Source organism: Aythya marila (assembly GCF_965140915.1).
Source record: "Aythya marila genome assembly, chromosome: 2".
NCBI classification, from domain to species: domain Eukaryota; kingdom Metazoa; phylum Chordata; class Aves; order Anseriformes; family Anatidae; genus Aythya; species Aythya marila.
In genome coordinates, this window is record NC_139043.1 from 19,002,168 (window position 1) to 19,067,185 (window position 65,018).

At 38.8% G+C, this 65,018-nt stretch overlaps 2 protein-coding genes across 2 annotated transcripts; one reads left to right on the forward strand and one right to left on the reverse strand.

Moving 5' to 3' along the window:
• Positions 1-213: 213 nt before the first annotated feature.
• On the reverse strand, positions 214-2,801 carry OTUD1 (OTU deubiquitinase 1). The gene has a single exon (XM_082752516.1). It carries the CDS (start codon positions 2,684-2,686, stop codon positions 1,409-1,411), a length of 1,278 nt encoding a protein of 425 aa, XP_082608642.1. The 5' UTR covers positions 2,687-2,801; the 3' UTR covers positions 214-1,408.
• A 658-nt stretch (positions 2,802-3,459) lies between these two features.
• LOC309875223 (uncharacterized protein C10orf67, mitochondrial) lies at positions 3,460-54,591 on the forward strand (the record flags this gene model as incomplete). The annotated part of the gene is made up of 13 exons (XM_082754371.1): positions 3,460-3,526; positions 6,752-6,791; positions 14,086-14,206; positions 15,559-15,702; positions 16,671-16,745; positions 19,679-19,828; positions 27,305-27,449; positions 28,615-28,673; positions 32,319-32,384; positions 44,111-44,208; positions 44,299-44,358; positions 49,213-49,300; positions 54,499-54,591. The coding sequence occupies 13 exons, from the start codon at positions 3,460-3,462 to the stop codon at positions 54,589-54,591; spliced, it is 1,206 nt and encodes a 401-aa protein (XP_082610497.1).
• Between the last annotated feature and the right edge of the window lie 10,427 nt (positions 54,592-65,018).

Here is a 65,018-nt window from a genome sequence, read left to right on the forward strand (position 1 = left end):
ACAACAGAATTCTATCATTGCATGTTTGCATTTCTTTCATGCATTCACAGGCACCAGAATTATCGGTTGTTCATATTTGTCAAGTATCATGTCCCTGCCTCCTGCCTATTAACTGGGGAAACTAGGACAGAGAAACTACATAAAAGTCCTTGGGAATCAACTTGCAGATTTTCACCACACCAGGAATTCAAAGGGTGCAAGAAAGAGCACACGTAAAATTATATTCTTTATTCATTCCATTTTAGCTGAGAATACTCCTATTATACAAATACAGTATAAATTCCAAAATCACAATATATTACAAAATAAAAAAGTACAAACTGCATTACTTAATAAATATATCTAACAAGTTAATCAGAAAGTAGAAGAAACAGAATTCAGATCAGAAACATTTAAATGTTTGACCCAGCAAACCATACAAATCTCAATTTAAATACTTTTTAAATGCAGAACACCGCTCCTGATTTCTTGATTAGAAAATAAAGTTAAATGAATAAAATGTTGTGATCAGATAATGATTTGTTGGTGCAACAGAAGTGCCAAAAAAGAAGCAGGGCTTGTACAAAAGACACCATAACCCCAGAAACCAGACACAAACACTGAGGTGCAGCCAAGGCAATTATTGCCGAAGCGGGAGGCTATTATCTAGTCACAACATTCTATTGCAAGTTAATGTTCTGTTATTACAGATAAATAACATAAATGGAGCAGAGGGTAAGCCAACCAGGCAACAAGAGGCCAGTTTACTCAAAACAGTAATTAAATACAGAAGAGTCAATTGCTCCCTGTACTGTTCATGTGAGCTGCATTCCAACCGGCTCAAAGGACCTGTTCTGTGCTGGAGGCAGAGAAAGCAACTGTTTTGAAAAGCAATCTTTTCAGACTTTGCCGCACTTCTAGAGAAACTATTGTTTTGCAAGAAACACCCACAAAGCTTTCACCAGTTAGGGAGAGTTGTTTGACACTAACTTCATTTGGTAGAAATATAAGGTTTATGGGTTAAAAAAAAAAAAAAAAAAAAACACAGCAAAAAATAGCTGTTACATCATAAGCCTTATCTACAAAAACTGTTTACAAATGTTTTTGGCTGTACAGCTCAAAGCCAGATACTAACACGAGATGTAGAAGATGGAGGTAACAGTTTAAAAATATTGTGCAAAAAATACATTCTTATAGAAAATAGAGAAACAGTGGGGAGGGAAAACACATACACGGAGAATCTGCTGGCAAATAATCCGAGGCTAAGGTTCTTTTTACAACAGAATATTACAAATACGTTTGGATTTATCCCCCACAACCTGTGGCTCTTCTCACAATCTGGGGTGCTGCTGCTTCATTAAGGATTAAGGCATCACCATCACAGCCAGCGCACCTTCCGCCAGTCCGTCAGCCCACGGGCCGGGCGGTCTCACGAGCAGGCATTCTGCTCGATGTACATCTTGGACAGGGACACTGCCATGGACTTGGCCAGCTCCTCGTCCCGCCTGCGCTGCACCTGAGTCTGTCTGCACCACGCCTCGTACTCCGGGTTGGGGCACAGGCGGTCCAGCACGGCATCGTAGTGCCCGTTGCTGAGCCAGCTCAGCCAGATGCTGGGCCGCGTCGGGTCCTCGGGCCCCAGGTAGTGAACCATGGTGGACACGGTGGGGCTCTCGGGCCGGCCGCCTGTCGTCAGGTGGATGTTCACGTTGAGCATCTGCCCCATGGCCAGCAGCTCCGGGTAGCCGGCCCAGGCTCCGTCCTGCGCGGCGGCGATGAGGAACTCTCCCACGTCGCCCTCGATGATGGGGCTGAAGTGGTCCAGGTGGTCGGCGATGTAGTGCACCGTCTGCTCGCGGAGCTCGCCGTGCAGCCGCTGGTCGCCGTACAGCGCCTTGCAGACGGCTCGGTACAGGCAGTTGCCGTCGGGGATGATGTGGAAGCGGAACCGGCCCTTCTGCCGCAGGTACCCGTCCTGCTTCTCCACCTCGGCCAGGTACAGCGCCAGCTTCTCGCTGCGCTCCGCTCGCCCGCACAGCCCCCGGGGAGGGCAGGGGGCCACGCGGCCGCCTTCCTCCTCCTCCTCCTCCTCCTTCTCCTCTCCCTCACGGCTCCGGGGCCTGCCGGCGGCGGCCTGCAGCGCCTGGCGGTGCTCGCTGAGGCGCAGGCTGCGGTTGCTGGGCTCCTCGGCGGGCCTGGGGACGGCGGCGGTGGCGACAGCGACCGAGGCTTCTGCTTCCCCCGGGGGCTGCCGCACGGCCTCCAGGACTCCCTCCAGCCAGGCCGGGCCGTGCGGCGGCTCCGTGCGGGCCTCGCCCCGCTGCACGCCCCGTACGGGCACGACCCGCTCCAGCGGGCGGCGGCGCCGGGCGGCCACGGCGATGTGGGCGCAGGAGCTGTAGTGCGGGCCGGCGGGGCTGGCCGCCGGCATCACCTGCAGGCAGGAGGAGAAGGCGGGCATGGCGCTGCCGCTCCCGGCGCTGCTGCTGCTGCTGCTGCTGGTGGTGGTGCTGGTTGCGGAGGCGATCCCGGAGCCGTCCTTCGCCGGGCTCCCCGCGGCCGGGCCGGGCCCCGCGGCTCCGCTCTTGGGCGCCTCAGCCGAGGGGGGGGGTCCCGGCGGCAGCGAGACCTTGAAGACGGCGGTGGCGGTGGCCGGGGGAGCGGCGCCCGGCGGGTAGTGGGTGATGACCGAGCTGTACAGCTGCATCCTCGCCGCCCCCCCGCCGCTTTATAGGCGGCGCCGCCGCAGCCGGGGCGGGGAGCGCGGAGCGGCGGGGGTAAAAATAAACGCGGGCATCACCCCCTGCCCGCCCGGCCCTCCCCTCACAGCCCGGCCCGGCCCGGCCCTGCCCCTCCCCGCCTCCGCCGCCCCCAATTCCGCCTGCGCCACAAGCGCCGCGCGCTCCCGCCCCCCCCCCTCCCCTCTCCGCGGGCACGCGCGCGGCGGGCCCGGGCCCTTCTGGAAGCTGCTGGAGGCCGGGCCCGGGGGGGGGCGGGGCCGCCGCTGTGTTTACCTCAGGGCCTGGGCACGTTGGAATGCGAGGGGCGGGGCTTCGTGAGGCCACGCCCCCCCCCCGAGCTGCCTTAAGGCGTCCATAACGCAGTTGGGGGCCGTGGGCGAATAGCACAGGGGGGAAGGTTGAAAACGTAGCTTAAAAGGATCACGGGGAATTTTCCTTGTTCCTATTTTCATTAAATAATAAAAAAAAAAGTCTTAACTAAGAGAATCACTCGTGACCACAGTGTCAAAAATAACTGCTTCCTTGGAGCCTTAGGTGTTGTTTGAACGCATGTCCAGTGATACCCCCAACACCACACATCATTCCATTTTTATTCAGAAAATATTTTATGATCTCCTCACCTTTCACACAGAGTGAAAAACGCTGAAATCCTCGATGCTAAAAACTGGGGGTGCTTAAAGGCACAGTGCTCAGATCTGCTTTCCCTTTTTGTTTTGGCTAAAACACAGCATCCGATCCCATGCACTACGGGGAGCCTTTTCCTAAAAATTTAGTCAACACGTACCCAAAATCCTTGCCTCTGAAGTGTAAGAGGTGTATCAGATCTGAATCAAATCCCTGATTTCCCTGCCCCAGCCAGCAAGCTGACACTTCTGGACAAATGGCAATGGGCATCAGCCAGGAGCACTTCTGGCAGCTGCTTACGGGGCGATAAGGTATTACAGCTGCTCTGAAATTACAGAGTGACTCCTGTATTTCTGAATGTTCAGCACTCTGCCTTAAATATAGCATGTGAGATCAGCCAGTGAATCTGTATTTCTGGATGACAAATGGCTCTGAGAGGAAACAAACGAGCCAAGTGGTAGTAAATTGAAGTGCTTTCCTCCTTAAAACGAAGGCCTGGAGCAAAAGAAAGATTCCTGCGTAGTTTTGCTTCTTAATCAAAATTTTACAAGGTATATTCCCAAGCTAAAATGAATTCTAATATATTCAGAGGTGATCTAATGTAAAATCACTGGAAGTTGTCCCTTCCCAGAGGGTTTTAAACGTGCCAATAGCTGTTCACTGTGGGGTTTTTGCGTTGTTACTGTAATAAAGATGTACATTACTTAATGCTCACCAGCTCTTCTGCCCACATTTTTTACTTTAAAAAACGTATGTCTACATTTTTGCTTAGTGAATCGTTCTGCCCACAGGTGAATGCCAGAGGTGACTTCAGGGTGGTGGGTTTAAGGTCTTAAATAGTATGGTAAATGAGTTGGGGGGAGGGGGGAGGCACAGAGAGAGGCAGCTCTTTCTGTTAGAGAGCACTAAATGGATGCAGGAGAATAACTTCTGTTAAAAATGAGTGCTGCAGTTTGAATACGCAGTACTGCCGTTTTCTGTCTCCTAGGATGTTACAGAAACTCCCAATAATGACTGTTCCACCTGTCCAAAACCATAGGTTATTTGGAACAGTGGTACAGTAACTGATGGGCAGCTGTTTTATTCTGATTGTTAGTTACAATGAGGTACAACATTTGTGGTGCTTCCTTTGAGTAAAGAACCAGATTCATTATGTATGCCCAAATCTCCATCGTGTTAGTATTCTGATCACAGAATCACCGAATTGTAGGGGCTGGAAGGGACCTCCAGAGATCATCGGGTCCAACCCCCCTGCCAAAGCAGGTTCCCTAGAGCAGGCTGCCCAGGTAGGCATCCAGATGGGCCTTGAATATCTCCAGAGAAGGAGACTCCACAACCTCCCTGGGCAGCCTGTCCCAGTGCTCCATCACCCTCACCATGAAGAAGTCCTTTTGCATGTTGGTGCAGAACTTCCTGTGATCCATTTTTTGACCATTGCCCCTTGTCCTGCCCCCACAAACCAGTGAAAGGAGGTTGGCCAAATCCCTCTGTCTCCCACACTTATCCCACTGGCCTTCTTGGCCACCAGGGCACACCGCTGGCTCATGGTCAACCTGTCATCCACCAGGCCCCCCAGGTCTTCCTCCGCAGAGCTCCTCTCCTGCAGGTCATCCTCCCGCCTGTACTGATACATGTGGTTGTTCCTTCCCAGGTGCAGGACTCTACGCTTACTCTTGTTAAACCTCATTTGGTTACTTCCTGCCAAAAATTCTGATGCTCTTCTACAGCATATTCTGGACAAAAAGGTTATTTATAGCTGAACAAAAATCCAAGAAGCACCCTGAAACAGATGCTAAATATGCCAGCAGTTTTTGTAATGTTATCAGATGCATCATTCTTTTATTCTCTTTTCATCTATAAACAGGTGTAAATAATGCCATTCCTGTTTTCAGTTAAAATGCATGTAGTCAGCTTCCTAATAATGTTAAAATACAATCAAAATCTGTTACTAGGTAACTAGTGACAAAACAAACATTTATACTGCTGTATTAGTGTTAATAGTATATTGCTTTCAACATACTAATTATCTCCCATGCAAAGTAAATAGAAAGAGAAGTTCACCTTGATGCTTTTTACCTGTTATTAAACACTGACAGTGCAATGTGGCCAACATTTTCCATGACTGAGCACCTAGAATTAGTCATATGCATTTGGCTCGGGTGGAATCCAATCTCTCGTGAAAACGACGACAAAAATCCCATTGAGCCTCTGCAGCACAAGCCTTTCATGGCTAGTTCTCAGCTTTCATAGAAGGAGGTACCAAGAAGTCAGCACATACCTGAAAGGTCATTTTCTAAATATCTGACTTCTGTTTTTAACAATTACCTCTTAATCCGTTTTTGCTCAAGGGTCCCATGCTGAAGAAAAGGGTGACAACAAAGAGGAATGATCAGGTGCTATGAATACAGTCCCTGTGAGAATTAAATTTCAAAGAATTTGAACTTCTTCAATGCAAGGGAAGGACAATAAAAGGACAGGGCATATGGTTATGCCTTTGGTACCTTTTACTACCAGAAGATGCATTTTTGCTGTTTCTCTGAGCTGGATGTACAACAGCTGTTGGGGAAAAATTAAACTCTGCTTTTCAGAGTGGCCTGGATAAAACATGATGCACAGATTGACTGCTTCCAGCATATTCTGACGTTTTCAGCTTCTGTCACTTTTGCCTGCATAATGTGGCCACACAGGCACTAGAAGGCTTTGTAAAGCAAGCAGAACACAACATGGAGATACCTTTGACTGTCTTCCATAAATTACTGTTCCCAGCTTTCTGATTCCCTTGCAAATACAGAATAGATCTTAAAGCAATCTCTGTAGTAATAAAGTGTAAATATCTCTTGAGGTTAAAGTTTCTCCTGACATAATCGTTATCCCTGGTTACGCTGTACATTCCAGGAATTGTTCAGATTGTTTAGAAGGCAGACCACAATATAAAAACAGCTGTGGAAAAACGGTGGCATTCAGTGACGTAAAACTGAAGTTCCTGAGAGTGGAACTACTTTAAATGATTGACACAGAAGAGACAAATTAATTACATCAGCAGGATCGTTTATTAGTGAAGAAGGGGAGAGAAGTTAGCTTAAATGATGTATTGAATGACACTGAATAAGCATTTCCAGAGCCTTTTTTTTTTTCTTCTTGGTAACATAACTGTCCTTCAGCCAAAGATATTTCTGGCTGAAGTATTTCATGAATTCATAGCTCTTTGTACATAAGTGGACAATGAGATGTTTATTTTTTATTAATAATTTAAAGTAGTATATCAAGGACAAAGTTAAAAAATAATATAAAAATATATACATACTATGGATATACACCAAGGATCCTCCAAGACAGGGAAGAAATACATATGAGCTGGAACTAGAAAGAACATCCCAAATCATTAGTTTTATCCTTTGTTGCTGCAGGTGATCACATCATTCCTTTCACAAAGTTACCAACTTACAGGTAAGTTATTCAGCATGTAGTTAAATGAACTTGTGAAGACGTCATGAACTAACAGCACTGCCACAAGAACCAATTCTGCTCTTTCCATTCCCAGTCTCTTTTTTCTTCTCTTGATGCCATCTTCTTTGTGATTGCCTTATGATGACCCTGTACTCTGTATAGTATCTACTTCCTTCAACCCTTAACATACCACTAACATAAAATGAAGAGTAAGCATATCAACACTTACTTTTGAAGTATAAATATGCTGCATAAAACAAGGGATGTATCTTAGGGAGTTGCCTCACAATTTGTTGTTTAGCTTCTATTATACTGTCATGTTAAAATCATACTCATTGTATGGGTGCACTAGTCATTAGAGATGTAACCGACAGTGTGACATCATGTGGCAAGACTGTGGAAAAAGGACTGTTGGTGATAAATTTAGACATTCACTCATATCTCAGGGTCTCATAGTCATATCCCACTTGATAAGCGAGCCTCTAAATGTGAGCTATGACGCAGGTCAAGTCTCTCATTTCTACTCAGAAGTGTAGATGGCATTTGTGGTGGTCATTGTGAATACAGCCTTAAGATGCTATCAGAAAAATAAAGGGATCAACAATGCTATTTTCTCTGAGAAAAAAAAAAAAAAAAGTAATAATGTGATGTAAACAAGCTTCAAAATGTGTATGGAATTTAGAAAGGCTTATATCTTAATAAACCTCAAATGATATAGAAGTGTTTGCTATGTCTATATTTTATTAACTATTTGATTTCCTATATCAGATAACTTTTTTTCCTTTCATGTTGGTCAATGGCAAATTTAGAGTTGAGGCAAGTGGATATTCTGGTTCATACCAAGAGCAGAACAGAGTTCTGACAAGAACAGACCGTGAAGCTAGTAGAGGAAGTTTGCAGTACAGAAATAACAGAAGCAGGAAATCATCATGTACAATTACAGGAAATATCATTAATAGATTAATCTTGATTTAAAAAAAAAAAAAAAAGTAAATGTAAAAAAATAACTGTGGAAGAAATTGCAGTACTGCCTACTCCTGAAGCTAAAACATGCTTCAATGAGGCAATAAGCACCCAACATTTCCATGGGTGGCCTTGCAACAGAAAGGCTTTGGAGACTGATTCAAATGGCAGTCTCATCTGCTCTGTCCTCCAAAACCCTGCAATGCAGAGCTTTCCTTACCTTTTTTTTCCACCAGGAAACAGCCAAAGGAGGTACCACCACTTCACACAGACAAGGATTGTAGCAGAAAACCACACTACATAGTTAATGTTTTCAGAGTCATGGAATAACATATAATTACATAAAATACCTTTGTTACTCCACTGCTTGGTCCATCCTGTGGGAAAGGACTGTGGTTACGCACAGTATAACCAGCTCAACAAGTAATGTTCTAGCCCTGATGAAATTTACGGAAAGAACGTACCTCATCACAATTACAAACCTGCTTTGTTTCCACCTACATCGCATAGAGCTAACTGTTACGGCAAGGTCAGATCACAGCTACTTAACTCCACTGTCTAATGAGAAAAAATAAGGCAGGTAGAGCCATTAGAGAGGAGGGATGACATCAATTAATCCTTATTAACATCCTACCTTGTAAACAGGCAAACCTTTCTTAACCTAGTTTTTCATGGCTAAATGAAGAATACACTTATTTTTCTGATTCAACATTTTAAAGTTCCAATATAGCGAGAGGTAATGGAAAAGAGTGTAACAGTGAGCCCAAGTCCAATGTCTTTTTCACTGGAAGAAGCTGGGAACAACTACACTCCAATTAGTCAATTTATACCAGTAACTACCAACAAGATAGAATCTTAACTCAATTTAGTCATCCTGAAAAACAAAGTAGTGTTTCTAGTTATGAGTGATCATCTATAGAAGTTTAAGAATTAGATTTCAGCAATGTCAATTTCTGTACTTATTCAAGTACATTTGAAACATTACAATTGTTATTAAAAAGTACTAATTACAAGTTAATTCTCATGTGTTATCCATACATGAAAATATAAACATTTTTCTAATTGTGATTTCTATGCAAGTACAATTTTATAAAACTTAAACCGTACTCATTTAGTAATTCAGTGTGAGAATCCCAACTAAAATTAACTTACTGTATCAGACCTGGGCCTTCCTGATGAACAGAGGGCTTTGTGCATGCCCCTCTGAATTTGGTATAAAATTACTAGAGGAAATTTAGTGTATCTAATCTTGCTGGATCTAAATAAAGTTTCTGATACTGCACAGTGTGAAATATTATTAAACCAATGAAAATGGGTATTAGAACAAGAACTACAAGGCGGCTGTGGGACTCATTAGAGGAGAGAGAGCTGCAGATAATTTAAAGGAATCATTATGCTGAAAGAAACTTGCCAGTGGAGTTCTTTAAAGATTAGTCCTGGGACTGACTTTGTTTAATATTTTCATTAATTACTCTGGCACATGGTGTGCTATTGACTTTCACTAATGGCTGTAGAGCTGAGCAACATTGTTACTGTAATGATTTTTGAAATATCATACTGGAAACATTTGGAGACTGGGAATGGAGTTGCCTATGTGGATAGATGAAATTCAGCACTGCAAATGGAAGATCATCCACCTGGTGACAGGTAAGTATTTCTGCTATTAGCAGAATATCAGCTGTGGGATATCATCAGGAGAGAAGAAAAATCAACACATGGTATGCAATAGTGAAATAGCTTCATCGTTATCCCCTCTCATTTGGAATATCATATCTATTTCTGGTCAACATTGCTTAAGGATGTTAAATTTTGACTGGAACATAAGCAAGGGGGAATTAAAATGACCACAGCACTGGTGACACCCTAACAAGAGGAGACCAAACATTCTTGGCTTACGTTATCTAAAGAAGATTGAAAAGGGCTGTCTATAAATACCTCACAGATGAAATAGTAGGGAGCAAGAAGAGCTGATTAAGTTAAAGGACAGTGCTGGCCAAACTGAAATGGATACAACCTGGCAATGAATAAATTTAGTCTTGACTCACAGCCTTGGCTTTCAGATATGACATAATTGCAAATAATTTCATGGAAGGATCCTGGTAACAAAATACTGGTAGCAGTATGTTGAAAACAGGATGGCCTGTGAATGCAAGGACCATTTTGGTTTAATGATATCAGCATGGCAATAGCTTGGTAACGACTTTAATCTGTATGTGCAGTAAAACCTCATCCCGCTACTTCGTTCCATTTATTTCTGTTTCCCAAGGGGTTTGTGATCTGTCATTCTCTCCTCCTGCAAATACATCCATCTTCTGAAAGTGCTACTTCACTTTTATTTTTTATTTTTTTTACAAATTGTTTGAGGGATTTATGTCATTAGTCTGAACAAAGAGCAACTGTCTTACATCTTGTTTGAAGTTTGCTGCTGCTTTAATGGCCTTCAAAACAAACTAAAGACCTGTTCACTTGTTCCAACACAGACAGTGAGAATAAAACAGACTTACTGTATTTCTCTTGGGTCAAAAATGCCTCCGATAATCAGGAAAAAAAATACGAAATACATGCATTGTTTGAGTTGTCATACTTGTGTTGCAACCTACTCTGTTTCTCTGAAATATAGGACTAAGACAATCTGACCCTTGACTCTTGATGACTGTCAGTCAAAGGAGGCAGGATGTGTAAAATGATCACAATTAGACTCTGAAGCAAAATCTGAGGTAGCTGAATGGGACAGGAGCTTTATTGTGTTTTGCCAATTCCCTTGTGTTGTTGAATCCGGACGTTTCCAAGCTAAAGAGACAAACGGGCTTATTACATATATACAAAAGCTTTCTTGTTCTATTCTGACATAACGGACACCAAATACTGTGTTTTAGTTAAGTAATAAAAGAGCATCTAGTTTTAAAAAAGATGTTATGTTCAACTGTAAACATCAGTTCCCTAGAAGTCGACTTCATCTAAGCTGAGCAAGAAGCCATGGTGAGGGGTGGTGCCGATGCAGAAGCCTCATCTCCCACTTGTGGAACCACAGGAAAGAGAAAACCCAACCCACTAGTGAAAGAGCAGCTGTCCTGGAGAGACAACCAACCTCATTTTGTAAAATTAAAGCCAATATTTTATTATGTCATAAGTGCTATTATTTAAGATTTGGCACCAGCACCGTTCCAAATCCATTTTCAACAGCTCCTAGCTAGGTTAAAATAACATAAAATCCTTTTCAGGGAATTTGATGAACAAAGACAATAAATAAATAACTTTTGATTATTATCTCAGAAGATTCAGTAGCTGACCTTGTATAGACTAGACAGCAACAATGTTTCTAAATAAACAAGGTAATGACTGCAGTAATTAAGGCGTGAAGCATCAAGCTACTTAACATAAACGTAGTAGTTACAATAGTAAGACCAGGCTGTAATCAAAAGTAAGAAAACAACTATGACAAGATAAAACACGTCATAAGCAAAGTGTCAATTTTTCTGTTTATAAATAAATGTGAATTATCAGGTCAGTACCGCACTGTTCCTCTCACATGCATCCAAGCAATATATGGGATTATGAAAAACAGTTTTCTTAACCTTTAATCTGATTCCTGTATATCAGTGGAACACAGATGTAATTTGGGGGCAGTTTTTCCATGTATCACACTACAGCCTATGTTAATAAAACATTTCTGTTTCCAATGGAAAATTACACTTCTTCCCCAAACAAAATGAACTCCTCTATACATTATTACTGCTGGAAGGCATCCTAAAAGTAAGGCAAGTTTTACAAATGGTATTTGTAAGCCAAGTAACAGTCTTTGCTTTTCACTCAATTGTCTTTATCATATTTGCTAAACTGAGAGAAAATGTCTGAGAACACCTGCGTTACAAGCACATATTACTCAGCACATGACTTCATAATGACATCACCCTATTTACATTAACTTTAGTAACATTTGTTTAAGTAGTGATGACATCTGCTCGTTTCTTACCAATTACATTTCTCTGATATAAAAAGATTGTTGCTTTACATCTTTTTCAGCTTGAACTCAAGAAAGAGAAAAAAACTAGCAATTTAAATTTCATGTTAGTTTCCATCTCTTTCCATATTTCTTCTGTGGACAAAGTGAAATGGTGCCCAGAGATTGCAAAAAAGAGGCACAATTAATAAAATTGTTTTAATTCTCAAAATTGAAGGCACACTTTTTCTATAAGCCATACAAATCCTTTACACCTTATGGATTCACAGCAATTGGCAAGATTTCATCCATGCTAACGACTCCAAATATCATAAATGATGATTTATTATGTAAACATAGTTTGTAATAACTTCTGTTCCATAAATATTATATATCACATTGAACAGACATAGGTGATAATCCTAGAAAGATTAGAATTCATCCCATTTAAAAATCCCTACAATTTGTTAGATAAGCCATTATTTTGCTTCTCTATTTATAGGATTGGGCTGTATTGATGTGGTTTGTTCTTAAACAGGTGCTTTCTCTCTATGTGCAACTTGAGTTCAGACAAAACTGAAGTGATTTTTAGTGCAAATGCTGATTACTGATTTCAGAGCACTGCAGATCACAGTGCATTGAAACACAGACTAATAACTAAGTATTTTTTTCCAGCTAGCCCATACTCTCTGATGGACTTCTATCCAGGGAGAATTACAAGAACATTCTGAGTAGCTTCTGGTCATCATACGGGTATCTCAAACATTAAAAAAAAAAAAAAAAATCAAAACCTACCTTTGTTATTACACTGAAAGCAAATAAGTTGTTATGAGTAGCTGATAAGTGTTTGACATCACCCTTTTCTAGCTTGCAGTCATAATCAGAAAGAAATTTGGCCTTCTTCCACTTCCAGCGCCTAACTCCACATCCAGGATGATCAAGGTGGTGCTTGGGTGCCCGATAATCACCTAAAACAATTAAAGAATTTCTCTGCAACATGCCATGATGGCTAGGGGGGGGATTTTCTTTACCTGCCAGGAATTTAGGCACAGTGCACCAGCTCTCCTCAGGTCCCGCTCAGTGCAAACCCAAGAGGGCCTAACCATTTACATTTCAATCCAGCAGCTCCCACGGGCAGCCAACTGCTCCTAACCACACACAGATTACCTGGAAGGCAGAGGTGGCCGCGAGCAGACGAAACGCACCCCACCCGCCCCGGGGGGGCCGCGGGCCCCCTGTGACAGCAGCCGCTTCCCCTTCCCGAACGGAAGCGTCCCCGCTCCGCTCCGCCTGCCGGGGCGGGCGCTGGTTGCCATGGGTGCGGCGCGGCGGCCCCGGCCCGGCCCAGCCCGGCCATGAGCGGCCGTGAGGCGGGGGCGGCCGCCGCCTGCCCGCAGCCATGGGCCCGCTACCTCGCCCCGGCGACGCTGGAGCTGCTGGCGCTGCCCTGCCGCCTGCCTCGGCCCCAGCACCACCCCCAGCCCCAGCCCCAGCACCGGTGAGGCCTCCTTGTGCTTAAATTGAAAGGAGCCTCCCTGCACGCAGAGTTAAAGTGAATGTAGTCCACAGTCATTCTTTCCTTTTGGTTGTGCTTCTCACAGTGTAATCTCCAATCGGTGAGAAGTTTCACGCATCCCATCCTAAAACGCTGAGATTTGGGGATTGATACAGCATCACAGCCGCTCAGATTCGACAGTAATAATACTGGGAATGTGCCTGAATGTTCACAGAATAAAGGGGTCCTTGGAACACCTCTGACTGAGCGCCATTAAAATTTTGAGTCAATTTGTCCAGTTTTGTTCACTTACAAATTAGGTAGACCTGGGCAAGAAATGTCTGACGCTATCCATTTATAACAGAATTCTGACAGCGCCAAAAATCCTAAATATTTAACAATCCAATGATCTAATGTTTTATTAAGAATGTAATGGCATTAAGTGTCATTTTGATAAAATTAGTAATACACAAATAATATTTTTTTTCAGTGAAATAGAAGATCAAGCTCCTAAATAAGTCTACAGTCCACTTTTTGGTCTGATGCATTTTTCTAAAGAACACTGAAAAATATCTATTTTCTCTTAGAATGCAAACACTTCTTTAGCATTTTCTTTTATAATGGTAGTATTGCTTGAATTTTAGTTGTTATTCAGTATTTCATTGAAAACATTTGTCTTCATGAAACAAAAATACAGAAAGAAGCTACTAATGTGTTTGTTACACTTTATCTTACAAAAGCCATACAAATGAAATGAAAAAATAAATTATAGGCACTTTATCTCTGAATATCCATTATTAATAGATCGATTAACTTTATTAAAGCAACTACTGTACTATTTAAAGTATGCTTTTGTTTTGGTTTGTTTTGTTTTCCAAATCTGTCTGTTTTTGCAGGTCTTGCATTTCAGATGATTTAAAAATAGGATATGCCAGCAGAGATCATGCAACGCAAACAGATATCAAAGACATACCAGAATTAAATGAGCTAGCAACTGCTACGCAAGCTTTAATCAAGGTAAATTAGGAAAGTATTAGTTTTTCTCGTGGTATACATACTTTTGTCAGTCATCTCTATTTTGTGTAATATTTAAGCGATCTGTTTTGACTTTTTTTCTGTCTTCATATACCTATTTCAGACGAATTACTTAAATTTTTGTTTTCAAAATAGAATAGCACACTGTTGCATCAGAGAAGATTATGTAGGGATTACCATTGTTTAATGCTGAAAATGATAAATTTTGAAGACTTAATCTTGTTTGATAGGGGCTATAAATCTGGAATTGAATGTGGGCCTATCCATTCCATTGATACCTACCTACAAGGTGACCCACCTATATATAATAATAAATACCCACCTATAAGGTGACCTAAAACATACATTTAAGGAGATTTAATAAAATACTCCAGTGCTTCCGCTTTGCACGAATCATATACAGAGTAAGTTAGAAGGAAGGTCCAAGTGGTATTATCTGCTGTTGTATATATGTATTGTATATCTGCTATTGTATATGTATATTGTATATGTGTAACCTAAACAGTGTCTCACTGAAATTTAATGCTTAGATTTTGGAGGAAGAACGCAGTCCATAATGAGAAACATTGCAGCCTGCTTAACATAAATGCTTTAACAATTTGTGAAGGAAGACTGGTGCCTCTGGAGACCTGTGGAGGGAGATCCATTCCATCAAAATGAGACATTTCTGTCTGTCCCTTAACTGTGTTAGAAATTGCAAAAGAAGGTGGTTCAGGATATAAAATAATTATGTGTGCAAAATGTTAATTTCCTAGGGAAAAAAAAAAAAAAAACACATTCCAATTTTCAAATGGTGTGTAAATATACACAAGAATTAAAATTCAGTGCTTTTGGTACTATTTGTAGAAGCAATATCGCTTTCTACTTCATTTCCCTGGAAGATTTCTGTTTTGCTCATCTAAGTCAGTGAAAAACAGAGTGCATTTCCTACAACACTTCCTCTGTCACTTTTTGCAAAAATGCAGATATTTTTGTGCTGTTCCTGTAAAATACTTTGCAGAGTACTAACTTAAATTTTATGAACAGGTTTTGAACACTTCTATGTTTTCATTTTGATGTCTGTATTGATACATGTGTATGGATCTGTTCTGCAAAATCTGAGTAGTTACCATTTGGCAGATTTTTGTATTCCTAAAATGCTTTATTTTGAGAAAGCTAAATATCTTTACATATAACAGGGCATAGAAATGCATTAGATACTTGTGTTTAGGTGAATGAATGATGCCACCTGTGAATGATGATAGTCTTGAACACAGTAATGGAATGGTTAAACTTTTATTTGTTTATCTTACTTTGTATATAAAAATAAATAATAGCAGAATTTTGATTTTTAGCTCGCTCAGTCCCTCCAGCAAGATTTGTTCATCTACAAAAGCACCATTCAAGCGCAATATGAAAAAAAAATTGAAGAGCAGGCTTCAAATCTCTGTAAATATATAAAGGATAGACTGACAGACATTGAGTCTTTTCATAAACGGGTAAAGAAAAAAATTCTTGGTCACTTCTATGTTAACTTTCAATATATGTCAGTTCTCATTCATATAGCCTCCTTGTGTGGCTTAATATCATATTTTACTTAATAAAAAGCAATTCACAGAAGTATTGAAAATAAGAAAATAAAGTAAAATTCTAACATAGATTTAAAAAAAAAAATGACTGTGTAAGGTGTCTTTTGCAAATTTGCAATTAACAAAACATGGATTATGTTGTACTCTCTGCATACTAACAATGATAGCTATGAAAATGTCTTAAATTCTAGTGTAGTTATTTCTAGTAAAATTCTTCATAATAATATTGTAACAGGCAAGAAATGTAGCACACTTTGTGTGCATCCATTATTTACTGTTCTGTTCCCATACATTTCTTTGAAAGTATATATTCAGTGATCTTTAGGACCTTCCATGAGATCTTCAGGGTCTCATGGATCAAAGTCCATGGCAGTATTAATGCTGGTAGTCAATCATGTTGCAACTAGGTTGCACTCACTACAAGGGAGAAGTATGAGCAAAGATTCAACCTCATTTTTAAGCTTCTGATATGAACATAAAAAAGCAAAAGTTAAAAAAAAAGTAAAGGTATGAATTCCCATTTTAAACATCTGAAACAACCCTTATTTCATAAGTGCTTGTATTTAAAGCAGTTGGGAACCTACCTTTTATAGAGGAAGAAATACAGTTTGATTAATTAGCCAAAAGCTGAAAAGGAATTGAAGAATGTGTCAGGGGAAAAAAATGATAGAAAAGGGACATAAGCTTAGTATTTTTTCTTTCAAATTCAAGAGTTTTAATAGTATTTAATTTTCTTAAAAGAAAAAGAAGGCACAGTTCAAGTTCTTGTTTTTTTTATTATTATTATTATTCTGTTTGTTTGTTTTTTGTTTGTTTGTTTGGGTTTGTTTGATTATTTAGTGATTGTCTGCCTCCTATTATTGCTCATCAAATTGCAGAAAGAAATGCAAATTCGTCAGAGCTACCAACAACAGTTATGTGATGCATTGGCTATTCTCAGAGGAAATATTGAGGTGGGTTTTAACCATTAACGTGGTAGTAGACTGCTGATTGGAGTAGTAATGTGTCATAAGTCAGTACACTCCTTAAATATGGAGAAGGATATGTTTAAATTTTCCATGAAGGCTTAAGCATGTAAACTATATTAAGTAGAAAGAATATAATGAGCACAAAATGTTGTTTTTACAAGTACTGTTTTTCCCCCCTCTAGTATTAAAATGGGCAGTTCAACATTCTTGAATATAGTTTTAGATAAGTAACAGTGTTACTACCTCATACATAGGGAGTATATTAGTAGGCATCAGTGGAAGAAAGCAAAAATTACACAACTTTGCTTTTCTTGACTAGTGAAAAATAAATGACCACAAAATATTAAAAAAAAAAAAAAAAAAAAAAAAAAAAAAAAAAAAAGGATTAGACCCATATAGGCAGTCAGTGCTTATTTTTGCATGAGGATACTAAAGCCAGAGCAAATGAAGGGATATCCTGGAACTACTGGCCAGTGGGAAGGTAAACTTGTTTGAATTCACAGTAAAGATGTGGCAGCTGTAAAAAGGGGATGAAGTTGGCTTAATATAGAATATAGTGCTCTGCTTTTGTAATTATGTTACTATAAATGTAGACAGTCTATAACTGGGTCTCTTCAGAAGCAGAACCATAGTGATCACATAAAATTCCATTCAACAAACATTGAAAATGTCTTGATAAATTTGATAATTGAACACTGAGGCTGCCAGATAGAGATGATGATGACTGATCATGTGCACTCAAAGTGACTTTCTACTGCCCTCTAGGGACTATGCCACAAACTTTTTTATTAACAGGTTTGAGTGTAATGGGAACAGTAATAATGATCCAACTTAAAAAGTATGGAACTTAAATTTTGTCTTTCTTCTTCTATTAAAAAAGCAAAGTGTGAAAGCTAAAATGTGCATGTCTACATGTGATCAAGTAACTGCTACACAGACCATCTGGAATAATGGAAGCTTTATTTTGTGTGTGAAAAGTTCTCTTTCCCAATTCCAGTTCATGTAATCACTCCATGGTTAAAACAAACAAACAAACAAGCAAACAAACAAACAAAGCTTTTGCATTCCATGGAGTGTGTAGTAGCAGCAGGGAATTGAATTTCAGGGTGACGTTCCCTTTGGTTTTCTTTCCTTTTGGAAAATCTTGCATTATTCTTGGATACTTTCAGACCAGGTTTAGCAACCAGGTAAAGATTTACCCCATGCTAGGCATGCAAGCTCAGAAAGTAGAGTGCTCTGAGAAAGAACTGACTTTGACTCCACTGTATCTGGGGAAAGAATCGAACCCCGATTCTTTCAATTCCTCAGTAAGTGCTACAGTTCTTAAGGTATTGCACTAGAGGTAGCTATTGCTGCTCATATTAATATTTTAAGAAAGTTAAAAAATATTTAATCACCTGACCTTGGAAAAAGACTTAAAGTAGGTGTCTAGGTAGTCATGAGGGAAGAGCTCACACACACTTCTAAGCTTAGTGTTTCGTAATGGCCAGTTGTTGGCCCTATACCACCATGGATACACATTTCTGTATAGTGGGAGGCTGCACATTTTTTCTTTGAAAATCTTATTTTTATTTTTTGACTACATAGGAAGTAAATCATCCATTGTAGATGCTCATTTTTTAATGCTTTAATGCAATTTAAGAACTGTACTAGTGCAATCAAGAAGAAGCAAAAATAAATGCCAGTAATTCAGAAGTTAACATTTTAATAGTTTATCTTCACTTAATTGCACCCTCAGCAAGTTTGTGGATGACACCAAGCTGTGTGGTGCAGTCGACATGCAGGAGGGAAGGGATGGCATCCACAGGGACCTGGGCGGCCCTGAGAGGTGGGCCTGTGTGAACCTTGTGGGGTTCAACAAGGCCAAGTGTAAGGTCCTGCACCTGGGCTGGGGTAATCCCAAACATAAATACAGGCTGGGCAGAGAACAGTTTGAGAGCAGCCCTGTGGAGAAGGACTTGGGGGTGTTGGTCGACAAGAAGCTTGACACAAGCTGGCAATGTGTGCTCGCAGCCCGGAAAGCCAGCCAGATCCTGGGCTGCATCGAAAGCAGCATGGCCAGCAGGGCGAGGGAGGGGATTCTGCCCCTCTGCTCTGCTCTTGTGAGACCCCACTTGGAGCCCTGCATTCAGCCCTGGGGCCTACAAGAAGGATGTGGAGCTATTAGAGTGGGTCCAGAGGAAGGCTATGAAGATGACCAAGGGGCTGGAGCACTTCTCCGATGAAGACAGGCTAAGGGAACTGGGGATGTTCAGCCTGGAGCTCCTGGGAGACCTTACAGCAGCCTTTCAGTACCTCCAAGGGGCCTACAGAAAAGCTGGGGAGGGACTCTGTGTCAGGGAGTATAGTGATGGGACGAGGGGTAATGGTAAATTTGTTACTGTGAGTGTGGTGAGGCCCTGGCCCAGGCTGCCCAGAGAAACTGTGGATGCCCTATCCCTGGAGGTGTTCAAGGCCAGGCTGGATGTGGCTTTGGGCAACCTGGTCTGGTGGGAGGTGTCCCTGCCCATGGCAAGGGACTGGAACTAGATGAGCTTTAAGGTCCCTTCCAAACCAAACCATTTATGATCTTGCCACACTGTACGTATGCTCTACTTTCTGCATATTTTATTATATAAGGTTTTGTTTGTTTGTTTTTAAATATATAAGATATGCTTTTTTTTTTTTTCCCAATTTTTCTTTGTATTTTTCTATGGTATTATAGATTGTGTATTAGATATAATGTATTTCTTGCTTATATATTTGAAATGTCAGATACAGTAAAATTTTATTTTCAATACCATAACAGAACTCTGGAATGTAAAATATGTCCCGTGATTTATTTAAATTACAAATAATAATAATAATCTATAGAGTTAAAAAAAAAAGTCTGTGTGGTTTATGCAAGACTGTCATTCAAGAATCTCTTCTTGTAATAGAAGTATTACAACATAAATATAGAAGACACAGAATGTTCACCAGGAAAGCTTTTGAGGCTTTTACGTAACAAACTGCGTGAGAAGGAGTCCATAATTAAAAATCTGGAAAGAAAACTGCAGGAATGTCAAGAAAAAGGAAGGGCTAAAATGGTATGTTCTTTTTCTAAAAAAGATCATAATCTCATTGTCTGAATGTGGAAATCTTTAAACACCTTCTACAAAGTATACTTCTAGTCTCATTATTTTTATAGAAAACACTACGATGGGAAAATACTAGCACATTACCCTTGCTAAAGGTAAGTACTTTGACTAAAATAATCTACAGTACTCTATTAATTTCACATAATTTATCAGTGATAGTCTGAACAAGAGTTTGTAGTTGTACTGCCTCTTTTGGTCTAGTTTTTAATTAAAAATATATATATGCAAAATTCATCTATAAATACTTTAAAAAACATTTTAAAAATTATAAATCTTTAATAAAATATTGTTTTCAATGCAATTTTTGTTCCATACATGAACATTTCAGTTACAAAAAGTCCATCTGTGTCCTACTGCTTCTTACAGAATTTACTTACATTACTTCTTTTCATGTTTCTCTTTGTTCCTTCTGTCTCTAAATAACTTCTGAAATAAATCATTTTATTTTCTTCAGAATTGTGTTGTTAATCATTTAAACTGGTATTTCAAGTATCCAAATGAGGATTAAAATCTCTCATGTTTAATTTTTCTTAACTCCTGCAATATAAGTATGACAATTACTTGGGTACTACCATTAATAGATACGAAAAGCCCTTTTCAATTATGATTCTTTTTCCCCCACAAATGCAGACATAAATAGCTAGATACAAAGGCTATAAGAACTGCCTTAAATATTCAGTCTGTAGCCTTCAAATGGTAAACATAATTCAGCCACATAAGTCCATACATCATCTCCTTATCCCCACTGTAACATAAACATGTCCTATGCGAATTAAGTATACTTGTCTGCAGTTCACTGAAATGTGAGAAATCTATAATACCTTTCCAGAACTTCACATATGGCTTAGACTGATGAAAAGCTCAGGCTTTAAAGAGGTTCTAGCAAAGCCTGACACTAGATTACCTTTTTATCTCAGCTACTATACATCATTAAGATCTGAAAATGCCATCTACTTCTTCTGCCAGCCATCTAAGATAGACAGTATGACCTGTAAAGGAAAAAGATGGGGTTGCAGATGTACCCTGTAAAGAAACGAGGTATCTCTCTCCAGCTGGAATTCATAACAATTCAACCTTTTCTAGAAATTGATATTTAAGCCAGGTCAGTAGTTCTCGTGTACAGAAGGAAGTAATTACATCTTGTAATGGTTTGTTAGCCACAACAGTCAACAGTGAAACAGCTTATTTCTCCATTGCTTCATTTGGCCCCAATAAGTCCGCCTTACTTTAAGAAAATACGTGTACTTAAATGTTCTCTGTAACAAGGACTGCAATCAAGTCTCCCATGTGCATATAGGAAGGTGTCATTGCATTCCTTATGATTCAGATTCTCCAGAAGAGGAGGAGGCTGGATGTGAACCAGCGTTGTCATTATCACAGTAGGCTGTGGAATTTAAGGGGTACAGGGTCCTCACTATCTTTTAAAAGGTCTGATTTGGTGAGAGTACTTTTAGTGCACCTAACTGGATTGGAAAGCAGAGTGTAAAGAAATGTCTGTAACGTCCACTGGAAATTGAATGTTACATTTTTGATCATTCAAATAGTTTAGCAGGAAAATTCAAGCTGTCTTGCAGCTTTTAGTGGCACAAGTTCAGGTATTTGGAGATTTTTAGTGCCTGCAATGCTGAATTCCTCGGTGCATCATCAGATTGTTCTGCAGCTGTTGGACTCTACCTCTTAAACAACTGGTGTGTGTATACCAACTGTAATGGCTGTGAAACCCACTGTAGAGATACCCAAGCTATCAGCTGTTTGTCATTCTGGAGCCAGATGCAATAAATTGGTACATGCACATAGGGTCTCTAAAATATTGGGTCCTGCTTAACAAAAAAAAATAAATAATAATAATAAAAAAAAAATCATGTGTGTAGATTCTCACTAATAGCATAAGCTGAGAAAGTAAATAGTATTCCAACTTTTTGTGTTACAAGCAAATGACATTAGTTTGAAATGGCAGAGGATGTGAAGAGAAGAAAAATTGTAATTAACTGTACACTAATAATAGGATTTAACCAAGAGGGAGGGGAAATGGGCATAGTCACGCTGCCATCAAACAATGTGCTGTAATGTAACCACAACATTGAAATGTGGTAGAATTGTACCTGTAAAGTCAAAATCATTGAATAAAACAACTTTTTAGAAAAGAAGAAACAGCTAAAAAAATAATTAATTAAAAAATGAGAGGAGTATATTCAACATCAGAGAACAATTCATTTTTTAAAATTTTTGGTAACTGCACAGTAAGAATCTCATAATCCTGAACTGTCACTAACAAAGCTCTCTGGTGAGGTTCTATTACAAGTGACAAACTGGTAAAGAGAATAACTAATTTTAAGCATTCATCCATATCATGTGAAGACAAAGGTGAAGACAAAGGTTAGAAATATTTTCTTTTTCTGAATTATATTGTTTCATCTGTGAGAATTTTCTATCAAAACTTTTTAAATAAATATAACAAAAAGCTTATTTTAGACCTTGAAATTTATTGCTGAACAGGAAGATAGTTTTCTAAGAAATTATAAATGAGTAACTAAAGGTATATGTGAGTACACTAGTGTATGAAAGTGGTATTGCATGCACACTACTGGAATATTTCAAAAACTTGGTTCATATTGGTGAGTGAAACTGACTGAAGCTCAAAATCTGAACCCAGGAATACGAATGAAAAAGCTGAAATCTCAAATAAAAAAATGTTATGTGATCAAAAAGCCAGACGTAGTTGCATAATCAAGAAAGAGGACAGCTTTTACTCAAGTCATATTTTAGTTCTACAGCAAGATTACATTATCAAATCATGGAAATTAAAGCAGAATATAACACATGAAAAAAAAAAATGATGCCAACTAATACTGGAAGTTTTTGAAGGGTATAAAATGGACAGCGAATCAAAAAAAGAACTGTAAATGGCAATATTAAGGACAAAATAATCTTAACATATTGGGAGCAAAGGAAATGGCTACAATTGCATGAGCTTACTATTAGATGAAAATTGTAGAATTGGTTATAATGTGAAAATCCTGGGGGCATTTTAAAAAAGGATGTATTGCATTTAGAAGGCAGAACAATGTGCCTGTATCACAGGGTAACAATTACTTTCTAATTTACTAGCCTCCAGAAAGGATTTAAAATATTTGCAGAGAATGTGCATTTGTAGATGAGGAAACCCAAATAGCTTAGGTTCAGGAATCCCCCGGAGACAGCTGACCTGTTTGTATTAAGTATGTTAACATAATGAAAAACTTACTCTGACCTTTTTTTAATCAGCATTACAGATTTTACAAAATAGACATTTTCTGACAAAGCTGATTTTTTTTTTTTTTTTATTTCAGTAGTATACCCATTTGGTTAGATGGTACCTGTCAACACAAAACTTTTGCAAGGTGTTTGATTTAATAGCACTGTTTAAAAGACAGCATTAAATGTGCTACATGTGTATGTCATGCCTTAAAGTTTAGCTAAAGTTTAGCTTCAACTAAAGGGGTGGGAAGTTCCTTGAAGTTTGTAGTTTCAGACCATAGGTAGAGGTGAATATTCATGGATGAGGCCGTTTGCCTACAGAGAAAACTAGGAGGCACTGTGATGAAGTTTTCGCTTAGGAGAACTTCAGTGTTACATTAGTTATGTGGACTATGGAGCTTGTAGGGTAAATATCTACTGTTGACATTTGTCTTTGTCACTCCAATAAGATAAGATTCTGTCTAGGTCATGCACTTTGCATAATTTTTGAAAGAAGCAAAATTTTCTTCGGGCAAAGCCCTCGTTCAGCAGTGAAAGATCTCAAAAAATTCCTGGAAATGAGGAATCAACTCTGCTTCTTCTCCAAGGGTTCTGCATTTATACAAAAGAAAGCATTCTGTTTTCCTCTATCAAGGAATTTGCAATGCAATGCCTATTCTCCCTCCAAAGCTATGCTACCTTAACTCTTTTTCCAGCTCTGCCATGCTTTAAAAAGATAAGAAGAGCTATTTGGGCCAGTAGTTACTTGTTAATCCCATCCTTGCAGGTGCCTCCATTCTGTTAGATTTAAAAGACTCGACATAATCAAATACATTGGCTAGGAGATGAAACCACATAGGAAAATAATTGCTGATTGGATTATGTTTCCAAAGGAATAAAGGCATCTTGATATCCCGAAATTTTCAAGACTGGAAGCCCTTTTAGAGTATATCCATTAGCTGATTTGAAGATAGGGGTGTAGTAAGAGGGTGACTGTCTGAAAAGTAACGGCTTGTGTTCAATCATAGGCCATGCTAGAACTTTTCACACTCAACATTTGAGATGTATAGATAATAATTCAAGAAAGAATTTCGGTGAAAGAATTAAAATTATAAATGTGTTATGTAACATGTTATGGATATATGATTTTCCAGAATAAATGTAAATAAACACTGAAATGATCATTTCCCTTCCAACTCAAAACGTGTACATTTTGATTTTTTTTCATGACATCTTGTACAATTGCACCCTCTTGTGGTATAAATAATAGACTTTAAATACCTAAAGTATAGCTTAGAAAGGGAAAGGTACACCATAACTTAAATGACTGATGTTCAACAATAGGTTTTGTTTTCAAGGCAAATTCATAATATCTCAGCAGCAGATCCAAACTTTAGATTATAATTTTCCCTAGCATAAACTCAAATATTTTCTAGTTTGATATGTTAAGGTAGCATCAGTAATTTGCATTTTGTTTCTTTGCAGTAAAAGCGCAAAAATCAGACCTGTTATTCAAACAGATCATTATTTTGAGTGTATATTAAATAATGCAAGATATCAAAGGGAAATGAGTTGTTCTGAACTGCATAACAAATAACTATATTCTCCCAGCATTACCTCAAGGATCATTTGGCTAGAATACTGTGCTTATCGATGGATGAATCTGGTTTAAGTTTGTTATAGTACAAAATTATGTATGCAGATCTATCTAGTACTATTAGAAGTATCATTGTAAAAGTCTACAATCAGTAAAAGTTAATATTAAATAAATATATAGTTGAATTTATTATGGCTTAAAATATACGTTTTTTAATTTAAGGTAGTAAAAATGTTAGAATGAATGCAATAAACTAGATAAGGTGAGAAATGTTGACGTATCCTGTATAAGCCATGTTATAATTGCCTTCCAACCTTTAGCCCTTTTTTCTTGCAACTTAAAAGTTCCCCAGTTTAAGCAAGCCAAACGCTACCGCTGTGGGCAGATGGTAGAGAGAACATTGCTACAAAACCTGCCACTCAAAGTGTAACAGATGACTGTAGCTACAGAAAATTGTCCCTTTGTTCATTTTGCTAATGAGTGTCCTCATTGCAGCAGGAGACTGAATAGTTAATGACCTGCAGTTCTTGGGCTTAGCAGATGGTGGAGCTAGAGCTAAAGGTTGCCTGAGTAATGTGCAAAGGGGAAGTTTGGGAAGAAAGCGTCTTGTGTGTAGTTTACAGCCTTTCATTAAAACAGTAAAATATTATGACCAGTCTTATAGTTGCGATACCATTTAAAGCTCATTCAATTTCCATTTCAAATCGTTTTAGTTTGTCTAAGACTAAAGGGTCTTCTTTGAGCTAATTAATGCTAATTTGCTAATACTTTGAGTAATTAATGCTAATATATAGCCAGGGTGAGGGAACAAATACCCAACTAAGCCCATTAGGAGCTGTAACAGTTACTTAAAAGTAAGTTAGTTTTGCAGGGTTTCTAGTTGACCCTTGCCAGATCAGAGTCTTAGTTAATTACTCAAATATTGCTCGTGCTCTTTCTTTAGCACTACTGGTTTCCCTAGGCTGTGCTAGTCTCTCTACAGGACTTGGTAAAAGTTTTCAGTAAAAACATGCAATATAGTAATTATCTCAGAAGACTAATTGAAAGTTTCTTACTGCATTAAGACTGTTTACAATTAATAATGTTCAAGTATTTTATTAGAGTTCCAAAAAAATGCATTATTAAAAGTAACGTTTTTAATAATATTGGGTCTTTATGTAAGCTGCTACTGTTTCTTCAGTAAAGGAAGGGGAGACACAAAGTGGTCTGAATTACTTTTCAAAACACTTGACATTTTATTTACATGATTTCTTATAAAATCAGTGAAAACTTTGTGGCTTTATATAATACATCGATAATTTGTTCTGGTAAACTGGAGATCAAAACTGTCCTTTCTGAGGAAAAACATAAAGTTCTGGACTAAATTTAACCCATAAATACATTATAGTTCAAGTTTATATGTCATTTGAAAACCTTTGAATTTTGTTTTCAAAGTTCTTTAACATTTTTATTTTCAAGTAATTTTTTAAAAAGAGTACATATTTTTACCAAGCAAAGCAAATAATATCCTAAGTTTTCCTTAGTAAGCGAAGTAATTGCTGTCTGAGTCTTCTCTTTTGTGTTAATATTTTAAATGGTTTCAGGAGTTAGTTAATATTCTGGTATTACTATAAAGATTCGTGCCAGCTTGAAAGCTTTTCTATAATTTTAAAAGAAATATGTGGCAGTAAAATCTAGACAGCCATAAGACAATATATTCAAATGTTTTCAATAGCTTTGAAACCAACAAGAAAAAAAGAGTAGCTGTCCCAATAAGCTTCAGTTGCATAAGAAGTCTTTTCCATAATGGATGTGGCAAGATTTAAACAAAGGACACGCATAATAAAAATGTAAATGAGTTTGCTTTACTAAAACTATAACTTTAAAGTCTTTTGTTGTATGTTATCCTGGAACCTTCTTACAAGGTAATCACTGTTTGCATAGAGATTTAAACCGTAGTCTTCAATAGCATTAAACCCCTGCACGGTCTATGTGTGACAGGCATGCAAAGCCATGTTAATGTTCAGAATATGAATTGCCTCTGGGTGGCTCCGACACCAAGTAGAAAACCAACTGTGTTGATATCAGAAGGCCTGATGGACTCCATGCGGCTCCCAGCCTGAAAACTTCACCGCTTTGACATGTGATGTGCTCCTCATGACACTGGCAGCACTGTCACTGAGAAATGGCACAAAGGCAACAAGCCCCCCTCCTTCGCCATGCACTTTGCAACCCCCTGGTGTTGCCTGTCCACAGCCTCTCCTGCCTGCCTAGTTACGGACAGCACTTCATAAACGCAGGGGGAAGTGTGGGTGGATAGGCCCCAGCTGCCTTCCTGGACACAGCCTCCATAATAAATTGACCTGAATGATGAGGGCACACAAACAGTATGATATGCATTATTCCTGTCAATAAAATGTCCCCATGTGTTATGGTCTTTGTATATAATGTACTGCAGCCTTTCTTCTAGCGGGGACCCATTTAGAGTCACAACTTTTTTTTTCTATTCATATTATGACTCTGTAATAGAATTCAGAAATTATATGATACTGTGTTGTATAATATTATAACAGTGCAGCGTGTTTAAATCCTTGATTCCTTACTTACAAATTCAAGGCATCGCAATCTTTTAGGTTGTCTTTGAAGATGATGACCATGAAAAAAAAAAGTCTGAAAAGGAGAGAGAGGTTTTCAATGAAGAGGTTTTTAAACTGCGCAACGAGATTTCTCGTCTTGAAAATTCTCTGAAACAGTCTGAAAAAGAAAAATATGCACTAGGTAAAAGTTTAAACTGCGGTTAGATCAAGATGATCAGCTTAAATGCAACATGTAAGAAATGTTACTAAAGTTGGAATTAATTGTTAGCATGCTTCAGAAGGATAGCAACTCATTTCTGGACTGTTGTCTTTTTCTGGTATTGAATGCTAATTTTGTATGTATTTGTACAGAAATTCATACATATTTATTCTAATTTTAATGCATATATTTACATAATTTTAATTTATGACAAAGGAATATTTGCTGTGGCTTTTGAGACTTCTGATATTGCCTAGCAATGTGGTTAGAGTTCATATTTTGTGACAGATACATGTGCTAAAGTTACTGAAATAGAAAAGTGTTGGATGTAGATATTGATATTTTAAAATGATGGTCTACTGTTTTATCTTAACGGAACTGTATTAAAACCTACTCTCTCTAGAGTAGTTTTTGAGCTTTGCAAAATATCTGAATACGCATTTCTTCATCTGATTACCTACTTTTGTGTTTTATGTGGAAGTTTTCTAGCAGATCAGTTTCTATCAAATAAGCTGTCACTACCTTTCATACCTTTGCTTTATTACAGATCTTAAAAGGAGTTGTTTTTTTCCCCTTGAAGGACAATGTACAGTCTTTACGTACAAGTTACTTTTCATACATTGGCAGTGTGAAATATTTAATGGAAGACTGGAAGCCATGGCAGTAGAGTAGTATTTGGCTGTTTTGTTTTGTTATGTCCACATAGATGAGGCTCGGTATCACCTTTAATAGTGGCAAGATGAGTTTGATATAGAATATATTCCTGATTCCTGTTTATCATCTGATTCCATGGTGCTTCTCATCTTTTGGTAGTTTTGTATGAGCAATAAAGAACCACCTGCTAAAACACTTTGTATTGGCTGTGACTAACAGCAAGGATGTCCAGAATTAGTATTAATGAAAAGCTGTGGGCACTCAGTCACACTTGGCTCTTGAACTTACTCCTCAATCTCTATCTGACCAGCCGGCTGAACAGCAGGAAGAAGGCTGTGAATGTCAAGGGCGGTTGTGAAGGTCACCGTTCTGCCAGGGCTCTCATCCACTGTGCATTCCACTGGGTTTATAGACTGACCTGAAGCAAACGTTTTGCATACGTTCATGTGGGCATGTAATTTCATGTTTTTTCTCTTTCTCCTCTTGTTTTCAGATAGACAAGTTCAAAGCATGCGATTAAAAATGGAAACTGATGAGCGAACTATTCAAAAGGTACTGCAATTTTTGCATTTATGAGCTACATCCCTGGTAGAACACTAATGAGCTTGGACTATTACCAGTGTATAGACCAAACAGTGCTGGAAAGCTGAGAAATAGACTTTAACTTGAATGATGATAAATTTTGTTTTATGGTAGTGTAACTCACTGTAGAGTGAGAATTAGTGTTGCTTGAATGAGGATGGTGGTTTCTCATCCCATCATATCATATACTTTTGTTAAAATGCAGAGAAAATTCTGAACCACAATAAACTACAGTAAAATGGTTGATGACTTTAATATAAAAAGAAACACATTCAGTAACCTTTCAAAGGCAGGGAAAGAAGAAGAGCATACACAAATAGCTAGTTAATTAAAAAATAAAAGTTAATTTTGGTAATCTGCGATTTGTTAAATATTCTGCTATTTATAGATAGAGTTATTCATGTATATGAATTATTATTTATGTGATATATGAGCAAAACAGTAACTGAACAAGTTATAAAAATCATCTTTAAAATAACTTTTAAATGCTAATATGTATTCATTAAGAAGTGATCTCAATAAAACACTGACAGGTCTTAGCATCTTCCTGGTATAACATCTAGATATATTTCCAGTCGGCTTTCTATCTTGTGATAGTTCTCAGATTACTTTTTTTGACAGTGTATAGTTCTCATTCCTGAGACCTATTCATTTTTAATAGAACATTTAAATTCCTGTAAAGAACATTCCTTCTGTCAAACATTTCCAAAAGGATTTGTAGAAAACTCACCTTGTGGTAAAGTATAATGGAAATAGTGATGCCTCTATGTCCTTATTCCAACATTAGTAAATTCTCACAAAAAAAAAAAAAATAATAATAATAATAATAAATAAATAAATAAATAAAAACATTTAAAGAAGGGCTTGGGGGTGTGGGTAGGGGATAAATGATGACTGAGGCACTGGAGTTCTAAAATCATCCCTTCCATTGACTTTCTTTGTGACCTTAGATGAATCTGTCTTCTATGACCAAGTTTCCCACCCTGAAAATACTGGTACCTACTTATCTTTACAAGAGTATTGATAGGTTAATTTAATTAAAGTTTAAAAACTATCAGGATCCTATACATGAAATCTAAAATCACAAGTGGAAACTTAATTGGTCTGCCTAATGCTCTAGTCAGTCAAAGAAGAGTTGCTTCTGTTAGTTTTGTTGATGTTTAGGTGTGACAGTGCTCAGGAATCCCGCTTAGGTTTGAAGTCTGATTATGGTGTAAAGAAAGTGGCTGTCATTAGTTCCTATATTGAACATTTCTTTTTATTATAGTTGCAAAGTCCAAATAATATTTTATATAGTACATTTTTTTCCATTTTTTCACTCACAGGAAATTTTTTCCTGAAATTTACTCTTTATTTTCTTTCACTTCATCTCCATACAATGGAGGGCATTCTAACATGCAGTATCTTCCCATAGATACTACCTCAGTCTGTGGGTTTGAGTAGAAGCATAGGAACATTTTTACCTTCCTCTCACATGATTTGAAAGTGATGCATTTGTGTAAATGTGGATCATGTGCTTTCCTCCAAAACTTCCTCCAATACAACTATCCATAATACGTATCAGTCAAGTTAGATAAACTGTAAGACTGTATTGCTGTCAGAAGCCTTTGGATAGCTCCTTCTCATTACAATTCTGATAACAAAACGGATTATTTCTATTCCCAAAAGAAAAGCTACAGTTCTAAACGATTAACCAAATTATTGAAGTTTCTGACATTTTTTCCCCTCCTTTGCATATCCCACTGAAAGATGTTCACTTGATAGGCAGAATATGTGTAAATTCTTCTTTCATCTTTAAAAAGAGGAGCCAGACAAGAAGACATGCACTACTGCAGTGCCCAACAGTTGGAATTTCACTCCAGAAATGGAGTTCATAAAGTTGATGCAGACATCAGCATCCTATGGATGCTATACAAGGAAAAGTTGACACTTAAAAATGGGATTTGAAGCAGATTCAGTGTTGAATCATCTGGTAGTAAGTGATGGTGAAGCATGTTGGAAGCTCTGTCTCTTAACTGACTAGCTAGAAAATACTGATTGATGTATTGTAAGTGGGTCTTGGAGTCTAAAACTTCTTCCTGTGCCCAGGCAGCCAAGCTGTGCCCTGCCTGTGGGCAGCTGCCTCTATGATTTCTCCCAAAGCTTCATAAGAGATGGCATGCACCGAGTTTCTCATAAGGACTAGAGCACTTGCCTAGGGTTCTGGTGAACTTGAGGACATTTGAACATGTAGTTCTATATACCAATGATTTAACTGCTAGTTTACACTGTGTTCTGTTTGGAAAATATTCACTTTAAAGCTGGGTGCACGGAAGGCAAGCACAGAAGAGGCATAATCTCTAGATGACAGGCAAGGGTACTCAGCATAGAGGAGGGAACTTTTCTGTACATTTGTTCTTTGGATTATTGCTGAGTACCTTTGTTAGGGTTTTGTGTGTGTGTGCTTAGTGGGGGAGGTTGTTGTTTTGTTTCTTTGGTGTTTTTGTCTTTTTTTTTTCCTCTTAGTTCATAATCTAATGTAAAATTCATAAATGATCTAGTAAGTCAAAACACAATGTTCTCCCTTTCTCATGCAGTCACAGCTTTGCTATGTTACAAAGCTCATGCATGAGTATTCTGTATCTAGTCTCATGAATTTCATATTCTTTGAGTCCAATGGCACAGCTTGAACAGAACTGGTGGCTTATTCTCATCATAGAGTGGTAGTTAAGCTACTTTTCCATGACTTGGGATATTGTAATCAAGCCCCATAAAACTCCTAGAGGCATACAATGTAGGCTGCCCTGATTTGTGGCTGAGCATTCCAGCTTCTAGGTTATTATGCTGAAGGGGAGCGTTTCTCCATTTTTATGAAAGAAAATGAATGACAGTGTTGTACTCAACATTGTCCCCTTTTAAATATGTTCTAAATGCAAATTCAGTAAGTAACAAACTCTCTTCTTCATGACGCTGAGAAATATAGATGTTTAACTTGCCAGTCCCAAGTGACAGTAGCTCTGACAGCTCAAAACCAGCAGAACCTAAGGACGTTTTGCCATGCAGTGTAACTGTTTAACCAAGCTTGATCCCAGAACTTCTGAAGGCTCGTTTTAAAGTCAGGCTTAAATTGTTCCTTAGGCACAATCCTTTGTCCTCGCTGAGGCTAAATGTATAATTTGCCCTGCGAAGTGTATTTTACAAGGATCTGTTAGAATTCACTGCAGGTTATACAGAATTCTGCTTATCTTTACACAAATGTGTAACAGAAGGATTGCCACTGCCACTGCTGTATGACTGTAACAGGTTTCCACAACTCACTGACAGCCATATTTCTGAGTGTAAGTCATTGAAGTCTGTTTCTAATGTTTTTGTCGTCTTCCTACCTCACATGACATCACACTTTATTTTGCTTACATCAAGAGAACTTTCTATGTGTGACTCATGGCATTATTAAATCCTACCATGAAAGTAACCAGCTGTAGTCCAGCTGCCTATCTGCGACCAGTTATAATATAAAAATGCTTATCCACATGTAGTCTCCTGATCAGGGAGACTGTATCTAGAAAGAAGTTTTAGAGAATTATGCCTGTTTATAATAAGAAATCCAACACTAACTCTCATGTGTTTATATTTTAGTTGATTGAAATTCAAGAACAAATGAAGACAGAACTTGAAAATGGAAGACTCTTAGCTAACAATGTGGTAAGATATTTATGTATACAGTACTTTTGGTAAACCATCATTTACTGAAAATCTGATAAAACATGCAAAAACTTTTTAATACCCATAGATTATATATATATATACACATATATATAATATATGTATATAATACATATATATATTACATATACAACATATATATAATATATGTATATATCTATTATATGTATATAATATATGTATATATATGTATATAATATATGTATAATATATGTATATATTATATGTATATATAATAGATATATGTATTAGGTCAGGAAGTTGTTTTTCATGTTAAAAAAAAAAAAACACACACAGCAAAAATGTGTTAGAGTTTTATTTTGTGTAAATGGTATTTTGAGAAGAACAGATAAACAACACTACTAGAACTATATTGTAAAAAAAGAACACTAATATTTTTTTAGGAGGGCTTGAAAAATATTTAAATGCAACATTATTTAGAAAGATTTGCTGCTGCTGTTAACAAATGTTGTAAACAAAGATACAGAGTTTTGTCTTAAAATATTTTTGTATTCTGCATTAGTCTCATAAGAACACAGCCTTTTATTTTCTTTTTACATGATTCAGGAACTTTCCAGACGGCTGGTCCTTTATTTTACCATTTGACTTTTTTTTTTTCCTAGCCTGATTTCGTACTGGCTTTCACACTGATCACCACTAGTATGTCTTTGTTACAGTAAACTGACTGGGTTTATTATAATAAAAAATAAAACACAGCTTGACTTGCAATCTAAATGTGCTGGAAAAGAATATGATACTGTTTAGGAGAGAAAAGGTTGTGAATAGAAAATCAGTACCACTTCAGTTATTTAAACATTTGCTTTTCTGCAGCTTGTCAAACTTTGTGCCAAGTCATAGCTGCTTTACTTACTTTGTTTTGTTAATCTCAGCACCATGTGTCTTGGGCTTTTTTAGTAGGGGGGCCAATCCTGCAGACCTTACTCAATTTTCAGTTTCAGTGAGTCTGGGTAAGTTTTTTAGGACTGCATTTTTTAAAACTAGAGAAAAGCAAAATATAAAGTTATAGAATAGGTCTTTCAAATCAATTGATGAGGGTTAAAAAAAAAAAATAACTGCCTATTAAATACATTTTAATCAGCATCTTCATAATGCAAATACTTTATCATTCTCATGACATTTAAAGAAAATCTATTTTCTCCTGAGTATGTAAGTGGGATTCTGTTGGAATTAGGAAGTGATGAATGAAAGATTTTAAAAGCTGGCTGTCTACATTTAGTCTGTTAACTCAGGCTATACACTCTGCTCATTCTAGGAAAGTCTTATGGGATAGGAATGTGCCAGTAGAGAATGCTAGCTAAGTACTGCAGTCTGATTTGTGGACTTGTAAATCTGCATATTTATCAAAAGCAGTTGAAGGCATTGTTGTTAGATGGTATAACTGAGAATTGATTTGGCTTCATAGTACATTTCAGAACTGATATGTAACATGAGAAGAACTCAGTTCTGGATCTCAAATCCTAGCTGAGGTACCTAGAAAAATCGTTTTAAGTGATTTTACTTGTGTTAAAAATAATTTTAAGTGAATTACACATTGAGTTGTGAAAGTTCTAGAAATCCTTGTGGAATCTTTTACACTAAAGCTTAGATAGTCAGGTTTGATATGATCTTAATGTATGAAAAAATACAGAGATTAGAAAACTTTAATTAAATCATGACAAAAATCAGTACTCAAAATAAAATTATCTTGAAAAATGAAGATTGATTCTTAGATATTCAGTTCTGTTTATTTTCACCACAGAGGTAGTTCAAATTTTTACCTAGAAATGCTTCATCTAAGGGGATCTTGCTGAATGAACTGGGAAAATTTTTCTAGGTTAGAAATAGTCTGAGTTCAAAACAAATGAGCACATAGCCGTCCAACATTTGCAAAGGCTGTTGAGCAAGGTTTGGCCTCACTATTCCCTCTCTTCCTAATTCTCTCTGCAGTCAGGCACACCAAATATCTAGGACATACATTGTGTGCTGGTTCTAAGGTCCTGTGGTGTCCCAAAATAAATGTACAGAAAGCATGCATCATGGTCCCTTATGAAATGAGATGAAGATACCTTGACTACCCTGTAGTACCTCCTTGCATTTATTTAAAATGCAACTTTTTGTGGCCTTATCTTTCCATTGCATATTATCAAACAAATCATCATGAAATATAGCATTAATGAAGTAAGTTAGATAAGACAGAGCAGTATTATGCACAGGGAATGTCAAATAACATGGAAATAAAGTGGAATTCTTATCCTCTGGGAATCAGCAAGGAAGGAGTAGACTCCATGAGACCTTATACGCTTTGCTCATTGAGACTTCTTGTTGATACTCTGGGTGCATACAAATGTGGAAATGAAAGATGGACAAGCAAGAGAATAAAAACACTCTCAGAATCAATAGTGCTCAAGAGGAAGAGAAATGAGCACTGAGTGTAAAAAGTAATTTGTAAGTAAGGTTGAAATATATAAATCCTGAAAATATAAATCCCATGACATATGACTGGAATAAAGCATTTACACTCTCAGAAGATCTCTAAGTACTAGCAATTTTAAAAACAATTTCATGAAGATTATAATATAAATAAAATATTTCTTGTATTATCATGTAGTTCTGCATATTTTGACTTTATTACAATAAATTGAAATGCTAGAAAGTGATATAAAATGATATAAAATGATATTTCCTAATAGCTTGAACCTGAAAAATATAATAATGTTAGATGAACAATTACAAAACAGAATCAATAAAGAAGTACACAGATTTGAATCAATAGTAAAATTCTGGAATAAATCTTAAGGGAATCTTTTCCCCTCTTGCATGCTTTTAATGATTCTCTCAATATTTGTGGGGTTTGTTGTTTATAAACAATATTCCTGCTTTCCTCTCATTTGAGTAATACAAGTTTATGATCAATGTTGCGCAGTAACACAGAAATTACTGGCTTTGTTACAACTCAGTGCAAGCCAAGAGTTGCTGTCACTTTCTGATGTTGTTAACAGTCCTAGTTCATATCCAACAGAGTTTTCGAAGAAAAAGTGTTTTTCTTTCCAATTATCATGTCCCCTATCTGTGAACTGAAAAATAGTTTTTCACTGTCATAGATCTAAGTGCTAACACAACTAACTTTGTATCTGCAAAGTCACTTGCCTTTTGAATATCCTATTTAAAGAATGCTTCTTGTTTTCTAATTTTAATATTTTTTATAAATTTCAAGGAAGAGTTGGTATTAGACTTTTTCCAGAAGTTTATGCATATAATTGTGTTCATATTTCCTGGTGGTTCATTTTAGCAGCGAAAGGAGAAGAGAGTTGACACTGAGACAAAAATGCAAGGTGTCTTGGGTGTGGCACAGAAAGAAGTATGCAATTACCTTTTTTTAAGTAAAATACAGATAGATTTTACTAGCTAATATTGCAGTGTTCTGCTTGTGTTATACCTCTACTTTATTTGTCTTAACCTAGTTTTTTTTTTCTACTGTTTTTTCTAAAATCTATATTTGTGTTTTAGCTGAATAAATAAATACTTCCATTACACTGTACTAGTAAGACTGTACTCTCACTACAACTTTACTCTTTTACATTTTTTTTTTCCACTGTATCTAAATAACAACACTCCTAGACTTGGTCCTTATCTTCCATTCACTGTCCCTTTGAATTTAAATGTTCCTGGCTGTTCCTTGCATTTTAATCTAGACAGAGTGAACATGGCAGGGCATGATGTTTGACAGCTATAATTAGTCAGTAAGCCTAGCTCAAGGTTTGTCCAGCTGATATCAGTTCAATTTTCAAGGTAAGAATCTGCTGGAAGAAATCCTTTTGTTATTGTTTTACCGCCTAAGTAGCTAAAAATACTGATCGCCGTTTATAACACTAGGCCCCAAATCCTAGTGTTGTCCACAGGCAGCAGTGCTTTACCTAAAAATACAATGCCACGAAGCAGAGACAGAGAAGTGGGATGCTGTTTGACAAAATACCTACAAATTTCAAGACCAAAAGCAGCACAAAGTCTACCTTAAGTACATGCCATAGTATTGCAGAAAACCAATAGTTTACTGTACTGCACAGCACTGTAAGTTTTTAAAAGATAGTCCCTGTATTGAATAAACTTTTATTTCTTATTTTCTTAAGCTGAGAATCAAGTTTATCCACAAGAAAAACACTTCCTTTATTTCACCAAGATTTACTAAGTAGGATGTGATCCTGAAGGAAGTGTAGAAATAGAAGCAGAGTTTAAAATGCTGCTAGGGCATTTGGTTAAAGCTCTCACCTGAGTTACTAGCTAACAGGAAAATCCTTGGTAGGGCCTAAATGGTGCTGAGAGGCTCTTGAGAATCAGCTGAGATAACCTGTCACAAAGATCCTGGAGTTTATCCACATTTTTATACTTGTCGTGAGGTATGGTTGGTTATTGCAAATGTATGCATTTAATTCCTCCCAGTCTTCAAGCAACAATAGCATATGCATCCTATATACATGTAGTATATGTATATGTATATGTATATGTATATGTATATGTATATGTATATGTATATGTATATCCTCCTGAATATATACATCTGAAAGAAGTCTGGCAAACATGAATAGATACGAAGTGTTCTTACTACATTGTAGCTGTCAGTACTGAAAGGCTGCTCAAAGATAATAAGAAATCATTGAATTCTCTTGAGATGAAAGCAAAGATTGGGGAGAGTCTGCAAATAAAATACTCGTGACTACATAACTAATTTTTTTTAAATAGTTTTAAAGCTTAGTGTAGCTTTGAAAAGCCTATTGTCATCCACCATTCAAACACTTTAAAATATGCCCATGGTCAAATAAATGTATTAACTCCACAAAGCAGTTCATTCAGGGAATTAATTTGTCCTTTATGAGAATCTGTTTTCATTTGAAATGGCATGGGAGGGGATTCCTGTGGCCGTGGCCTCAATGATTTTATAAGAAATTTATATGTGTTTGTATTGCTGTTAATGTTAAAGGGGTTATTTTCCATTTATGATCTCCTTTTTCATGCTGAATGATCAAAAACACTTCTTTGGTTTATAGAGAGAAAGAGAGAGAAAGTGTGGTCTGCTTTATATAAGTTGTCCTCACTTTCCAAAGACAGCCTGTTCTTGTAAGTCCTCCTACTCACTTGCCAGATTTGGAATCCTTTAAGTATAAGAACATGTGAGAGTAATACAGAGAAATCTTTTAAAATTTTAATAGCATTTGAAGGTTTTCCTTTAAAACTTGTACTTTGCTCCTTTGTAAGAATGATTAGCACTTGTGAATCTATTTGAGTTAGTTGGTTGAACTATTTAAACCATCACTCTATTGTGAGCTTTATGAATGTGATCATAATCAAATAAGAATATAATTTATCATCTGTACGTAGTACCACATCCTGTCATTCACCAAAAGTGTGAGGCGAGTTGAACGGTTTGGATTTCTCTTTTGCTATGAGTTATATTGTATGTGCATGTACTTCAGAAAAATAATCAGCTGGAAAATGTATGTATATTTGAAGACATTCTTTAACTTTTGCAGAATGTTTTTATATCAGAATAAACATAGAGAACCATTATAAGAACAAAGGATCTTTTAATGTTTTATTATCCCTAAAGTTAGATTGAATGCCTTTGAGTAAAGGATTATTGATATCTCTGATCTTCCTAAAAAATTAAATAATAGGAGAATGAATAAATAAATAAATAAATAGAACTCATGATGCTTAGAAGTTAATATCTAAATCAATGTGTTAATCAGCCTCACTTATTGAAGTTGGATTTCCTTCAACAGTTATTTGACATATCCTATTAATCAGAGTTAGATCTGGAAATCTGCAGCATGTGTTGAGAACAAGCCATATGTTGAGATTAACTGAACATCTAGATTAGTTGAAACTTGTGTAATATTTGAAAGTGATATTTGATTGTCTTAAACCAAAAAATGGTATGCCATTAATAATTATCTATTTGTTACTGAGTTACATCTCAAATGTAATAAGCATAGAGGAATATACTTTACCGAAGAATTTACTTTCTATCCATATGTAGTGCATTCAGTATAATTTAAGTACTGCTTTGAAATTTACCCAGATCTCTACTTGTCCTAAAAATTTAATCATACAGTAAAATCTTCACAGGAACAACATGAAATTTTAATCTCAATAGCAATAACATAAAATTTCAACAGAAATTCAGCCTCTGTACTGTCTACAAAACATTTTTCATTTTAAGGACAATTTTCTTGTCAAGCAGGAGGAGATTTTTGTGTAAAACCCACCAGAAAAGATCCTTAGATACTATGAGAACAGTCTTGCTATATAATTCCCTCTCAGAAACGACACAGACTTTGACGTGGCTTTAAGTGTTTTCAAGGTATAATCTACTGTTAATGAATAGAACAGTAAATGATATTGGTACGTTTCTGCTGTATGGGGTTTTTTAATTTTTTGAATGTGGGTTTGAAGGAGCACACAACAGTACAGTCAATAAAGTTAAATTACTATTCAATTACTATTAAATACACATATGGTGTTAGCTGATACTTTGCTCAGTCTTTGTATTGTAGCGGATTTGGTTGTGTAATTTTGTTTTGTAGGTAGCTCAGGGGACACCTGCATTTGCCTTAGAAATTTTTATGTATCTAAATGGGGATTGTATTTACAGAGGAAAATCCATTTTGTTATGAATGAAGATACTGAAAATAATAAAATATCTGCTTATCCTCAGTTTCAGTGGCAGCAGATGACTGCATACTGCACTGTTGACAACATAGAAGGTAGATACAAGAAGAAATAGTATTTAGTAGGAAAACAGACTAGAGATGGAAAAGTAGATCATACTAGCTAGTCCCATCAATGAGGAGGTTTATCTTACTGAATATTTTTTCATTATTTTATCCATTTAGAGCAAATAATTCGTATTCAAGTAATGTAATGGTGAGAAGGATATAATAGTAGAGTATAAAGACTGCCAAAGAGAATTGCCACAGTTCTCCTGAAATCTGTTTCATACCTTCATTACTTTTATTTTTAATTCCATTTCTTGGGTTCATTCTGTTCCCTATCTTCCCTAAATTCATCCCTTAAACCATAGCATTTATTACAGACCAAATGGTTTTCTTCCTCAGTATTTATATTCTTCAAGGTTTACTCAATGTTATTGCAAAGTCTTACAATAGCATTATAATTATTAGAGTTGAAATCTGTTCTATTGATAGTGTTGAAGTTCATTCAAGTTTACTTTTTTTTTTTTTTTTTGAACTTAACTAAACTAAAAGGAATTAATTTTCCATAAGATCTTAACAGAAATTTATAAAACCATTTTGATGCCACTTGTACTGCAAACTGTGGAAGCTATAAGTACACCCAAAAAGAGGGCGGTAACCTTTGGCTAGTACATACATACATACAACTTCTAGATTTTTTTTAATTTTATTTTTTACAATGGCTGAAGTAATTGTAATTTTATAACTTATGCAAGAAGAAAGAAGATTCTTGAAATTCCCCAAAATAGAAGATTCCCAGGTCACTGTGTCTGATATTTAGAATGCTCCTCTACATTTACACTAAGTAGAAAGTGAAAATCTGTCAAGCCCCCTGAGCAGGTCTATACACCCACTGCATCTTCATTCTCCGGCTGGGCCTTTGTGGCTGTTCAGTCAACAGTGTTCATGTTTAGAACCTTTCAGGCAATTAGGAGTCTTGCCCAGGGTGAAATACTTTCTGGTAATATGAATAGATTTTTGCTGTAAGTAGTATATGTTATATTTCAAACTTTCACCTTTTAAGATGAAAATGAGGTTGGAAGGAGACATTTTACCAAAATTGCCAAGTGCTCCTTTCTAGATGTATTTTTTCCTAATGAAGAAGTTGCATTTCTGGTGTATGTAAGCTGAGTGACAGTGGATGGAAAGCATATTGAGCATGAAAAACTTTAGTTGTTAAATTCTGGCTATGCTTAATTTGCTAGAGATTAATTACGTATTTGATTACATACAGAAATACGTGAAATGTCTTCCCTGAAATATGATTATTATCATCATCATATTAATATGTTATATACTAACTCATGCTACAGAAGAGCAGATTTTCCCTACCAAAGTAAAATTTTGGAATTCTTGTTCAATAGGATTCATATTCTGATTTTCAGGAGGCAATGTTTAGGTCAAGTTCAGTTCTTTTACACTGCCTGAGGTAGTGAGGTGTTATAACCATGCTGAAACCATAGCTAATTAATTACTTCCTCTGCTAAATATATGGTTGGTTTTCATCTCTATTAACAGGTGTATCAGGTAGGCTTGATATATGTAATGAAGTCTGGTATTTTTGCCAGTTGTTCTATTCAGTTCCAAATAACATGCCGTCATAATTCCTATTACATAAAAACTTACATAAGTAAATAAATATATAGTTATGTGCTACAAATACTTCATTAATGACACAGAGAAAGGATTTCCTGTAGAACAGATGGCCCTTGTAGTGTTAACCAAACTGTTCATCTAAACCAGCATTGTCTGGACCCTAATGCCCTGAGGCAAGGGTCCGACCCAGTTGTGGAGAGGCACCATGCAATCATGACAGATGGCCATGTGTTGAGGCAGCCTAAAGACCATCCATATGTACCAAGGGTGGTTGTCGAGAGCTCAGGCTCACAGTGGAGATTAGTCAGTAGGCTTATGGGTCTCCTACTATGAGCAACATTAGTGTAAAACAACTGAAGGCACATGAGAACTTAAATCTAATAGAAGGAAGAAAGCAATATTTTCTCAGCCCTTCACCCATGTTTCATTGGGTAGATGAAAAGGGAGCAGAAATTTGTGTCATTAGCTTCAGCCACTCTGCAATGAGTGGAATGACTAACAATGAATACCTAAAATGATATGTTCCCAATTTTGAAAAGCAAAAATGAAAATTCACTAATATTCCAAGTGGTTGGAACATGCCTATCGTGTTTAGTGTTTCTTAGCTATTTTATAGATAAATCTGAATACAATTTTAACTAAGTCTTAGGTTTTAAAGCTGAAGGATAAGAAATATAGTTTAAATAGCAAGGACTTTTCTGATCAAGATATTTATTAAGACTCCTTCTGTGTTAGGAATATGGTTTGATCAGCTGGATATGCTCGTGATATGAAACTGGAGTCTCACCTTCAAAAGATGTTTTTTTATCCAGTTTGTGGTTGCTTTCCACATTTGCAGAAAGTTTTGCTCTTCTTTTCAGACAGGCAGAGCATAGTTTTGACAGATACATATGTTGACAGATTTCAGAGAGAGAAATTAAAAAAAAAAAAAAGTAGAATATCAAAACATAGTAGGGATTGAATTGATCTAATGAGAAATAGGTTTGCTATGAGGAAAATAAGAGAGCTGGAAAAATATGATGGAAAGGAATTCACACATTTAAAATTGAACAGGTTGAAGCCTAAAAAGTAGCTGCTGTTAGCATTACTTTTAAAGTTTAACGTAAAATATTAAAGGAAGCACAGGTGCACCTCTCACTCATTTCTTTTTTGACTGCCATCCTGAACAGGAGTTCAGTGCCACTGCTTCCTCAGGGGACCATTCCTAGAGTTAGGAATCTTCAGATTAGGGAAAGTCATTAAATGTGGTCCCTTCTACCTTGACATGCCCCAGCAGTAAAGTGAGAGTATCAGTAAGGGTTACAGGAGCCTATTTGCCTTACACTTCAAGCAGCTCTGATCTTTAAAAAGAATCAGAAGGAAAAAATAAAAAATAATAAAAAAAAAAAGAGCTTGTGATTTAGAGCTGCTTTGTACAATGATTGCCTGGTTTGCTATTTTCTGTATAGTTACAATGGGCCTGTTTCTATTTTTACAAACTCTCCATTTACCCAGCTATATTGCCACTGAAATCCGGGATGTCACACCAGTGTAAAAACCATGTGAGAAAGGAGAATTTGATCATGTGATTGTTTTTGCAGTCATTTAGTAATAATTAATATTTACAATTAATTTAATTTGTTTTTTTTCATAGTATATAGATAAAAATGGCTTTCCTTTATTTAAAAAGGCCTGATAACTCCGCAGTGCTATCTGTTCTTGAATTCTGGTGTTTACACCTCTGAACTGGCCACATAGCTACCAGCACGTGTATTTAAAAGAAAGTGGAATGTATCTGCAGCTGAAAAAACAAAATGATGACTTGATCTGGGTAGGATTAATACAAAGCAATACTGAAAGCTTGAAATTTCTGTTCAAGCAGACAGGAGTATAATGTATTTGATTTACCAGATCCATGTCCAGTGTGCCTGTATGGAGAACCCTGGAAATATAACAGGGATGAAATGTCTCTCTTGGAGGATGGAAAATGTATTTGTGTGAGGTTTGAAGAAGCAGTAGGGGGGTTGGAATTAGATGATCTGTAAGGTTCCCTTCCAACCCAAACCATTCTATGAATCACTTAGGTTGGAAAAGACCTTCAAGCTCATTGAGTCCAACCATAGCCTCACCTACTGAGTCCCATAACCAAACCATTTCCCTTAGTGCCATTCCCCCAAGTCTCTTAAATACCTTCAGGGGTGGGGACTCCACCACTTCCCTGTGCAATGCTTTACCTCCCTTTCTATGAAGAAATTCTTCCCAATATCCAATCTAAACCTCCCCTGGTGCAACTTGAGACTGTTTCTTTGTGTCCTGTTGCTTCTTACCTGAAAAAAAGAGACCAACATCTTCCTTTCTTCAATCTCCTTTCAGGTAGTTGCAGAGAGTGATGAGGTCTCCCCTCAACCTCCTTTACAAATACCTTACAAAACAAAATAATTAACTTACTGACAAGATGATCTTTTAATTATTACAAGCTAATATGATTGTTTATATATTATTTATTTTTACATCTATGTATATACACACTGACCCTTTTTAAAGTCTATGGATGTCACAGAACTACTGCTTCTTTTACCTTTTAGTGTTAAAGTATGAGTAGACATTTATGTAGCAGCTTTATCCCAGGACCTCACAGAATTTCTCACAACATTTATCTAAGGGAAATAGAAATCAGCATCCCAGAAAGGAGAGTAAAGATCCAAGGTCACACAGACTGTGCCTAAGCTGAGTGATGGGGGTGCTCTATTGGCACCTGCATAAATATTTCCATCCAATCACCCAGACTGGAAATTGACCATAGCTTCCTTCTAAGTCCATGCACCTGGTTTTTCCTTGCTCTTACCCTTGATGTGGCACTGAATTGAGTCGGAACATCCACACAACACCAAAGATTAGGAATTATTCCTGGGCCCAGAATAGACACAATCATGAAAATCAGGGTTAGGTCTAAGAATCAAGAGTTCAATTCTTCATTCTAATTTCTTGACTGTGTATTTTCCACAGGCTGCTGGTTTTGCAATGGAAAATTTGTAGTGATAGGTCTTGAATACTCCTCCATTTAAGGCAACAGTAATTTTACCACTGATAGCAGTTAAGATGAGGTTCAGACACATAAATGAAGGACAAGATTGCATTTATATACCCACAGTGCTGTTACAGTTGCCAAAGTTGCCACAACCCTTAGAAACAAATGGAAAAATGAGCTGACTGCTGGCTTAGGTTATAAGACCTTTCATTTTTTTAGCAGAGTGCTGGAAATAACAAACAGCCCAAAATAGGAAAACTTGTCCCAAGAACAGCACTACATATGAACAAAACTTTGTATTTGTTTTTTGCAAAGTTAACTAAGAAAATAAACAGTGTTTTACTTACATTTAGATAACATGTGTAGCACCTGAGCAGCAAGCTGCTGAAAAGACCCTGACTGCAGAAAATGAGAAACTGAAGAAAGGTCAAGAAAGGCAAACCACAGCAAGGTAGTAGCCAAAATTTTTAAGATATGCTTTGAAGACATTTAAGAAGCCCCTACATTTAACTACTTCTTTTTATACTTTCTTCTGTCTTAGAAAGGAAGCTGAGCAATGTAATAAGATATGGAAGAAGAAATTCCAGACTCTACAAAACAGGTTTAGTATTATAACTTCATTGATGACATTTATAAAATATTTATGGCCTATAGATTTTGCAAATTATATTCATGAAAATTAAAGTAGTTGAATACATTGTTCAGTTGCCTCATCATTAGCATCTGAGGATATAATAGGTAAATTTAAAATTTGAAAATAAATAAAAAGTGGAATAATTTTGTTCACCTGCTCGTAACAACCATAAACACTTCAGACAGGTAATTTTGTATGATTTTATACTCAATGTTTTTTAGAAACTGAAATAGTGTTCATGCTGTTAGACCACATATTTCTTTAAGGCCCTTCTCTGGCAGGTTTGAATGAGATTTTAAGCTGTTAATACTAAGGTTCATGACCCAGTTTGTTTCTCTATGTCTTCTTTCCTAATGCTCCATTTTTCCAGCAAGCTTTTTCATCTCCCTTGTTTCATACTTTAGCATTTTCCGTCACTACCTTTTCTCTGTCCCAGAATCACAGTGCTTTCATCTGTTTTTTCATGCAGTTGCAGTTCTCTTTAAAACATACACTTTTACTTGGATAGTCTTCTCCTCTGCTCTGTCCAGCCTCTCTAGAATCTTCATCTTCCTTCTTTGCACTCTGAAGAATTTGGGCTGAAGCACGCTGATTTGTTGAAACCCACAAATTTTCTCATCGTCAAATGTAATGAACTTCCAGCCAGTGAACAATAAGGGTCCCATGGAGGTCTGCTCAGTCACAAAGACCTGCTGAGAACTGTGCTTCTGGGTCCCACAGCTCCAGCATAACTGCTCACAACATAGCCTTCTGATTTGCTATGAAGCTGTGACTGAGGTTGAAAACTTTGGAAAAGTTATGAATTAAATCCCTTAGCCTAAAGCTGGTTCTAATATAAATCCTGTTAATTGGAAAAGCCTTATGGTGCTCCTAGGGTAGGTAACACTTGAACAGCCAGATGTGCTACAACTACATGTACATCTATACTGACAAAGAATTTTTAATGGTGCAGATGCCCACTTGGCCCTCCTTGGATCTTAGTTCCCACTCGGCATCAGTCTATGTCTATTGATTCACTCTTGCTTGAATTAAAGCAACCAGTTCCTCAAAATAAAACCCTAAAGCAGTTCTGGTGCTAGTTTGTTTCCTATAGGCAGTACAGATTAGATGGTGCTAGGTTTGGCTCACTCGGCACTGTGCAGTCCTCTGCTTCTATCTCTAGAATACTTGAGTTTTCAAATACACCATCAGTTTTTAAATAACATCAGGCTGCATCTCAGAATATGTAACATATGTGTGTGACACCATTTTCATAGGCCATGACATAGCTCGGTGCTATTTTAGGTAGAAAACTACAGATTATCAAAAATCCACAGTAATGTCCCATGGGACCAATATGGACCCATATGAATGTAACAAGTCCTCTCTGGAGAGCACTAGTACTGATCAGTGTGGTCAACAAGTTGTGTGGCATCTTTCTGGGCTATGATTTTCTCCGGCCAGAAAAATATTTGAGTAGCATGTATCCAATGAATTGGCACCCACTCAGGATCTTTAGTCTCTGAAGAAACAAACAGGATTTACTAGGACTGAACTCCACAGCACTTGGGGTGGAAAACCTCAGTAATCTCAGTTCCAGCAATGGGTTGTCAGAGCTTTCAGAGTCCCTACTGAGAACGCAGGAACTGGAGTCTGAAAGCTCTGGGATAAGATGTGGAAACTGCAGGGTTTGTAGCCAAAAGTAGTTTGTGTGTGTTGCCTAGTGTGGCAGAATATGAGAGCCCTAGCAGATGCTGGATGGCCTTAAGATGTTCTTGGTCATATCTTTGCTACTATTCTAGGGATGAATCAGGCAAACTTTAATTTCAATTTTAGAGAGTCCAGAAGGAATCTATCTGACCTTATAAACATTGTATTTATTCTTTCTGAGTTTTTTTTTTTTTTTTTCATCCAGAATTTCAAGTTTGTATCAAATTGAGCTGGACTGATACCATATTTTAGAATATAAAATTTTGCCTCCAACTGCACTTTCTACTGTATGGACAGTTCTTTTGTAGTGGTTTTGGTTTGTTTGTTTATCTCCACAACACTGTACAAAGGTGTGAAAATACAGTAATACCTGTCCTACAAATAGTGAATAGTGAATAATGAAGGTACATGCATTGCACATCAAACTATTGTACTTTTTGCTCATGAAGTTTGATACAATACCCTTAAGGTTGGTGGAGAGTTTCTTGTTAATTATTCGTTGAATTAGGCCCCAAGTTATCCTCTCATTTGAAAATTGTGAGAATACATTATGTTGATATAACGATAACATAATGAGAGTGTTATCAGTGTTCTTAATAATAATGCAAGTCTCTGTAGAAAAACAAATTTCTATTATTGTTATCTACTCAGGTCTATCTTAATGGGTATTTACTGTGTTACCTGAATAGGTAGGTGCTAGAGGATTTTTTAACAGAGACCATTAAAATTACTTGCTTAAATAAGAGGTGAATTTGTCATTTTATATATAGCTAATTGTTGTCATAGAAAGAGATTAATTCTGATAAAAAGTCAATTACTGGTGAGATATAAACAGTCTATAGGAACATCTTTATTTTTGCTTATTTTTTTCTGATGTTTTACTAAATAAATGCAAATTATCTTCTCATGAATTTAGCTTTACATAGCCATAAATTACAATTTTATTATACTTATATTTTAAATTTTTAAATAAAAAATATGTGAGCCCTCTTGTGGCCAGAATAACTTCTATGTGTTTTATGAATATCATCAATGCCAGTGCACCCTGATGCATGAAGAATTTCTAGAGAACACTGAATGTAAATATGTTTAATTGGTCTTTTTAATGTCAGTTCTCTTTCATTTTTCTTAACAATTATATCCATTTAAGTTTTCCTTTACTTCTTTCAAGTATACTACTTGTAGCTGAAATGCCCATGAAGTTCTGCTTTTTTAACCAGACACAAACACTGCACAGAACTCCAGACTTATTTATATCTTTATGCATTCTGGTATAGTTGTTGTGAAAGGTACTAGTTAATGTAAAAATGTAGTAGTTTTTGTTGTTGTTGTTTTGATGATACAGGATTTTTTACTTTAAAATCTTTATAAATGTCAAAGATTTGAGTCATATAAGACCAAATATGACTATCATGTCAAGTCATCTTCTGGTTATTACTTAACTGAAGCTGAACTTTCTGTGGTTATTTTGAGACAGAAGAGACTGTATTTTGCTAGTTGCACTTTCAAGACATATACCAGGGAAAATAATCCAAACCATCCAAACTAAATACCGTTACTTAAGAGAAATTCTTATCAACCAATACTTTTTTTTTTTTTTTTTTTTTTTTTTTTGAGGGGGTTACCTTAATTAAAAAGGTTTGTTTCAGTAGTTTAATACCTTTCTTTGTAAAGAAAGAGGAAAAAAAATTACAGCTGTTCAAATTACCTCATGAGCTGGACCTTGAGAAATTAGGTAGCAATTTTCATTGATTAGATAAAGTATCAGTACTCTGTGGTTAAAGTTTTAGTAAATTTACAGACAGGAAAAGGACAGTAGTTTAAATTCAAAGTGTGCATTCTATCCCTCCATAGATTTTTCCACTGCATAGCTTCTGTTACTTTACACATACATTTAATTTAATATACTTAATGCAATATATTAATGGTATTTTAATGTGTCCCATGGATTGCTGAACACTTATGGGTTAATTTGTTCTAATTTTACTTATCAGTAGTGTTATTTCCCCTAAAGCCTGAAAAAGATACAAAAATAAATTTTCTCTAACTGGTTATTTTGAACTTGTGCTAGAGAGTATTGTTTACTATTACTTAACCTACTTCTGTATCATGGTGTTTGTGGGTCTTGTATAACATTATTTATTTATGACAGCATGTTAAAAAATGCAAACTATTGACATGTTATTTGTATTTTTCTGTTTTAATCTGTTGGGTTTTTTTCTGCTATTTTATGTTTAAAGCAATCTTTTCAGTAGCATGAAAGCAGATTAAAAGAGTGTATTTGTCAATTCTTTCTCTGTCAAACTGTATGTTTTTTTCCTTAGAAAAGTTATATACATTCATACATCAAAAGAGATGCCATATTCATAAACATACTTAGTTTCTATCATTAAAATGCATTTTATCATTGCATCCTTAGTATAAAATATCAAGAGACTCTTTACAAAGAATCTGTGTAGAATGACCAGGTATGAAGATTTAATACTTGACACCCTATAGAAATCATATATACGGGATGTACACAAGAGTCTTAAACCATATGTCAAAGAAGAGCCAAAGGTTAGTGCATTTAGTAAAGAGAGTTAAAGTCAAACTTAACACTCATTATTAGTGAAATCAAGCATCTCATTTTCAAAATCTGAGGGAATACAAAATTTTATTTGGGTACGGCAGTGGGTAGTAATTTGTAGATTGTTCGATTTCTTTAAATAAGAGGAACTGAGCTTCAGGTTTTTTTTGATCAGTTGAAATTTATGAAATAGAAGTTGAACTTTAGGCTGTGCAAGATATGGACAGCTTTCTGATTCTAAAGTTATTTTAAATGGAAGCCTCTCCTAGGACAAGCCACTGCTTGTGAAAGTGCTCTGAAATTAAATTCAGATGATGAACAGTCATACAAGGTGGCTTGAGGCTATCCTCCATCTACATTTGTTATATAACTGCTATCCTCCATTTATATTTTAGAGTCTCTTTTATTTCCAGCTCTGGAGTCAATATTAATCAAATTTCTACATCATTATAGTTATTTTGTTACTTTAAACGTTCAATTTTAATATGTTTTTAATTTTATGTATTGTAATTCTTAAGAATGACAACATAATATAAGTTCATTTAATGTTAAAATCTTTTCAGCCTGCATGCAATTAAGGATGAGATGTTTCTTAGACAGACCCTGCAACGCCAGTTAATAGCACTTAAATGTACATCTTTTGGTGAAACAGTAAGTAGAGACACAGCAACTTGGTTATTTTATTTAATGCTTGGTTTTTATCGCTAGTTGTTCTGACCTTTCTAATAAAACAAGACATAAAAGCTAGCCGATACTATGTCAAACATATTTGATAGTGAAAATGGTAAATCTAACAGGGGCTGATTGGCAAAGCTGGATACACTCAGCTGCCTGCAGTAGAATCTTGTGTGCATAATTTATGTGTACAAATAACATGTAAATTGTACCTTTACTGGAATACACCATTAGGTTAACATAACATCCATCTGCAGCATATGAATAAACCATAATGTCAATTTTATTCAGTTTGTGAATTCAGACTAGGACTGTAGCCCCTTGTATCCACCTGATAGCAGGTAGAATGATCAGGAACTGTAAGGTTTGGTGTATTTCTTGTCCTGCAGGCACTCTCACTGGAAGTCTTAACGCAGTTAAGAGCTATCCACCTTCCTCTTATGCAAGTGATACAACACCTGAGAGTGAAATTTTCACAGAATCACAGAATCACAGAATTTCCTAGGTTGGAAGAGACCTCAAGGTCATCGAGTCCAACCTCCAACCTAACGCTAACAGCCCTCCACTAAACCATATCCCTAAGCTCTACATCTAAACGTCTTTTGAAGACTTCCAGGGATGGTGACTCAACCACTTCCCTGGGCAGCCTGTTCCAGTGCCTCACAACCCTTTCAGTGAAGAAGTTCTTCCTAACATCTAACCTAAAACTCCCCTGGCTCAACTTAAACTCATTCCCCCTCGTCCTGTCACCAGGCACGTGGGAGAACAGGCCAACCCCCACCTCGCTACAGCCTCCCTTGAGGTACCTAAAAAGAGCGATAAGGTCACCCCTGAGCCTCCTCTTCTCCAGGCTGAACAAGCCCAGCTCCCTCAGCCGCTCCTCGTAGGACTTGTTCTCCAGGCCCCTCACCAGCTTCGTCGCCCTTCTCTGCACCCGCTCAAGCACCTCGATGTCCTTCTTGTAGCGAGGGGCCCAAAACTGAACACAGTACTCGAGGTGCAGCCTCACCAGAGCTGAGTACAGGGGGACGATCACCTCCCTAGCCCTGCTGGTCACGCTGTTCCTAATACAAGCCAGGATGCCGTTGGCCTTCTTGGCCACCTGAGCACACTGCTGGCTCATATTCAGCCGACTGTCAACCATCACTCCCAGGTCCTTCTCTGCCTGGCAGCTTTCCAACCATTCCTCTCCCAGCCTGTAGCTCTGCTTGGGGTTATTGCGCCCCAGGTGCAGGACCCGGCACTTGGCCTTGTTAAACTTCATGCAGTTGACCTCAGCCCATCGGTGCAGCCTATCCAGATCCTCCTGCAGAGCTTTCCTACCCTCAAGCAGATCGACACACGCACCTAACTTGGTGTCATCTGCGAACTTACTGAGGGTGCACTCGATGCCCTCGTCCAGATCATCAATAAAGATATTAAAGAGGACCGGCCCCAGCACCGAGCCCTGGGGGACGCCACTAGTGACTGGCCTCCAACTGGACTTGGCTCCATTCACCACGACTCTTTGGGCCCGGCTATCCAGCCAGTTTCTAACCCAACGAAGCGTGTGCCAGTCCAAGCCAAGAGCAGCCAGTTTCTTGAGGAGAATGCTGTGGGAAACAGTGTCAAAAGCCTTGCTGAAGTCAAGGTAGACCACATCCACAGCCTTTCCCTCATCCACCCAGCGCGTCACTCTGTCATAGAAGGAGATCAGGTTCGTCAGGCATGACCTGCCTTTCATAAAGCCATGCTGACTGGGCCTGATCGCCTGCTTCCCCTTCAAGTGCTGCATGATGACTCTCAGGAGGATCTGCTCCATGAGCTTTCCTGGCACTGAGGTCAAACTGACAGGCCTGTAGTTTCCCGGGTCTGCCCTCCGGCCCTTCTTGTAGATGGGCGTCACGTTTGCTAGCCGCCAGTCGATTGGGACCTCCCCCGATAGCCAGGACTGTTGATAAATGATGGACAGTGGCTTGGCCAGCTCCTCTGCCAGTTCCCTCAGTACCCTTGGGTGGATCCCATCCGGCCCCATCGACTTGTGCACATCTAAGTGCCGTAGCAGGTCACCAACCAGTTCTTCATGGATAATGAGGGCCACATCCTGTTCCCCATCCCCTTCCACCAGCTCAGGGTACTGGGTATCCAGAGAACATCCGGTATTGCCGCTAAAGACTGAGGCAAAGAAGGCATTGAGCACCTCCGCCTTTTCCTCATCTCTTGTAACTAAGTTTCCCCCCGCATCCAGTAAAGGATGGAGATTCTCCTTAGTCCTCCTTTTTGTGTTGATGTATTTATAGAAACATTTTTTGTTATCTTTAACGGCAGTAGCCAGATTGAGCTCCAGATGAGCTTTGGCCTTCCTAATTTTGTCCCTGCACAGCCTCGCTACTTCTTTAAAGTCCTCCTTAGTGGCCTGCCCACTTTTCCAAAGCTTATAAACCCTCTTTTTCCTCCTAAGATCAAGCCACAATTCTCTGTTGAGCCAGGCCGGTCTTCTTCCCCGCCAGCTCGTCTTTGGGCACGTGGGTACAGACCGTTCCTGCGCCATGAAGACTTCCCTCTTGAAGATCGCCCAGCCTTCCTGGACCCCTCTGCCCTTCAGAACCGCCTCCCAAGGGACTCCACCAACCAGTGTCCTGAGCAGTTCAAAGTCAGCCCTCCGAAAGTCCAATACAGCGGTTTTACTGGTCCCCTTCCTGGCCTCGCCAAGAATAGTGAACTCCACCATTGCGTGGTCACTCTGCCCGAGACAGCTCCCGACGATCACGTCCTCCACCAGTCCTTCTCTGTTTGTGAAGAGAAGGTCTAGCGGGGCATCTCCCCTGGTAGGCTCACTAACCAGCTGTGTCAGGAAGCTATCTTCCACGCTCTCCAGAAAATCCTGCATTAAACTTCCAGGGAAGTCTGATAGGGGGAAGATATATTTCAGAATTTCATTTCAGAAAGGTCTTCAGTCTTTGGATGGACCTGGGTTGGGACAATTTCATATTGTTTCTAACTCAGGTCAGATTGTCTTCTTGCAAGCTAGAGATAGCTAGAGACACTGGCCTTGGAGGGATTTAAGAAAAGGATTTGGGTAAAACAGAAATAATGTCAGTTGGTCTTAAACAGTATCATATTTATTTCCTTCATACAGAGTCATACGAGTTTTGTCCCCTTTTGTGCTGTTCTGACTGCATAATAAGAATTTCAGGGAGAATAAAGATGAATTGAACTTGTCAAATTGAAAATGTTTTGAGTTTATCATCTCTAACATAATGAATGTTCAAATAAAATTCTAGGTTAAAATATTATTTTCCATTGATATCCTCCTGATAAATGAAATATATCAAATATATCAAGCTAAAACATACTCCTCTGATTTGGGAAGGATTATACACTGATTGCAATTCCATATTCAATACGAGTCAAAAAAATGCATCCTTTTCAAAATCTTTTATTAATATTGGTTTCTTACTTACCACTTATATGTCTTAAGCTACACTGTTTAGAAATGTGTTTAGTATATGAATGGCATGTTACTTACAGATGGTTTGCCCTGTTTGTATTGAAAATGATACAAAAGATATGAATGGATCCAAAGCTGGCTTATGTTTACCTTCAACTTTGGTATGTAAGTCTTTTTTTCTAAACATAAATGCATTTAAATATGTTCTGAAGTAAATAGTGACAGCATTTTTGACAATTTTGTGCATAAGATAAGACTCCTATATATCCAAGAGTCAACATTTATCTTTACACAATGGAAGATAGTTTCAGAGGGAGTTTCTTAATGTCATACAATGACTTGCTGCAGAGACAGATATATGCAATTTCCTGTTTTTCTACAATATGAATTGTGATTAGTTAAATGAATTTTATATTATTGTAATATTTAACGTATTCAAGTCTTCTGTTTTTTTGTCAAATGCATGCAATAACAAATATTTGTGTAAAGCAAGACATATTTAGTTTTAAACCAATTTAATTTTAAAAAATAAATAAATCTTTGTGTTTGCAATATGAACATGAACTGAATTAACATTGCCCTACTGAGTAGCAAGAACAATATAAGCCTAATTCATCTAATACTAAAATAAATGGAGAGACCACAGTGATGTAAATGAGAAATGAATGGGATTCTAAAGTAGTGAAGAGTACAGTTGTCCAACCCATAATGGTTTATCTGGTCTTGCTTCTTTTTAAGCCTAATATGTCAATCTCAGTGGGTGGATTATCAGATTACTTCAGGGGAGGGAGAATTACGCACCTAATTTGTGAGCACAGATATAATCTTTATGAGAAATATATGTCTCTCAACTGGGATTATTGTTCAAAATTCTGACATCGAACACAATGTGAACATAAAGTACAGAATATGGGAGAATAAGATATTTTTCAGACTGCTATTGGTAATTAAGAAAAAGATACCAAGGTTACAAAAATAGTCCGAGCTTTCCATTTCAACTATCAATTCACATAAAGTCAATAAAGAACAATTTTGAGTGAAAAGCATCCTGAAATGTCTCTTTTCCATTCTCTAAACAAGTCTCTGCAGCAGGAAAATATATTGTCAATTCTTCAAAAAAGTTAAAAGATTTTAAAAGAATATTACTTTTCATAAAAATAAAAATGATTAGAATTATGGATAATAATAGTCAACATAAGATAACAGTGAGTCAATATTTCTAACGGCAGTCAAATTCACTGTATCCATGATTACATGACCTTCACTAAATTACTGAACTGACCTGACTAAAACTAGTTTCTTAAGGTCATAGAAATGTGCCTTATTCATGTCCTAAGAAATTGCTGGTCAGATTTTTACATAAATAGATACATACAGAGAGAATTTCTGTAAATATGCATGCAAATATTCAATTACTCATACTCACCTTTTAGCTTAGTGCTAAAAAGGCATGTATGAAGCAATTCCAGTTCTTAAAACTCAGTGGAAATACCTTTCAGTTTTGCTCTTCTTTTTTTTTTTTTTTTTTTTTTTACAAGAACTCATTAGTAAGCTAAGCATCAGAAATGTGCACGTCTCTTTTCTGTAATCTATAGTATTCTAGTGTTTCTTTGTTTTAAGGATAGTTTTAATTGTGTTTATTTTTAAAGGATTTTAGATGAACTTGACTAAATAACTAGAAAGCCAAGTTACAGTAAAACAGAAGCTTCTACTCATCCTTAATAAGAAAACTTTTCTTCTCTAGTTCCCAGTGTATTCCCAGTCTATTAAAGAGCAGCAAGAAGACAAAGATCAATTTTCTAGACTTCCAAACGCAACAAAAGTGGACGTAGTTTGATGATGGTGAGTGTCAAATTTTTGATGCATCATAACCTACCCTGCAGTTTAAGTATTAATTTCTGTTTTTATATACTTATACATGATCGTATTTTCCAGATATCTTTTTCTTGTAAAACTTCACGAATTCGATGTATTGTCATCTCTTCCCATGAGAAAACAGATTAGGCAGATATAAACAGATAGGCAGTTTAATAGTTACTTTTGTGGCAAGCTCTTGATGTTGTCTTTCATATTTGGAAAATGCCTCTGCCAGAGGAGTCACTTCTTGTGAAGGATGATTTTGTGTGCCTGACTGAGGTTTTCAGGCTGGTTTTTCTTTCCCTCCTTTTCTCCTTTTTTTTTTTTTTTTTTTGTCCTTTTCCCTTTTTCTCTCAAAAATATGACAGATCATCTGTGCGAAAGGACTTCTGAACTGCCTTCTTCCTTTCCTCCTTTCCTCAGCCTTGGATACATACAGAAGACTTCTGGTCTGTGAGACTGGTCCGGAGAGTTTCTTGGTTGGCTGTCGGCTTCTTTCTGCCACCACTACTACAATAATTTTCACATTTTTTCACAGATGATGAACAGAGGAAGACTAGAGCCTGTGATGGTCCAAGTGTAGCCTCTGAATCATCCCATATGGAGGAGCCAGATATTATTTTAGAAGTCTGCAATATTCTGGTTAACAAAGTCTCAGTGGAAGAGAGAAGCCATGGGGCATAGCAAAACATAATGTAATTGCATCTCAGCATGATCAAGAACCCATGGGCAATCTTCTCAATTCTCCTTTAACAAACCAGAGGCATGTTTCAGTTTGCAGAATAGTAATATGGACTTATTTTAATTCTTCAGACCTATTGCTCGTACCGAATATTGGCTGAATGAAGAAAAAAATGTGTTGTTTTTTTTTTTTTAAAGATACTGAAAGGTGATAAGCTGAATTGTGACTGTTTAGATAGAAAGAAACTGCTTTTTCAGCCACGAGGTTATCGATTTTTTGCTAGTGGTTTGAAAGAGTTGTTGCTATCTTCAGAGGGACAACATGGAGCACAAAGGAAAAGACTGAGACTGAGAATGTTCTTATTTCTGAAATACTTCAGCAATTAACTTTTCCTTAACAAGACTGGCTTGTCTGCTCATTCTGTTATGATGTTCAGTAGTTATGATATTTGAAGCTATTTATACCACACATGGATATTTGTAAATGCCTGCTCTAAGCTATGTGAGACTTCCTACATACCAAGGTCAAAAGCCGAGCCCAGGTTATTTTTGGAACTTGTTGGAGCACACAAGGTGACTGACTGGGGTAGAGGACAGACTGATCCCACTGTGCATAGGACCTATCTCCATCATGACAGCAGCCTAGAGCATAGGACGCTAGTGTGCCTTGCTCTGACTTCTTAGCTTCAAGAAGCATACTGTATTTCACTGATTAGCAGTGGGAAATGTTCCTGTAGTCTGAATTCTTTCACTGGAAAATGCTTCTCATGTCTGAGAAACTGAGTTTCTTCCTGGCATCCCAGGGACTGGTTTCCTTTGATGTTGTAATGTGTTCTGGTTTCAGCACTTTTAAAACATAATAATAACAATAAAAATAATAATAATATACATTAGTAAGCTAAGCAAGAATATTCATAGCAGCATCAATTATACTGAAAGGAAAATATTCCCTAAACTGATACTTGAAAATGATAGAAACATAGTTGAAATGATTTCTTGAATTCAGCTATGAGAAGGAATATATTGAAAACTGACCCAACAAAAAGATTTTTCTGACACAGAGATAGTGATGTTTTGTCTTCGGCATGCAGGTTGATATCTTTCTCAGGGATAGTTGATGAGATTGTAAAATGTAACATTTGCATGCATTATTGAAACTGTACAAAAATAATTGCTCTAATTACCAATGCTCTATAAAGTCATTCTAGTTATGAAGTCGTACAGGTGGTTGATGTCTGCATTGCAAGTTCTCCTTAATGAGGGTATGGGATACTCTAAAGGAATCCTTGACATTTTGCATGACTCTTCTGCCCTGTAAGGTATCTTCTTGACAACTGATAAACTCTGTGCTGAATAGTCTGGTAACCAGCCTCTTCCATGCTTCCATATCCACATGAATTATTAGGTGTCTAGTCTGTTTGCTGTATGGATTTTCTTTTTGTCCTCTTGTCATGGCTGCTGCTGCTGGTGGAATGAACAAGACAAAAAAAGTATTAAGAAAATGAAATTTTTTTAAGAAAAAAACAGCACCCTGTGCCTTGACTCTTTTCAGCTTATAGTATTCACCTACGTAGCTTCAATTGCAAAATATGCTTGTAGAATAGCTTATCTTTCCTCTCTTTGGAGATTATTACCACAGAGTTCCTGTGAAGATGTTGAATATTCAGCTGTCACAGTGTGTACAGAGAGAAATCAAGGGATGTAAGTGGCTTCTTTACAGCATGACTCATTTCTACTTACATTACTGCTGTATATGGTGCTGCATATAGGAGGACAGTCCCAGAGTCCTTATTCAGTACTGACTGCATGAGCTTTCTCTGGATATATGGAATTTTAAGAGGGATTGGAGTCATAAACTATATGAATGTACCCATCAAAAGAAGAAAGTTGTCAAAAACTATTTGTCTTTGGTTGAGTTTCTTATATGTGCAACCTGCCCTGCTACCTCACCTTCTCAGTTACCTGAGGACTTTTCAAGGGAAAAAAAAAAAAAAAAAAAAAAAAAAACGCTCTCCCCAAAGCTTAGGATAAGTGCAAGCCAAGGAAGAGGAAAGGCTTTCCCTGCATTCCCAGTCTTCAGTCCTGTCTTAAAGAACAACAGAAATAAATAAAAGCCAGTCAGAAAATAGAGGTTAAATTGAAATCATAAATATATTAGAAAGTATGTCCATAACTGGGCAAGGGTTTAATTCCCCAATAATATAATTTGCTCAACATGCTTCAAATCATCTGATCAGATGTTCAAAGAGTACATCTAGTAAGCTCCAAACTGAAAATATGAGGTTTGAGCTTTCCAAGGAAATATGCATGGAACATGGCAACACCAGTTCAAGACAAGAATGTCTTTATAGTCCGAACGTGTGTATATATATATATATATATATATATATTTAATAATCTTTATGTCAAGATTTGAACAAGATAAAATTTCTTTCTGAGATACTGAAGTCCTCATAACTGGTGCAAACACAGAGAAAGCTTCAGATATATGATTCCTATATAAAAATCTCGGATTGATTTTATTGCAAGTTGTCAACTCATGGAAAGATTATTGACATCAGCTTTAAACTTTTAGTTAGCCAAAAGAACGTGAATTTCTTTTCTAAAATGATGAAATACATAGTTTTGGTGACTCTGACAAACAGTATAGAAGTGAGAGCAGTTTCAATGCCACATGTCAAAGCATCAGTAAAATCATTTGGTTGTATCCTCATAGTTGTGTCTAAGACCAGTGAATACTGAGGTAGAATTAATTGCAGTAAATCTCAGGTAAGTTCATTGTTTGGAACTTAATGTGTTTGGGAAATTGTTCTTTAAACAAGTAAATAACACAATGCTTTAGTGCATAATTTTTGCTGTGAATAAGTTTGATGACATTTTATGAAATACATTACTTCATAAGCAAAGATGTGAAAGAACAGTGGCTTAGGAATGAATGACAATCTAAAAAATGTAAATTTTAGGAAGTGAACTGTTTCTTTTACCTATTGGTCAAGTTCCTGAATTTGAGATTCAAATGCTGCATCAGTTCCCCCAATTCTGCCTCCATATACAAATTTAATAATACAGTAGAATTTGTCATACAATTAATTGTCACTTCATTAGCTTCAACAGAGATCCTTTATTTCCATACAAGTGCATTTTTGTTTAAAATTTATGATGTCTAAAGATAAACATTTTTTAAAGTAAAAAAATATTTAACATCCTGTTAAATTAAGTATTTTAGATTAGATATAAGGAAGAAATCCTTTACTGTGAAGCACTGGTACAGAAGCTGTGGATGCCCCATCCCTGGAGGTATTCAAGGCCAGGCTGGATGGGGCTTTGGGCAACCTGGTCTGGTGGGAGGTGTCCCTGCCGATGGCAGGGCATTGGAACTGGGTGATCTTGAAGATCCCTTCCAACCCAAACCGTTCTGTGATTCTGTGATTTCATAAACACTCAGGAGAGGTATTAGACCTCCTTATCCTAGACAGGTTCCAGCACACACACCTTTCTTCACCTTACCCACATCACTTTCTCTTTCAAACAGAATCATTTCAATTCATCACTACTCTAGCAAACCAGTTACAACTCCAAGCGGTAAGCACAACCTCTCTAGCCACACCAACAGCTTTTATGCTCCACGGGAGGGATTGTTCCAGGGCGGCGATTGCTCTGACACGGAGCAGCAGGCACCTGGGGGCCGGTCCCCCCGGCGTGCTGGGAGCGGGGCGCCCCGGGCGCGGCGATGCCGGCGGTGCCAGCACCAGGCACACGCCTGCTTTCTTCTTTTTTTTTTTTTTTCCTCCCCCCAGTTCCCAAGAGGGTACAAAATGCTGCCTGCAGAGGTTTGCAGCGGTGTTATTCAAATGACCAGGCGGCGTCCAACAGCTCGCCCCCGCTCATCCAGCTGCGCGCTTCTGCCTGCTCATGGCTCAGTGCCCTCTCCTGGGGACGGGGATGGGGCCGAGGGTTTTGTCTGCTTTTAACCTCAGCCCCTCTGTAATGTCTGAGCACGGACAGAAAGGTATTGGGAACGTACACATTTCAGCATTAACAAAATGCGCCCGTAACCCCGGTGCATTTAGGGCAGAAAACACTAAATGTCCGCGCCTAGAGGCATTTCCCAGCAACCGAAGGGACCCGTCCCGGGTCCAGGATCCCCCGGAGAGCTTGAGCGAAGTGAACAAGCCCCACGGGGGTCGGTCACCTCTGTACAGGACAATCTGCACTCACCCACCTCACCCAGGTGCACTTCGCTGGAGGTGGCTGTTAACTAGAGCTGGGGGGAAACACAAAAACACCTGCAAAGCGTATTTCAGCCAAACTGTTCACTAAATCTTCCTCTAAAGTTGATGGTGCATCATTTATCCGTGGCACATAGATCATAAGATGGTGCGTAAAGATCAGCCTGGAGGAACGACCAGAGGAAGAGCGCAACGCTGGGAGGCAAAGCTTTGCCACAATATTTGCTCTCGTCGCTCTTGTTTGAAGCTGGTAAACCTGCACACCTCCAAACATCTATGCTTTCCATTGTACAGCATCCGCTGCTGTTGATTTGTATGTACTCAGGGAGATTTTTCTCACAGTCCGGTGTTTGCATCTATTGACTTTGTAATCTGTAGACCGGCTCTTAATGAGCAGAAAAGACAAGAAGCTCAGAGATAAAACCTCAGAATAACAGGGAGCCTTTACAGCTTGTCAGCGGGAGAAAGCTCAAACATCGATATCTGATTTACAGGAGTAACACAACTTATTTTGATAGATTGCACTGTTGCTGCTTCAAATTACTCTGTCAATCGAGGAAGAAGAGGTTAAGGGGTCATATTTTTAAAAAATGCTTGAAAGGGCTCTTTCAAGGGATTTTTTCCCGTCAATTTCGACCCCACATTTAATTAGTTAGTTGTGAGGGCGCACAGGCTCTACTTTGCCCGGCAAAGATGCTGATTTTGTTAAACTCAGTTTGCGAAGCGCCTGAAATGGGCAGGACCGGGGCGAAGGTCCCCTCCTGGCAGGGGGATCTCACCACCATCGCCTCCCCCTCTGCTCGGTTCCCCCGTGGCCGAGGCTTTGTTTGCCGGTGCTCCGGGAGCAGGGGACGGGGAAAACGGCACCGGCTTGCCAGCAGAAGCGAGGTCAAGTTCGAGCACCGCGGTTTTTTGTTTTGAAGGATTTTTTTTCTTTTTTGAGACCATTGAAAATTATCCATCGTGAGCGGAGGAAAACGCAGAGATCCTACTCAAGAAGTTTAAAACATGGCAAAAAAATAATAATAATAATTATTATTATTATTATCCTTTTGGCCGTAGTGGGGCTTTCCTCCCCGCTCAAGCATCACCAGCACCCTCGTGGGAGCTGCACGCCGGGGGCGAACCCTGCAGCTTCTCCCTAATCTGGAGGCGGTGCGGGGTCCGCCGGCGGCCAGCGGCGGTCCCACGAGGGACAGAGCCGCGGGTGGGGTCTCAGTCGCCCGTGGGAGCCGGGAGCCGGCCCCGAGGGGCTTCGGAGCGGCCGGAGCGCGGCGCTGCCCGTCCCGTCGGGGCTGCTCCGTCCCCGGGCAGCCGGCAGCTAGAATAAATTACAAGCCCGCGTTTAACGTTAGTGACTCTTTAAATGGAATTTTTCATTCAAAGTTCGTCATTAAAATAGAAAGGCCTTTTGGCTGTGACCATACAAGCATAGTAAATTGTATATGTTTGCGATACTGAATGAATCTTGCCCATATGCTGCGCTGCAAGGCTACATGAATGAAGCATTTACCAAATCAGGCCCACCACATTAAACAGAAAAACAATCTTTATTCATGGTAACTTATCAGTTTCAATTAATCAACCTCGACAATAGAAATTCTGATGTGTTCAAGCAACTTGAAAGCAATAGGTCATCTCCAGGGCAGCCATGTTGTGTCTTTGTGCCTATGGCTTCAAACAAAGCCCCATCCCCGAGAAATGTACATCCCCGCGCACATATGTGTGCCTAGATGTGTACAAACATCTCGGCACGCCGAGGGCTGCCGCGTTCCCTAACGGGACCTACGTAGAGTGTTTATCTTTTTGTCCTACCGAAAAGAAAAAAAAAAAAAAAAAAAAAAAAAAAAAAAAAAAAGTAATTGTTTTCTAGTATTTTTTGAGCTCTGCGAGTTTAAACAAAAGAAAAGAAATTTCCATTGGATGACCATCCTTTCAGTTTCTCTGCTGCTATGTGAATAGCATTGTGCAAACCATTCCAATGGTATTGAAAAGGGGTAACCATTGGTTTGATTTGGTTACACGGTTTCGTAAAGAGCTCCCTCCCACTGCCTTAGGGTCTGTGAAAGGTCTGTGACCTGTTTAGAACTGCCAAGTGAAATGTCATGTCGCCCCTCCCAAATGGGAGTATCTGCATTCATTTGATCAGTATAAAAAATGATTGGGGATGGCGAGATCAGGGCTTTTGAATTGCAATTTATAGCAGTTTACAAAAATGCACATTGTTGGAAAAGAAAACATGGAAGTGTTTCGTTCTAAATTGCATTACCTGTGAAATGTCATTAGTCTTTTTAGGATATCGCGTCCTATTTTTTATGATCTCGGAGAGAGACTTAAATGCCCCAAGTTCGGTGTTTGCAGGAGATAAGAGCGCACACTGTGCTGCCCACGGCTGGGCACCTTCCTTTCCTGAGCGGCTGCTGGAGGAGGACCTGCTCCTTCTCCAGCTCCTGCTCCTTCTCCAGGACCTTCCCCTTCTCCAGGAGCTTCTCCCTGGCGGTGCGGCGGTCCCCGAGGGCTCCTGGTCTCAGCACAGCCCCGCTGCTTTGCAGGAGGGCGGCCGGACCGTGCCGGGCTCAGCATCCTCCTGCCTCCCGTTGAGCGCTTTGACCGCCGCCTCCTTGTCCGCAGACGGCTGCAGTGAACGCTTTAATTTGTTGCTCTTGCAACTGCCTCCGCCGCCCCGCACCTTGAAAAACGAAGCAGGGGGGGAACGGTTACACTTAGTTTAAGCTATCCGCCCTTGAATTTGTCACCGCTCGCACGCCATTTACCCCGAGGGGCTGCGCCCTTTGTGCGCCCGCCGGCGAGCCCGGTGGCCGAGGGGCGGGCACGGCGCTGCCGAGGCGGCCGTCGGGGGGTCCCCGCCGGCCCCGTTCCCCACAATCTGCGCCTCGATCGGCCCCGCACCCCCGGCAGGACCCGGGCGGGTCGTCAGAAATGGGAAAGGGCCCGGAGTGAGGGGGGTCAGCGGTGGCGGCGGGCGGGCAGGACCCCACGCGGGGTCCCCAAACGGCGGGGGAAGTTCCCCGGGTCTGCCCCGGCCCCTTCGGGTGTTTTTGGGTCACCTCTCCCCTCGCCATCTCCCCCCAGCACCCGGCAGGGCAAGAGGTGGCTGCGGGCCCCCCCCGCCCTGCCCTCGGGGCCGCTGCGTCGCGGCCTCGGGCCTCGCCTGGCTCTCCCTGGAGGTCGCTTCCCCGGCCTTTGCTCTTTCCAGGAGCAAAACTTTTCTGGCCCGAAGACAAGACCTCGATAAAAGCTGCCCCCGCCTCGCTGGGAGCCTCCCGAGCAGCGCCGGCTGCAGGGGCAGCGTGTCCGTCCGTCCGTCCGCCCGTCCGTCCGTCTGTCCTCGGGCTGCTCCGGACCCTGCGGGTGAGGGGAGCGGGGAGGTGTCGGAGCCGGTGCCGGGCTAAATACCGACCCTATTTCCACGGCCGTGTTTTGGGGGGCCTGTCTGAGACGCCCTTTGTAGCTGTCGCCCACGGCTGAAGTGTTCAAACCGGGCGGATAAATTATTAGAGGAGTAAAAGACCTGAACGGCTTAATTGGGAAAAGCAGTCCTGGTTCCAACCAATGTCCGTACAATTGCACACTGCAGTCCACCATTATTCGAGCTTCATCTACTATGCACTATGTACCACCGTCTCCAAAGGATTGTTGCCCTAGAAACTTGTTTTAAATCTCCAGCTATATATCAACACCTTGTTTTAGCAGTCCTTGGCTGAATTACAGTTACACAGTTTGGCGCTTCTTTCAAATTTCCTCCCATCAGTTTGGCCAAAGAAAGGAATTTTTCTCCTTTAGAAATGAATTGGCTTAATTAGTAAGTAGATTAATGGCAATTGCTGGTGAGTTGGTTTCCAGCAGAGTTTCACCAGAGAGGGTTAATCGGAGTCAGGTCTGGAATCTTTCCCAGAACTGGCTGCCAGCCATTTCCGTCAACCAATCACCCCATAAACAAACGCGCCATCCGCTGAAATAGAGCTGATTTCTTACTGTCACCCCGCTGCACTCATTGCCCCAAACAGCCGCCACCTCGCCGTGGGCTTGAAATGGCTCGCCCCGAACCCGGGGCTGCTCATTTCCACCTATTTCCCCCCAAAACTTGCAAGTGTCTCCCCGGCGAGGAAAGATTTGGTTGGGAGCATTGGCATCCCATAAACACGCAACCTGCTTTCAGCAGCCTCCGGCTGAGATTTTTCCTTTCCGAGTAGCCAGGAAAAAAAATCGAGGCAAACACAATTACCGTAACAGGGCAGTCCGAAACACTTTCCCAAAGCCACTGCCACAAACACCGGGCAGGCAAGAAAAACGTCGGCGGACACTTTGACATCTTTTTCAGCCTTTCCACTGATTTTTTTTTTTTTCTATACTGATAAAATGCATTCATACATCGACTCGCAGCTGCATTAGTCTTGCAAAAAAAAAAAAAAAAAATCCCTGCTGAGAAATGCATATAATAGGAAAAACAGATCGGCTGGACAGCAGTGTAATTAATGCCAGAAAGGGCTGAGGCCGGTTTCATAGTTTGTCTTTTGAGGATATCAAGACGAGACCTGGTGAAAAATGACGCATGCTTTAACATTTCAGAAAGCTGGCAACTAGCAGAGCTCCCCCCTCAACCCCTCCTTTTTTTTTAACTTTATGCCTCTGAACAAAGGGGTCGGCAGAACTAGCTAGGTTGTAATGAGTTCTGTGTCCCTAGCACATTAAGTGCATCATGGAAACATATTGTATCGAAATAGTTTGGAGGAGAATACTGGGGATGAAAGAGAAAGGGTGCTTTGATCAGCTCCCTGGGGTCCTGAGTGCGCGCAGACCGACTTGCAAGGACTTATTCAGCTCCAGCGAGACACACTTACAACACCATTCAAAGAAATTTGCATATCTGTAATTTATCACATTTGTCCCGAACATTTTTGCAAGGTAAATAAAAGTTGGCTGAATAAAAAATATCAATCATCACGGAGCGAGAGCGAGCGAGCGGGAGACGAGGGCGAAGTGTTTATTCAGCCGGGCTCCGCTTGCAAAACTCGTGCTGACCGCGGACTAAAACGGGCCGAGGAGCATTTCCGAGGCGGCTGCCACACGTGTGCCCGAGCCCGGAGCTCCGCGGCCCGGCTCGGCCCGGTTCGGTCCATCTTGGCCCGGCCCGGAGCGCCCGGAGCGCTGCGGCTCTGCGCCCCGGCCCGTCCCGTCCCGTCCCGTCCCGCTGTACCCAAGCTCCCCTCGCAGAAATGCCTGGCAAGGACCGGGAAAGGGTTTGGGGGGGCGTAAAACGTAGAGGTACGGAGCCCCCTCGTCCCCCCGACGGGCATTGTTCGGCTTCAACCGGCGGCAGCGCCACCGCCACCGGCATCTTCAACTTGACCTTGGAGAGGGCTCCGCGCCTTCGCCCCATCCGTCACCCGGCGCGGTGACAGTGATGCATGGCGCAGCGCTGCCGGAGCGGGGCACGGGCAGAGCCGTCGGGGCCCGGCGGGGACGGGGCGCGGAG

Coding starts and splice junctions, on each gene's coding strand:
- OTUD1 (XM_082752516.1), bottom strand. CDS start 2,686: ATGCAGCTGTACAGCTCGGTCATCACCCACTACCCGCCGGGCGCCGCT.